The 71,898-nt window shown below is 40.6% G+C and overlaps 2 protein-coding genes across 6 annotated transcripts; both read left to right on the top strand.

Annotated features, from left to right (window-relative positions):
* Positions 1-15,557: 15,557 nt before the first annotated feature.
* C1QTNF3 (C1q and TNF related 3) lies at positions 15,558-39,494 on the top strand. Of its 3 annotated transcripts, none has more exons than XM_002815474.6 (6): positions 15,558-16,337; positions 23,409-23,520; positions 25,705-25,859; positions 30,269-30,398; positions 35,178-35,277; positions 38,448-39,494. In XM_002815474.6, the coding sequence occupies exons 1-6, from the start codon at positions 15,834-15,836 to the stop codon at positions 38,605-38,607; spliced, it is 1,161 nt and encodes a 386-aa protein (XP_002815520.3). In that variant the 5' UTR covers positions 15,558-15,833; the 3' UTR covers positions 38,608-39,494. The 3 variants fall into 3 exon arrangements, with proteins under 3 accessions (XP_002815520.3, XP_002815521.2, XP_063580150.1); XM_002815475.5 differs by having other exon boundaries at positions 15,589-16,118; XM_063724080.1 differs by having other exon boundaries at positions 15,914-16,298.
* Positions 39,495-50,715: 11,221 nt separating this feature from the next.
* Positions 50,716-70,368, top strand: AMACR (alpha-methylacyl-CoA racemase). 3 transcript variants are annotated; one of them, XM_054555011.2, is made up of 5 exons: positions 50,716-50,807; positions 53,194-53,337; positions 54,345-54,505; positions 60,250-60,436; positions 69,610-70,368. In XM_054555011.2, exons 1-5 carry the CDS (start codon positions 50,735-50,737, stop codon positions 70,017-70,019), a joined length of 975 nt encoding a protein of 324 aa, XP_054410986.1. In that variant the 5' UTR covers positions 50,716-50,734; the 3' UTR covers positions 70,020-70,368.
* The last annotated feature ends 1,530 nt before the right edge of the window (positions 70,369-71,898 follow it).

Raw genomic sequence — 71,898 nt, 5'->3', positions numbered from 1 at the left:
TGTAGAGACTCAGCAAGGTGACGGCCATTTGCAAGCCAAGGAGACACACACCCTGTACACCTTGATCCTGGGCTCCCAGCCTCCAAAACTGTGAGAAAATAAATGTCTGCTGTCTAAGATTCCCAGTCTGTCATACTTTGTTACAGCAGCCCTAGTAAATGAATACAATTGTTAAGAGGGGAGGAAACCTGTTTGGCATCTTCAGCTTTGCATCTGCTCTCCTGCACGCAGTTCAAACCTTCACCATAACTTTTTATGTGGCTGTAATTCTGTTTCTTGTCGTGACCTCTTCCTCTTGACCTTGAGTCCCTGGAGTGGGGGGACTATGTTTTGGTCAACTTCTATTTTCAACCTCAAAGAGAGCTGGAGAGGACTCCTGCATATGCTGTAAAGGGTGTCCTCTCAGATTTACTGATCGAAATAGACAGGGCAGTTGGCTGTGCATCATGGAGAATGACAAACAGCATGTCAGGGCACTTGTGATGCCAATAGTGGCCTTTGAAAGTCTACTTTGTGCAACCTAACACATTGACTAGGCCTGTGACCTGACCCACTCCTAGAGAAAGGGGAAAAACTCAGAGCTTGCCTGCCAGGTAACATTTCCACCTCCTCCTTGATCCAGTCTGCTCTGAGAGCCAGCCAAGTCTCTCTCACCAGCCTATCATTTGTCTGACTCAGGCTTTTGTCTGGGCTGAAGGCTATTACATTTTGAGGAGAATGACATTTCTCTGGGACCCCTTGGGGTCTGTATACTGAGTGGCTGCCCAGTGAGCCAGGAAAGCAAAGTGTGGTTAATACTTTGGCAGGAAATACGACAGAAAAGTGATGAAACAAGTCTCCATCTTGCTCCTTGCTCCTCTTCCCTTTCTCTGTCTCCCACACCTTTGCTCTGCTCTTCCACTCTTCACCCTAAATCAGCAACTTTCAAGTGATGGTGACAAAACCAGAATTCAGGAGCACGTGGCCTTCAGAGAACTTCAAAGAAAATGAGCAAAGGTAAAGGGGTGGGGTGGGGAATTGGATCTGAAAAAAAAGAAGCCTCAAATGGTATCCACAGAGAGGAAATAAATAGGATGGAAAAATAAATCCTATTGAAGCATCCCAGAAGACTCATTTGCTGCTGTTCTTCATGCTGTAACAACAGAGTGTCTGCAAGTGTGGTAGATATGTGTTTGTGCAGATGGAGCCCTCTTACAGAACAGGACGAACTTCTTCTTTTCTGTCAAGGATGGTCCAGGAGTGGAGTGAAGGAAGCCCAGGAGCCGAGGCAGGGAGGCAGGTCTTTTGCCCAGAAAAACAATCAAAGTCCCTTTTACTGGTTAATGGCATGGCACGAACACTGGCATGTTTACAATGGTAAGAAATATGTTTACCTGGCTCTGCTGGAGGAACTGAGGGCTCTAAAAACTTGCGGCATCTCCTGGCCTACTTCACAGACCAGGATGCCTCATTACCCCTTAATAAAGTTGTCCAACTTGGACCATAAGCTCCTGGCTTCCAGCCTTCCTCACTGCTGTAAAACCAGATTTCCTTGATTCAGAGAAACTTACCCTAGTCACCAAAAAGAGCCCTCTAATAAAGGGTTTTTGCTAAGAAATTAGAAAATACATTAAATATTCTAGAACTGTTGAAAAGTCCATATTTTTGGAGAACTGGTTATAGGAATGAGAATTGTAGAGAACAAACTGGAAAAATAATTTCTTTGGGAAGAAATGTCTTAGAGATTGCCAGACACTTGGTCCTCATGGCATGTGGGATGATGAATGTCCCAATGCATTGTCTGTCCTCAATCTATTTCTTGAATAACAAAACCAGTGACACTTAAAACTCTTTTTATTACTATTTCATAGTCACCCTTCTCCTCTGCTTGACTCGGTTTCACACATTCATCGTAAGTGACTCTGAGTCACACAGCCCACAATTTTCAACATTGTTCTAGATTATTCTTATAGTTCCTTTCAACTAAAAAGCCAGTGATTCTAGGGTTCCAAACATCCCCACACCATCTGTTCTACTTATCTCTTGATATTTGACATGAAGGCTGAGTCCTTTTCAAAGTGTGGTCTTTGGATCGCTGTTTGTCGCATGTCAATCAAGTGGTTAGCAGGTGGTTTAATCTCATTTCAGAGGAAAATACGTTGATGGATGTACAGCTGGAAATTTTTGAAATGAAAGATTAACTATTATCTCACAGATTCCTGAACATTATTAATAAGTGTTCTACTTTCAAAGGGAACCCAAAGTTTGCGTTGGTCAGGTGACCTCTGCTCACATTCCAGTAAGGATGTGGTTCTGCTAATGGCATTAGTAGGTTACTATTTGTGCTTATTAAAATTGCGGTTTTTTTCTCGTTATTTTTCCTGTCTGCACTGTATTTCCAATTCATGAAAATGTCTCAACTACCTGGACTGGTTCATTAGAATGTAAAAGTCATGGCCGGGTGTGAGGCACACCTATAATCCCAGCACTTTGGGAGGCCGAGGTGGGAGGATCACTTGAGCCCAGGAGTTTGAGACTAGCCTGGGCAACATAGTGAGACTTCACCTTTACCAGAAGAAAAAATTAGCCAGGCATGGTAGCACATGCCTGTAGTCTCAGCTGCTCTGGAAGCCGAGGTGGGAGGATCACTTGAGTCCGGGAGGTCAAGGCTGCAGGGAACCGTGATCATACAACTGCGTTCCAGCCTAGGAAACAGGCTGACACCCTGTCTCTTTCTCTCTCTCTCTCTCTCTATATATATATATATATGTCATGGTAAAAGTTAATAAGTACAATTCTTAGAGACAAAATGATGTCAAAAATAAAAGGTGAACTAAAATATGCACAAGCATGAGTAACAGAAAAGACAAAAGTGCTGTAGCATGATGAACATCCAGGATTGCACACATTGACTCTGTTCCCTCACTCCCCCTTCTTTCCCTTCCCTGCTATGTTTTCTATTGTGAGACCATAAAATAATGACTTGGAACTCATCAAAACCTTGCATAATTTTCAATCAAAGCAGAGGACCTTCCTGTGAAAGTAATGAGATTTTTCTGGAGCAAGTGTAGAATCATGCATTTCAGGATAAAACTGATGGATGCCATTTCTAAATTGGAGAAGGGAGGTTTCTGAAATTCTAGTGAAAATGACTAGGGTAGGTGATGCATCTTAAAGTAGGTTGATACAAGGAACTGCAGCCATTTAAAGAGGGTCCAGATTTTGACGGGGTGAGTGTCACAGGACAATTGACCCTATTTCCCCGAGGCTGAGCAGCTGTCCCCCAGCTGCTGTGTGTTTCATAGCTGAAGACAGATGTATGCAGATTTCCCACTGCATATTGGAAAATATTAGATTTTCATGGGCATAACTGCCAGGATGTTGAGTCTGTCCCTGGAGTTTTGATTTATTATTAAATTCCCCATGGACTTAGGAAACAGATGTGGGTCACCCAGCAGCTATCAGGGTATAAATCCATGTCAGTGATTAATCTGTAGCCTTAAACTTTGTGTTATGAATTGAAAACCCTTCTACAGCCAGGGAATGTAAATTTGATTAGGTTGACCATTTATATCTCCCTCCCATGCCTGAACCCATAGGCAGAACACAGTAATAATACTGTGGTCAATTTAGAATCAACCCCTTGTATGTCAGTCCTCAGATGTTAATTGGATGTTTCACACAGAGGTCAACTTTGGCTTTGAATGCCTCATCTGTGCTGATTGGCTGTTGTCATTGTGTTTGTTGTGGAGTATCTACATACTTTTCATACGGTGAGAATCTCTCCTTTTGTGTGACAGTAGTGGGAGTTAATGTCCTGCTGTCCAGTGTAGAACTTAAGTTTGGAGTTTTCCCCTTCTTTCTACCATGTGGTAGCGACGGCATGGGCATGTAGTTTAGAATCAGCCAATCAGATAATTGGATAACTCCTACCCAAGAATTTGGAATAAATGACAAAGAACAAAGGGTCAGTTAAGAATTAGTTATGGTGGTTTATGGGTGTCCAGGAGGATGCAAGGTCTGACTCCACCAACAGTGACATTATAGCCAAACTGTTCCTGCTGAAAAATAATTGATTATTTTCCTGTGTGGAATCCTGTATACAGTTTTTCCTGCATTTTTCCAAGCCTGGTCCTCCAGCTGCCAGTCAATTCTGTGAGCACCTTGTAACTTTTTGATGCAAAACTTTTCTGCCTAAGACATCATGTGATTATTTCTGTTGCTAATATTCAAATCCTTAATTGATACACATGTTTTTTGGTCTACATATGGCAGAGAGTAGTGATGATGATAATCAAAAAGGAAAAGGAGGGAGAAAAGGAGGAGATAGAGGAGATGATAAAAATATGGACAGATATAGAAGATACAGACAAAACCAAAAAGGAGAGAGATAGGAATTTAAAAAAAAATGCAGATTCCTACAGTTGGTTTAGAAGCACTACTTATTGCCCTTTTAAAAATTCTATTTTTCCATGTGCTGATAGTTTTTCTTGAGTTATGGAACCACAGTGACTTCCCTGACAATCTCTATCATAATTCAGTCAAGAAGATCCTGGAGTGATCAGGCTTAGAATAGACCAGCAGTCTGCAGATTATGGCCAGTGGGCTGCCATTTGTTTTTATAAATAAAGTTTTGTTGGAACACAGCCCTGCTCATTCATTTCTGAATTGTTCATGGCAGCTTTCAAGCTACAGTGGCAGACTGAGTAGATGAGACAGAGATTCTATGGTCCACAGAGCCTAAAATATTTATTACGCAGCCCTTTACAGAAAAGTCTACTGGCCCCTGGATAGTGCATCTGAATCTCTGGGAACTGAGGTACAGAACTGTGTTTTTCTCATCTTTCACACCTCTCCTAGATACCCTCCTTTTCCAGCTAAAGTTTCCCAATGTGGAGGATTAATACAAGAGGTCTGCTCTTTTTCAGAGGGCTAAGATCCATTTTCCCAGAGGATAGGAGCAAACAAGAAAAAAGAGATGAAAACAGCTCAACTCTCTTTAATCCTTTTGAACTCCCCGTCTGGGGGCCTGGTTCTGGGGGACTCTGAAAGCCATGCTTCTGGGCAGTGTGCAGAAGCAAAGGGCTCAAGGTCACACCACTAATTATAACAGCTGAGACCCAACGCCAGGTCTTTCCATACTCAGCCTGTTTCTCTACTTGTCACTCTGCCTCATCAGGGAAGTCTTAATAGGAGTAGTGGCATTTAAGTTTAGCTTAGAAACCAGAGTGATAATCTAGCCAGCAAAAACTATTAATTCATCTCCTTTCAGTACATAATTACTGAAGAGCAACATCTAATTGTACTAGATACACAATATGTCACCCATAATGAAGCATGAAGATTGCTGGACTAAGAGTCAGCAGACTTATGCTTTGGTTCTGAAGCTGCCACTAACTAGCTGCATTGCCTGGGGCATATTACTTCTCTTTTCTGGGCTATTATTCAGTCACATATAATAGGGTGGGGAAATGGGTTAAATGGGCTGCAGCTGGCTCTGCTTTTCTTAAAATCCTGTCGTACTGTTATTGCTCATCACACAGGTGTCCTTTCCAGAGATACACATGCCAGTTAGGTGCATGAAAACTGGATGATTATGTGCCAAAGTCTGTCTTAAATGGGGCCCTCCAAGGATGCAGTTATGGAGCATGAGCATTTGACTGGATTTGTAGGAAGGCATGCAGACAGACAGGCAAATGACTCTGAAAGATGAGAGCCCCATGTCACACCAGCAGACAGGAACCAACGGGACACGGTTCGGTGGACTTCTGATTTAGAATCCAAGAATGCTTTTTCTTTACTGCTAGTTTAAGGCTCAGAATAAAGAAATGTATTTGGGATGCCAACCCCAAATCTGCTCCCTTTGTGGTTCGGGTGGAGTGTCTGAAATCAGCATTACTCATGTGGAAACATTTTGCTCCTTAATAGTTTCAGAGTCCTGGAACAGCCTGTGGCAAACCATGAAAGCAGGCAAGACAGAGCAGCTCCATTATTTGCTGAATCCAGTGATTAATTTTCAAGGCAGACTCAAGGTTTTATAAGGATTATTCATAAATTTATACAGCTTTATTCCTTTAAGATGTTTATCTCTGTTTCTATATAGAAATCTGGCCTTATTTTTTCAAATTCATCTTTGGAAAAATCGAAGAAATTAAGGAAATATCTTCAAAATTGCAGAAGCCTCCCAAACTTAACACCAACACCCTGTAGTATCTGGAGCTGAATTCAATGGAGGCATAATTTGTCCCAGCCAATTATTAAAAAAAGAAATTGTTTTTAGTGATCTGTAACCTCTTAATAGGTTTAACGACTCAAATCCTATTTTAATTGCTTAATCACGAGCAGGAAATACAAAACAATTTATGCAGACTTGATGTTTTCTGTCTAGTAATTTTCTTTAGCTCTGCCCCTTTCTCCAATCCCTGAGCTGTAATAATGGCCAACATCTGACAGTGAGTGGGTGCCAGGCACTGTGCTAGGAAGAAAGTGTTTTGCTGCAGCAATGTCTCTTTTAATCTTCACAACAACCATGTAAGATAGATATCATGAGCCTCATCTTACTAATGAGGAAACTGAGACTTAGAAAGGACAAAGTAACAGCTAGAAAGTCAAGGAGATGGAATTCAAACTCAGGTGGGTCTGCAGCTAAAGTCGATATGCATCCATCTATTCATCCTTCTATCTGTCCATTCATTAGCAGATATTTATTGCCATCTATCATATGGCTGGCACTATGTTAGGCATTAAAAGTACAGTAGTAAGAAAATAAGGATCTCATTATGGTATAGATGATCTAGTGAGAAGAGAACAGCATTAACAAAAGAATACAATAGATAAATATAAATTTTAATTTGGAAAGTACTGCAAAGATGACATTTTAGTGCCCTGAGATCATAGGGGAAAGAACATATCTAGTTAAGGATGTCTATCGAGTGGGACAGTACATAGACTATCTGTAGTAATAAATTAATTCTGAAAGCACAGTGGCTTAACACAATAAAGTTTGTTAATAACTTGGAGTACATTTTTTTTTTGAGATGCATTCTTGCTCTGTCACACAGGCTGGAGTGCTGTGGCGCGAACTCGGCTCACTGCAACATTCACCTCCGGGGTTCAAGCGACTCTCCTGCCTCAGCCTCCCGAGTAGCTGGGATTACAGGTGCCTGCCACCATGAGTACATGTTTTATAAGGGTCAACAGAGAGTTCTTCTCCACCCAGTCACTCAAGGACCCAGGCTGACAGAGACTCTGCCATCATAGCACCACTACGTGGAACACATGGCCACCAAAGTAAGTGAAGGAGGAGAGGAAGAGTAGGATGATCTCACTGAATGTTTTCAAAGGCTAAGCTGAGGAATAGCTTGCCTCACCCACACCCATTGGCCAGAACCCAGTCAGCTGGCCCCAATTTAACTGGAAAAATGTCTAGGACGTGGCATTGTTTCTGTTGTGAGAAATCAGGAAAGGCCTCCCAGAAGAAGGACCGGACATGTAGAGGAAGTACCCTGCCTCCTCAGGAAGTATCTTGGGACAACCAAATAAATGGAGGATTTCCAGCTCTCTAAATCCTTCGGCTCCCTTACAATTGCCTTATTTGAGCTCAGGCAGTGTTTAACTAACCAGTACAGCACATACTTAATCCATTAATTTGGTTTATATTTTCCGTTTACTTATTCTACCAAGGACAGGCATTTATGGAGTATTTACTATGTATGAGTTGCAGAACAGGCTGTATACAAAGATAATCATGGTATTGTTATTTCCTTCAAGGATGTTTAATCTAGTTGAAAAAATAAGACAGATATGTAGAGTATTAATAATAACACAATAAAGACAATGTTGAACCACCTCAAAGGTGTAAACAATAGAAAATTTATTATTTCACATAGAAGACAGTTGAATGGTTTGAAGACTGGGTAATTAGGTAATTTGGTGGCTCACAAATGCCATCTAGGACCAGGTTATTTCCATCTTTCTGCTCTGCGGTCCTAGGGTTTGCTGTAGTGTCCCATTTTGTATGTAAACATGACTATATTCAGTGGAAGAAGAGAGAGAAAAAGTACATTTCCTTTCTGTATGTCCATTTTCGGGAATAAGGAGTCCTTCCCAAAATTCCCCAGCAGATTCTCTTCTTTATCATATAATGTCAAGTCCATGCCCAAAATAATCTCTGGCCAAAAGATGAATCTAGTCATATTTTATTTCCTGTGACTAGAACTCACTTTATCTGAAAGACAGAAGAACAAAATCAAGACTCTGTTACAAGGTGTTCCATGCTGGGCAGGTCTATGCAAACCTACCCCCAAAGTCCAAGGAAGCTGAGAGGTCGAAGACGGGAGCCGACATATGCAGTTTCTCTGAAAGAAACATTTAATAGGAACTTAGGAACAGAAGCCATGTCTGTGTCTCAAGTGGTGGTGAGAGGAGATGATGGATCCCTGTGCCATTACTCCCCAAAGCCGGAACTTATATGTCATAGGGAAGGGGTATGTGTGATTCAGATTGGGTGTGTAGGACAAGTGAGGTATGATAACATCAAGGTTGTTTTAACCGAAGGACAGGATTTACAGTAAGTATGTGCTCTTACCTAAGGAACAATAAATATACTGGAAATTTTAGAGGCCTTCCCATGACAGGTGTTAATCAGAAGTCAACACGGAAGATTAGCATTCAAGATGGAGTTGCTTTGGCCTCCACAAAAAGAAAAAAGAAAATAACAACAAACAGTGTCTGCCATAGAGGTGATGCCAAGCACTGAGTAGCTCGGACATGTACCATAACAGCAAGAGAACCCTTTGTGGTATTATCTGAATAAGCCTAGATAAACTTCATGAAGACAGAGTAAAGTAGGAGGAATTTTAAGGCAAGGAGACAATGACTAGGAGAGAGGAGCACATGAGAAGGATTGATGAGCAATGGAAGTAACTGTCTAACTGGGGTGGAGAGGTCTATGGAACCCTAAAGAAGGCTGAGCTTGGAGGAACTGGGGATATGGACAATGAGGTGTTCTCTGCAGCTTCATACAAAAAGGCTTATCCCATCTTCTCTGGAATATTTCAGAATGAGAAAGTTATCTTCCAGTGTCTCAAGTATCATTGGATTATTCTTCATGATTATCAAATGTTCTCAACTCTCCTGGGATGTTTATTTACTTTTTACAGTGTGAATTTTTTGTGTCAACTTGACTAGCTTGTGGTTCCCTGTTGTTTGATCTAACACCAGTCTAGATGTTGCTGTAAATGTATTCCTTTAGATGTGATTAATATTTAAATCAGTAGACTTTGAATGAATTATATTACCTGCTATAATGTAGACAGGCTTCATCCAATCAGCTGAAGGCCTTAAAAAAACAGACTGAAGGACCCTGAAGAGGAAACAATTCTGCCTCCAGACTGCCTTTAAACTCAAGACTGCAATATCGACTCTTGGAATTTCCAGCCTACTGGCCTGCCCTTTGAGTTTCAAACTTGCCAGCTCTCACAATCATATTAGGCAATTCCTGAAAATCAGTCTCCCATTTTGAGGAATTTGCTTGGATCTTTCAAGATCCTGCTGTAGCTAAGCAAGATCTTCAAGAAAACCCTGTCTTGCCCTCATTGTGTAAACGCAATTTGCCTTCTCAAATGACTAGGAGGCCAGTATAGCAAGGTCCCGTTGGGAAACTGGGTTCCGGAGTGTCAGAGCTGCCTCTGCTTCAGGCTTCTTCATGATCTGTATCAAGCTTGTTTGACTTCCATCTACAGAAGTCAACCTTGGCTTCTCAAAGAGCAAAATAGGGCTGAGCAGGCTAGCCCTGGGGAAGGTCACTGTGTCCTAAGGCTAGGAGAACCAAGGGAAGAGGTTGGTGTTATCTGGATTTAGAAGCTGGAAGAAGGGACCCTACAGGGCTGAGACTCAGGCTTCTGAGGAGGGGGCACTGCCCAACTAAAACTGATACCTTTGCCAGGGTACAATGAGGCTAATTCTGGGAATATAGAAAGAAGCTGACCTGGAACCAGCTACAGCCACCAGTGTCCAATACACAGTTAGCAGGTCATCTTAGTGAGAAAGACTCAAAAGATCGTCTGTGAATACCCTAAATCCAGTCCAGGTATACTGGATGCAAACACTAGGAGAAAAAAGAAAGCTTTGGTATAAGGAATTATATTGTCCTCTGTCTGAAGAAAGAAATGATTAGGAAAGATGGAAGTGATCTGAATAAAATTTACAAAAGGAGAATTCAGACAGACCAACCTGGGTGATGTGTTTCAAGCTCTGCCCCAGGAGCTTGAGTGTCTGTTCCTTGTGGCAGGAACATTCCTAGAGATTGGTGCATCAGGTTTTACGTTGTTGTCTCTCAGCTCCAGCTCACCCTTCAAAACTCTGCCCTGGGATGTTGGAACTCAGATTCTGCAAATAACTTTTCTCCTTTGTCAACCCATAGGGGGTGACAGAAGAGGGTCCTGGATGGCTGTAGAAGACACTTGCTCTTGTTTTTTGTTTTTTTTTTGCTTGCTGCTTTTGTGTCATCTGAGCAATGGCCCTTAACCCTGGTGGTAGCTATAGTTTGTTCCAGGTCAACTTTTTTCTGTATTCCCCAAATTCTTCTCATTGTACCCTGGCAAAGGTATCAGTTTTAGTTGGGCAGTGCCCCCTACACAGAAGCCTGCAGGGTCCCTTCTTCCGGCTTCTAAATTCAGATGACACCACCCTCTCCCCTTGGTTCCCTCAACCTTACAAGATGGTTACTTCCCTGTGTTGTGTAATTTCTTATAGCAAATTCTCTGTGTTAAAATATCTGTGTGGTTTCTGTTTTTCTGTTTGGACCCTGACGGACACAAATGCTCAATGACACCAGCCATTAACATTATCCAACAAATTCTCTCTCTCTCTCTCTCTCTCTCTCCCTCTGTCATGCACACACACACACACACACACACACACACTACCATGCTTAACACACACATCTCTGATTAGTATTTGGCTTCTCAAATAGATTTGTCTACCAAGAGAATTTGTTTTTCAGCCAACATCTATAATACATGTAGCCAGCTTGAGAGTTATATTTTTCATTATAAATGAATACATTAAGATGATAGTTTTTGTACATGAGTCTCTGAAAGCCTTATTCTTGTGATGGAGACAGATCCATTCCTGGGACACTGGCAGTGAGTTTCCTGCACTTGAATAATGACCCTAAACATGTAATTCCACCAAAATTGTAACATCCTGACCAGCTGACCAACTTCCTCTCATATTCCTTCGTTCCTCATTTTGCCCTGTACTGGTGGCAAGGTGAACCCATTTTTCTTCAAATGGCAATATCTAATGTCTATAGGCAATGTCTCCTTTCTGAACACACTCTGATTCTTTTTAAAACTTCTTCTTCAACTAGAATTTCTCTGGAGAGCATCTGAAAAAGCCCTTAACATGAAGTCATAAACAACCAGTACAGCTAAACTACCTCATCTCAAGGTGTATATTAATTGTATTTGTATATTAATAAATCTCTAATTGATTTAAATCAAAGAGACTAAGCCTTGATTTTAGAATCTCAGAATTCACTGTGCTTAGTACAGGGAGTATTTTTCATTGGGAAGAAGCAAGAGAGAGGTGGGTCATATTTCCACTGCTCTCGAAAATCATGCAAACAGTTGCCTCCTTTAGCTGCTCTTTAAGTTGGCACTGATACAAAGACACGTTCAGTCCAACACAGTTCTTGACTGTCCCTTGGCCAGACCATAACTGATCTCCTTTTGGCTTAGGCCACAGCGAAGCACCATGGGGGAGGCCACAGGGTACCTACACATCTTATAACGGCCTTCTTTGTAAAGCTAAACAAATATTTGCCTCTGCCTTTCAAAGCTGAGTCACAGATCTGGCTTTTACATGTATATTCATATGCATCTGCACCTCTGCTGCTCACATTAGTGGCTGTGCCAACATCCTAACTGGGCCCTTGGGGCCAAGGCAGGCAGGATGCAGTGACAGTCCCAGTGTATCCAGGAGCCTGATGTCCTCAGGTGTCCTTTGTGAACTTTCACAGCCAGAGACAACTGTGCAGAACTGGGACTTCATCACCTCCATGGAGGTTGCCTGGGGCAGATTCTAGATATTTTTAATATTCAACCCATAGGTGAAAAATTATGCCCAATGGTTATTCATATCTTTGAAAACTAGACATAAGGAACATTCTGGAGCATATATGAAATGATAACCAAGTAAGATTTAATAATAAACCAATGTTTAAAATGCATTTAATGAGAAATTACTGGAGGGAAGTAAAAGATACCTATATTGAAAGATGAGGGACTCTTCTCTCTGGCCCAGTTTTCTACTTACTACCCATGAACTTAAGCAATTTACTAAATCTTTTCAGACTGCCATCTCTGCATGTACAAGATAGTACATGTATAGACTCCAGACCTCTACTGGGTCTGGAGTGCTTTTGTTGTTGTTGTTTTAAAAAGTTTTCATACATGTTCTCTGTGCTTGTTTGCTAAGACTGACATAGCAAAATGCTACAAATGAGATGACTTAAACAGGGAAATTTATTGTGTCACAGTTTTGGAGTCTCAACGTCTGAGATCAAGGTGTTAGCAAGGTTGGTTCCTCCTAAGGGTTGTGAGAGAATGATCTGTTCCATGCCTCTCACCTACCTTCTGGTGATCTGCTGGCAATCTTTGGTATTCCTTGGCTTATAAATGCATTACCCTCATCCCCGCTTTCATTTTCACATAGTGTTCTCCTGTGTGCGTGTCTGCCTCTGTGTCTAAGTTCTCCCTTTTTATAAAGACACAGTCATATTGGGTCAGGGCCCACCCTAATGACCTCATCTTAAGTTGATCACCTTTAAAGACCTATTCAAAAGTAAACTGAGGCACAATACAGTTTTAAAGAGTTTGAGCAAACAGCAATTCATGACTCAGGCATGAGTCTAAACCAGAAGAGGTTCAGGAGCTCTACCAAGGGAACACAAGGGGTGGGGAGGCTTTTACAGGACAAACACAGATATACAGCAAATAAAATAGTTGATTGGTTACAGTTGTACAATTACCTTATTTGGTCTCTCCCATTGGAAAGCTTCTGAGTCATTTAACTTACATTGTGTTTTTCTTTAATACAGGCATTTACAAAAAGTTGCTGAAGTTAAGTTTTGCCTATGTTTGCAAACCAAGCAAGGTTAAGGTCACTTATGAAACCTAATTGGCTTTGTCTGCTAAGGGATTCTTCAGGCTTCATCTCTATTTTCATTTACTTTAACAATCCCTATTTTTAAATAGGTCAAACTTACAGGTACTAGGGATTAGGACTTAAATTTCTTTTGGGGGTACATAATCCAACCCATAATACTTTCTGACCCCAATTCTTGAGGGCAGGCTCCCTGGCAGCTCTCAGACTGACCTTCTCTCTGCCATTGACCCGTTATTGATTTCTTGGGAGAGATCAATAATGGGCCAATGGCAGAGAGAAGGAGAGATCCTTCTTTGCAGAGTCCTTCTCTGTAGATCCTTCTCTATAGGAAGTCAGGAGAACTCACTCTGAAAAGACAGATGGAGTCCAATTCTTTCCAGCTGCATAACACAAGACAAGTCACTTTACCTCTGCAAGCTTCTATCACCTCATCTATAAGATGGGATCATAGGTTTGCTGACAGAAGTCAATGAGATAAAGCAAAGTAGTACTTGGCTAGCACATGGTAAGTGCTTAACAAATTATGGATATTATTATTTATTCCTTTTGAGTCAAGGAGAGGATGGGTCAGTGATTCCTGGATGCACCTTAGAATCATCTGAGGGAAGCTTTTAAAAACTGCCCAGGCCCCAATACAGATTCCGACTCAATTGGTCTGGGATAGAGTCCAGGCACTAATATTTTTAGAAGCTCCTTTGTTTAATATGCAGCCAGGGTTGAGAACCACTAGAATAGATGACAGGATTGAAAACACGAATGGAAAGTCAATGCGGTGGAAAATCAGAGGCTGATTTGTAGTTACTTAGCAAGATGGCCCACATCGTGGGGGATGCATGATGGCGAAAGCCAGAGGCAGCTCTTGGAAAACCTGTGAATTGGGCGACCTAGATTTCAGAGCCACTGCTTGCTTTGTGGTCTCCCTGTGACATTTTCTCCGGGCCTCCCTGATGAGGGAACACCCCCTACTGAAACACTGCTCTGGGCTTTCCTTCCCACAGCAAAAGCCCATCCGCTTGCTCATCCTCCAAACACAGGCTCCATCCTCTCCCCAGCTCCAGCTCCAGGTCTGGGAAGAAAATCCTCAGTTACTAAGAATAACAGTTTGACACACTTCCCTTCCCAGGGACATCTACCTTTTAACCGTGGACATGACAGAACTCAAGGAATCCTCCAGTGAGGAAGGTTTTGATGCTCAAGGGTAGACTTGTAGCATGGAGATGGCTGAGTTTTTATGCCCTACTAGGTGGGAACTGACTGCTTGGACTGAACATGACTCCCAAGGCCCCTGAACTGTGGCCTGGAGAGCTTTTAGATCACAGAGTAACTCTCTCCCTCCATTCCCAGCACCAAACCCTTTCCATGTATAAGTGTGGACTCTGGAAGCGGCTGTTCTGGTAGCTGCAGGAGGGGCCAGGCTAGCTTTTGACAGTTCTGGCCACTTCTAGAGATGGCTCTTGGTTCTCAGGCCCTTGGCTGAGCGATGGGGGCAGCTGTCAACAGCTCTCTCTCCTCTCCCCTTTCCCCAGCTGCTCTGACTCTTCATCAGCAAGCTGAGCTTCTCCAAGCCTCAGTTTCCCACAGTGCCACCTCACCCCCTTCTCATCAGACGCTTGCCGCCTATGCTTTTTACGGTCCTGGGTCTCTCCAGTTTTCATGAGAGAAGGCCAGTAACATTTTCTTAAGCGAGTGAATGAGTAATATAAATAAAATTGTATGTAAATAGAAGCAATTTTTGATGACAAAACTGTTTAAATTCTCTTAATTTATTATCCTGAAGCAATTAGGGATGTCCATTTTCTTTTTGGCTGAATTAATAAAAGTATAGCAACTAAAGCAAAGAACATGAGAATCCTCTTAATCTGGATATGCTATGTTTGAAATAATGTGTTTGGTGCTTTCCACTTCTTCAGTTTTATTATTTACTTATTTTTTAAGTAGAGACAGGGTCTTGCTAAGTTGCCCAGGCTGGCCTCGAATTTCTATGCTCAAGGGATCTTCCTGTCTTGGGCTCTCAAGGTGCTGGGATTATAGGCATAAGCCACTGTGCCCGGCCCCATTTCTATTTTAATCAAGCATATGTCAAAAGAAAGAGGAGCTGGAGACAGCCTTCTCTTAACACAAAGCACGGTGTTTTATCTTCATCTGACAATAAGTGACTTGGTTAACTTTGATTTAATTTTGGCTTTTGGGAAGTCATGGGGAAAAGAAGTAAAGCTGAGGATGGCGAAATACCTTTGCTAAACCCAGAGACACTGCACCTGAATCCTGCTCAGTGTTTTGTAGGCAACCAACTGCCTTCTGCCACTGGTATCTGGAAGGGGAAATGAGTTACCTTAAGTGGGCCAAAGTGGGGAAATACTAACAGTACAACTAGAAAGCAAGAGCTGTCGTGAAAGCCCTGAATGGGTTCCCACTGCCATTTCAGACAAAACTGATGCAGTTAAGCCTGAATTTCCTGGCAAGCACAAGGGTAGATTTTTCCAAAAGGCTTTTTAGACTGCAAATACACAGCCTTTCCATGTCTCATCACAAAAGCAAACTGCTGGACACATGCTCTCTGTTCCCAGCTGGTTGTGTATGTTTTCTTCACACTTCAACAGAAGCGTGCCAAGGTGTGACATTTATGAATTTCGCCAACTGGGAACTGTGCACACAAATCGTTCTTCTTGTGGTGTGGGAAAATGATGAATGGGGGCTGTTCTGCCTGGGGAGGAGGGCTGCTGTCACTCTGGCATTCCTACAGCCTTATTTATTACACACCGAAGTATAAAACCACTCCGCCGCTGCAGCTCTCAGCTCCAGTCCTGGCATCTGCCCGAGGAGACCACGCTCCTGGAGCCCTGCTGTCTTCTCAGGGAGACTCTGAGGCTTTGTTGAGAATCATGCTTTGGAGGCAGCTCATCTATTGGCAACTGCTGGCTTTGTTTTTCCTCCCTTTTTGCCTGTGTCAAGATGAATACATGGAGGTGAGCGGAAGAACTAATAAAGTGGTGGCAAGAATAGTGCAAAGCCACCAGCAGACTGGCCGTAGCGGCTCCAGGAGGGAGAAAGTGAGAGAGCGGAGCCATCCTAAAACTGGGACTGTGGATAATAACACTTCTACAGACCTAAAATCCCTGAGACCAGATGAGCTACCGCACCCCGAGGTAGATGACCTAGCCCAGATCACCACATTCTGGGGCCAGGTACTCAGAATTCTCTTCTAAGGATTTTTGTGAAAGCTTAATGAGTTTTGTTGTTGCTGTTGTTGTTGTTGTTGTTGTTCTTTTTTTGGCTACGATTCTTAGAATCAATGAATGCTTTCGAGAAGTTCGCTAAGCTGCTTGTGAATCTCTTTCTGGATTGCTCTCGGGTACAAGAGGGACTGTCGGTCTCTGTTAGAGAATCAGCAGAGGCAGCAATGATGTGATGGGATAGTGGCCATAGTATCACCCCATCAGAAAGGGGAACCTGGCCAGCCAGCTTCCTGCTATGCTGGGACTTGATTTCCTTCTTGCTCTGTTGGTCCGGAAAGGAGTGCTGACCCATGCAGGCAGATGGGTCACTGCAGACAATCATTTGTTGTTCTTAAGAGAATTGGACTTTCTTAATCCCTTCCAGCAGGGAGAAGCTGCCTTTTGAGTTTGTCAAAAGCAATCAAAGTTTTTTTACTTTGATTTGTGAGTATACTGTGACATTTCAGGCAATCTTGTTTATTTGATTTATAGCATTCTAGATTGTTAAGCCTCTCTGTTCAGCCTGTTTTAAAAACAATTAAAGAGTTAAATAAAAAATAAACTGTTTGAAATGCATATCTTATAGCACGATTTGATGCCTGATAATCACAGAGGACTTGATCCATTTCTCAGGTTATAAATTCAGCTCTAAGGAAATATCTTTAACTCTTGGTAGTATGAGAGTGAGTTAAGATTTCAGTATAGTGAATTGCAAATTGGTGAAACTCAATGTAATTTAAAATATTAAGTATAGGAAGAGACATGTTTTGAATTACCCTCTAGACATCTAGTATGCTGAAAACTGTTAGAGGGGGCAAGAACAGTTACTTTGAGTTATATGATATTTGAACATACAGGTTTTTACTACAAGATTTGATTACTTTAATGCATTAAATAGGACCTGAAGAATTTCATGTAATTGAAATCTAAATCCTTCTCACCATGGATTCAGAAGTTTGGGTTGGTTGTTTGGTTATATGATCAGGCCAAGATCACACACAGAATCAATTGCAGATTTGAAACTAACCCAGAACTTCTAACTTGACCACACAAGGCAGTTGTCCAGACCATTCTGTGGGGGATGTATCCAGAGAAAATTGCTTCTTTAAGGAACCACGGAAGAAATGATAATCTCTAAATATGATCCTATCTTTTGAAAGCCACTTTTAGAGATTGTCTATTCATCTGACAATCTTTTGGCTAAAGGGTAATGATTAACACTAATTTGTGTGTGGGTTTTCGTTTGTTTTTGTTTTGTGGTGAAGATGTTTTCACTTGTGTCCAAGACTTGATCTGGACTTTCCATTTCACACATGGTATCTTTCCTGGCCAACAGATGGTATCTTTCCTGGCCATGACAGTGTGATTCCCCCAGAGGAAGCAGAAGGAAGTTAAAGGTTGTCTTTGGTCATTATGTCCTGACAACCAACACCCGGCAGGCCACTGAAATCCAAATCACATTTCTCCATCACTCTACCTTCTAGGTTCCTGAAGTATTTTCAAACAAACCACTAACAGGAGATATTGAGAATATTTAGAGTTACTGACAATCTGGAAGTTTTCAATACAACTCCTCTACCAATGGCTATGGAGACCACAGTTTGAATTTAGGATTGTGCTATGTTCTTCCTTCTTTCCCTACTTCCCCTCTTCCTCTTCTTTGATCATAATTCAATTTTCCTCTTATTCATTCAGTTCCCATGTATTTCTTGTGCTTCTACTTTGTACCAAACTTTAAAAGGGGGGCCAGGGATATATAAAGATAAATATGCCTGAGCTCCCATGTCCAAACCATCCTGAAGGGCTGTAGTAGAGATAAATTTTTGTTAATTAAATTAAGTTTAATTAAATGCATTTGTTAAATAAAGTCAGTACATGAAAGGCAGTTGGGCAAAAGTGTCAAAGTACTGATAGTTTTTGAGTTGGATCTTAAAAGATGAGATTAAAAGAATGACTATCCACAGCAAATTAAAAAAAAAAGTGCTGCAACAGAGACTGGAAAGCCTGTGAGAAGTTGGCTGTGGCTGAAGCTCCTGGGTTAGGGATGCAGGGGCGGGGGTTGGGGGGACGACGGGACATTACACGATTTTAGTGCAAAGAAGGATTCTGCTAGCTGGTTTAGAAGCTTAGATTTTGCTTTGCTAGCTAGGTTTTGTTTATTCATAGCAGGACAGTGAGGTAATCAGATATATGGTCTGGAAAAGATGCTCCAGCTGTGGGTTCATGGTGGAGTACAATGGCCAGAGATTTGGGGTGGGCAGACCCGGGCTCTTTTTTCCTGTTATTTTCTTCTCTGTAGCCTCTTTGTCATTCACCTTTGTCAATCTCCCCTCCTTCTCCCAGGTACTCATTTCTCCCTCCTCCCACTTCCCTTCTTCTTCTTTCTTTTCCCTTTTTTTGGGGCAGGAGGTTTAAAAAAAGGAGCTATGACTCTCCTTCTTAGAAGTCACTTACTAGTAGTAGAGCTCAATTCTGCCTCACTACCCCTAGGCCACCATCTACAAAATTGATGGAGCGTTTCTTAGAGACAAACTCTTTCTCGTGTGCTGCAAATTTACATGCCTTTTGCATACAAATTTGTCCTGCTTTTGGGAAAGAGGATGATAAACAAGGAGATCATAAATAGCAACTACCTACATGTAATTTTCCCTTACCTAGGAGAAAACTTCTGAATTAACACATCCCTTCCAACTTGTTCTAAGAGTTCCAGCAAAAGACTCAACAATACAAAAGCATTGCTCCATTCAACTGAACTTTGAAAGACAAGGCCAGAGGAAGGAACGTGTAATGCAATGTTGCTGAAGGGTTCTCACGAGGCGCTTGACTAGTAACAACCAGAAGTCTCTCACTGTTCTGGTGGCAGCTCTGTGCCCTCAAAGTGCCCTCAAGTAGCTTGGTCTTGCACTTCCAATCCTATTTGGCTCTAGCATTGAGCAACTTCATCTCCTGGAGCTGAATTCTTGTGCCTAGATACTAGACTTTAAAAACAAAATGTTTCTAAATTAATATTTGAGGCTTCGGAAAATACTTTAGTATCTTTGCATTGTAGAGCTGGAAAAAAATGCAAGACGATTGTAGGGAAAAAGTGGGAAATCTTCTCTTGTTTCATCCTCTGAAGATTCTCTGAAAATTAACTGTCCAAAGGCAGATCAGCAGGAGAAAAACATACCGCATGGGGATGATTTCCCAATAGCCCAATGCAGTATGCATGCTTACACACCCTTCCACGTAGGGTAGCAGGGAGTTGGGGAATGTAGAAGTAAATTACAAAGTTCCTCTGAGCCCTGGGGGAGGTGTTGTTACCAAAAGTGAATCCATAGGGGTCTGCAGCAACCTCAATTCTTGGCTCCTCAATTCCATTGAGGGTCATAAGGCGGAAGGAGAGACCAACGCAAGTTTTAGAGCAGGAATGAAAGTTTATTAAAAAGTTTTAGAGCAGGAATAAAAGGAAGGCAGGTATACTTGGAAAGAGCCAAATGGGCAACTTGAAAGACAAGTGCACGGTTTGACCTTTTGACTTGGGGTTTTTTCACGTTGGCATACTTCTGGGGTCTTGCGTTACTTCTCCCTTGATTCTTCCCTTGGGGTGGGTTGTCCACATGTGCAGTGGCCTGCCAGGACTTACTTGGGAGGTGAGCCTGCATAGTATGTTTACTGGAGTTGTAACCATGCTCACTTGAGGTATTCTTCCCTTACCAGCCAAATGCTCCTAGGAGGTCATTTGCCAATTAAACTCTGCCATTTTGCCTCTTAATGCACATGCTTGAGCCCACTTGCCCAACTCCTGAGATCTTATTGGGAAGCTGCCGATAACCAGTTTCAGGTTTTTTCTATCTTTAGGAAGACTGCCTTTCCCCGGCACTGGCTGCAACCAATTATTATTTTAGAGAAACAGTTAAAAGCCACTTGATCATCACCTGATGATCACCTGATATTCTGGGTCAGGTAGAGCCTTCCCCTACCCTGCTCATGTCTGAGTAGCTACCTACTGTGACAGTGTCAAGAAGGGAAGGGAGAGAAATTTACTGTGAACAGAGGTTGTCTTAAACCTTCCCAGATTATGGCTCCTAGCTGCCCTCAGGAAATAGAAAAAAAGCCTGTCTGAGCCTTGTGATGACTCCCAGTCTCTTCACTTCTCCAGTGGCTGATCTTTCCTGGTTATTTGATGAGATTCCTAAGGAGGGGGTCTTAAGACAATTGGATTTCTTTTGGAAAGACGTTTTCTTAGTCAAATAAAGAAATTCCAGACAGAGTCCCTCCCGGCACTTCTGGAAAGAAGATCAGAGAGACTGGGAGGCAGGGAAAGGTCAGAGAGAGACCTTGGATCTGAGACCTCTCTCTTTTTTTTTTTAATAAGAGATTTGCCACAAGCCAGTTTTCCCTGTGATAGCTCTTCCAATACGTCTTTCTTAAAACACCAAAGTTCAGAAGGATCATGAGGCCCCTCTCTCATGATCTGCGTTTGTACTGAAAATCAAGATCAAGCAAGCTTTTGTCCTGCTCCGCAGAGCCTTCTATCCTCCCTGTGCTCACCTTATCTTCGTGGCTTATTTCTGAAGCCTTCCATTTCCAAAGCACTCAACACGCTGAAGCACATATTTTGAAGAGTCATTTTCTGTGCACCAACACCACCTCATCCAATCCTCTGATTTAATAGCCAAAAACGAAACAAACAAAAAAAGATGTCCAGAGAACAGCGACTTCTCTAAGGTCACGCAGCACCGTGATGGAAATTCTGGTTTCAGTCCAGTGGGTGTTTCAACATTCCTAAGCATCTCAGTATTTCCATTCCATTCCTACATCGATGGTTCCACTTGAGGATTTTCCCTCCTTCTCCTCCCTTCTCCATCCTTAAAATTCATCATTGGCAGAGCCCTGGATTTTCTGAGGTTTAAAAGGCTGAATTTCACATTGGCAAAACCATAACAGGAAATATGGAATCCTTCCTTCTCAGATTACAGTTTTGGATTAGAAGGTGGGGCATGCCGTGGTGTCTTTGACTTTCCAAGTGTCCTGAAATCCCTCAGATAAAATCCCTGAGATGAAATCCCTCATCTCAAACCAATGGCTTTAATTGACTTTTCTTCCCCTACCAATTTGACAGAAGGTTTTCATAGACTCTAGTTCTTGTCCAGGTTTGAGCCTGGTAGACTGAAGACAAGACTAGGAGTTAGCTCTAAGTTATAGCTCCTGATCAGGCAAGACTTGGGTTCTGAGAGGTTGCAGGAGAATGCTTGTGCTACAGATACTGTTCAGTGTTTTCCCTGAATAGCTTTGTGGAAAATTTTAGGACAAAGCGGTGAGAGAGTGAGAACAAAATTCAAGCCCATTTTTTATTAAAGAAAAGAAAGTAAGATCTAAATGTTTAACTGTGTGAAGTTTTGATCCAGTTCTCTGCTTAAATTTTTAGTGACAAATACAACTTGAATTTTAAATTCTTTTTTCCTCCCTCTGTGTCTCCTTTCTCTTTCTCTTCTTCCCTGGCCTCCTTTTTCTCTCCTTTGCTTCATTTTTTTCATGAATCTCTTAGCAACAACATGCTGTTTTCAAAAGACCGTTGAATTATAATTGATGTCTAGGAACATTTCCACAAGTATTTTGTATGACATAATTATAAGGCAAGTTGCCAATTTAGATGGGAGTTCAAATTTCATAAGCAACTTTAATTCTCCTGTCAATCAACTTCCACTAGGTCTTTAGCTCTTTGACAGTAAACATATATTTTAGAAATTTAGGATTTCACTCAGTGTCATACTTGAGCATGTTTAGTACCCATTAAGTGCTTATTAAATATTGGTTTAAAAAGTGAGATAATCATTTCACAATTTTTTTTTTTTTGAGACTGTGTCTTGCTCTTGTCGCCCAGGCTGGAGTACACAATGGTGCTATCTCAGCTCACTGCAACCTCCGCCTCCTGGGTTCAAGTGATTCCCCTGCCTCAGCCTCCCAAGTAGCTGGGATTACAGGCATGCACCACCATGCCTGGCTAATTTTTGTATTTTTAGTAGAGACAGGGTTTCACCATGCTGGCCAGGCTGGTCTCCAACTCCTGACCTCAGGTGATCCACCTGCCTCAGCCTCCAAAAGTGCTGGGATTACAGGCGTCAGCCACCATGCTCGGCCCAATCATTTCACATTTTAAAGTGGAATGTGTGAAATAGAAATCATGTTAAATAGTTGATTTACTTATAAAGTTAAAGTTGTTTCAAGATGCAGATAATTAATAAAAATGTATTGGACTTATAGTTATTAGCAATGTATTATATTCTTGAAAATTGTTAAGAGTAGATTTTAAGTGCTCTCTCTACAAAAACAGTATATGAGACAATGCATATGTTAATTAGCTCAATGCATATGTTAATTAGCTCACTGTGTACTTATTTTATAACAACATGTTATACGTGATAAATATATATATAATTTCTAGTTGTCAGTTAAATAAGTAAATAAATGATTGGACTAAAAAATACTTTATTTCCTTCGTTTTCTAAGACAATTTAAGTGTGCTATGGCTGTTTGAAAAACTAATGTTACTATTCAGAATTTCTAAGAAATCTTAATCTAGCTCTTAACTCAGTATCATGGATATAGTAAGCATTTAAAAACAGTGCTTAAAGTGGATAATTCTTGTAATTGAGGACCATCTACTCAATTTAGCTACATCTGGGGCTATGGCAGTTGGAGAAGAGAAAAGCCTTCCAAGTCCACTTCTGAAGGAGTTTCTTTTCCTTTGCTGTTACAGTAGCAGCAGGAAGGCACTTTCCAGAAATAGGACCCAACTTCCCACCCCCACCCACACGCCTTTTCAAAGAGCATCTCCCTCTGTTGACTTTCTTGTTGCCTTTTCCTTTGGTCATCAACTGACCTTAGCTACTCCCTGACCCTTTGCCATTGATATCTCCACCCTATCCCATCTTTTCTGATCTTGCTGTGATTCGATTGGAATTAAGCTTACCTAAGGGCCAAGGCCAGTGGAAATTTAAAAATCCTAATTGCTCACAAGTACCTTCTTTTCTGAAGCTTCTCTTTCTGTCTTTTTAGTCTCCACAAACCGGAGGACTACCCCCAGACTGCAGTAAGTGTTGTCATGGAGACTACAGCTTTCGAGGCTACCAAGGCCCCCCTGGGCCACCGGGCCCTCCTGGCATTCCAGGTAAGGATGAGCAAGACATACTGTCAATCTAATTGCAGCCTGAGCTAAAGTAGGAGGAAAGGGCAAACCTAAATAATCTGGGATCACTTCTGTGTGATCCAAAGGATCCGCTAGACTCTTGGCACCCTGGAATACCAGATTCATAGGCTGGGAGGCTCCTCAACAGCATTGAGTCCAAAAGGACCAGGTCATAGTCTTCGTTCCAGTATATCTGCCACAGCGTGCTTTATGAAGGGCAGAGTAGAGCCAAAAGCTTACTGCTCTGGGCTACAACCATCTCAATGCCAGTCACTGAGCTGTGCATCCTTCTGTGTGACTCTAGGTCCAGCTAAGTGCTTCTTCCTCCAGTCTCAGGATCCCTCCATGTTCAGCCATCTCTCAATTGACTCTCATGCCACTCTTGGCCTCATGGAAACATTTTTAGGCTCCAGTACCATGTAGTGGTATGGGGAATGCTCTGGAGCTACATCAGACCCCACTAGACCAGCAGTTCAGTCATCTGTACTGTGCCAATGCTGCCAGGCACAGGGGAGTGCTGCGGGCCTGCTGGTAGCCTGGGTCAGTCCAGGAAAGGGTAGCCCAGGTCCCCTCAATATGGGGCTCCCAAGCCTATCTTGGGTTTTATTGTCTTCATCCTCAGGTTAATCCCTAGGGTAGGACCTCATCTCAGGGTCTGGCCAAAGTCCACTGGCTCTTCTGTGACTTACTCTCATTGATGTTAATATTTATCAGATGTGGTTCAATTTTTTTTCTACTTTTGAGTAGCTTCTTGCACAAAACCAAATTTACAGCAAGAAAATCTTATGTTAAACTTTAAACTACACTTACTGGCTTGGAATCTATGTCATTGGCCATCAAGGACAGCAGCCAGCAGGAGCAATGATGTAGGGTAGGGCCTATTTCTACCCTTGTAAAATCTTCTCAGGTCTTAACTCTTCTGAGGTTACACAAAAGGTTGGCCTTGGTTAAATGTTTTCTAACCAGGAAATGGCTTTGTCACTGAACACATTAATTTGTAAACACAGTCAAAGTTCATCCATTTGGAAGGGTTGTAAGCCTGGTATGATAACCAACCAAGGGTAGCATGCAAAATAAACAGCAAAAAGCCTGAAATTTAGCAAATATTAAAAATAAAGAAGAGGTGTAGAAATTGTCTCTTGGTGGCAAAGGGAAAAGTTAAAATTGTTTTCCAACTCTTGCTTTCAAAATCATTGCTGTAATTTGTTCAATGAATGAGTTTACCTTTTCCCCAGTTATAAAAGTGATGTGTATTTTGTAGAAAACTTCAAAGAGACAGAAAAATATAAAGAATGACATGAAAATTACTCATGTTCCACATTTAGAAAAGAACCTCTGTGAATATTTTTCTGTAACTTATTGTCTTTTTTTCCCTATGGATATAATACATAAATACATATTTTTCCAAACAAAGATAGTATCATGTTATTTCTATTTACTCATAACTTTCTTTTGCCTGAAACAAGGTCTGGCTTTTTTGTCCAGGCTGGAGTGAAGTGGCATGATCCAGGCTCCCTGTAGCCTTGGCCTCTCAGGCTCAAGAGGTCATCCTGCCTCAGTCTCCCAAATAGCTGGGACTATAGGTGTGCACCACCACTCCTGGCTAATTTTTTAATTTCTATTTTTGTAAAGATGGGATTTCGCCATATTGCTCAAGCTTGTCTCAAACTCTAGGGCTCAAGTGATCCTCTCACTGTGGCTTCGCAAAGTTTTGAGATTACAGTTGTGAGTCACTGTACCTGGCCACTTATAACTTTAAAATCTAAAAATATCATAAATATCACTATATCATTAAATGTTTTTCTTCAGCCTTCTTTTTTATGACTATATAACATAGTTTCTAGAATATGTCATGCCCTCCTAGTATGGGTGATTATATAGGTGGTTTCCAATCTTTGCTATTTTAAATGATAATGTGATAATTAGAATTCTACACAATTTTTCCTCCAAGACTTGCTTCAAAGGATAAACAGGCTTTGGAGCTTTAGGGTATCTAAGCCTTCTTTCAGAGCCTGGTGCCCTATTTAGACAATGATACCCCTTGGTTATACTTGGGATTGTTTTGAATGGTCCCCTTTCATAATTGAGTTTGGACAGTATGTCTAGAAATGGATGGTAAGTATGAGCGACTGGGTTTTCTCATGTGATGATGTCTGGTTGTTTAAGGAAACCATGGAAACAATGGCAACAATGGAGCCACTGGTCATGAAGGAGCCAAAGGTGAGAAGGGCGACAAAGGTGACCTGGGGCCTCGAGGGGAGCGGGGGCAGCATGGCCCCAAAGGAGAGAAGGGCTACCCAGGGATTCCACCAGAACTTCAGGTAAACCATCCTTGGTACATCTCCTGGTGGCTTTCCAACCTGCCTGACCACAAGGGGCCAGGAATCAGGATGTTCGAGCGCTTCCTCTAGTCGTCCCCAATCCTGAGTAAATCTGAGTCTCAGTTTGTTCATCTACGTCACAGGATGTTTGCATAAGGCCTACACTGTCCAAAAGGAGGACTTAGATATTATTCTTAGGGAGGAGAGACATTTATGAAGGGTGAAATCTAAGTCCCTCATAGGACCAAATCCAAGGCAACCCTAAATATAAACTCATCTCCTATTTTCCCAAATGAGATGTTTTAAGAATGTAATAAGATGTAATAAGGGTTTGGGCCAACTTGAATGTATAAACATTTAAATATATAAATGGAATGATGAAATGTCTAGTTATAATATTGTATTTATTAACATTGTTATATTTACATATACTAATCCATACATAAATACTGATATATATTGTTTTCTCTCAACTCAGATTTTGTGGTATAATTTTTGTTTATTTTTTGAAACAGAGTCTTGCTCTGTTGTCCAGGCTGGAGTGCAGTGGCACGATCTTGGCTCACTGCAACCTCTTCCTCATGGGTTTGAGCAATTCTCCTGCCTCAGCCTCCCTAGTAGCTGGAATTACAGGCATGCATCACCACACCTGGCTAATTTTTGTATTTCTAATACAGACGGGTTTTTGCCATGGTGGCCAGGCTGGTCTCAAATTCCTGTCCTGAAGTGATCTGCCTGCCTTGGCCTCCCAAAAAAGTGCTGGGATTACAGGCTTGAGCCACCACACTTGACCTTGTGGTATAATTTTTACTTGAGCTTTTCTTGTCAGAATCTTCTTTATCAATGGAGAATTTCAGTTTTGAGTCATCCACTCAGTGTTCCAGACCAGATTACATTCATTTCAGCATAAAGTTTAAAAAATCAATTTATGAGGTTAAAACTGTACATTTTATTCCAAGCTCAAGTACCCATTTACCTATTCTTTATCTCTCTTTTAAATGATCATTAAAGTTCTTATTGCCAACAAGATCTTAAACTTGTAAATGTGAGGTTAGGTCACAAGAAAAATTACTAACTTTGGGTTATTTCTGGAAGGTGGAGGAGGGCTAATATTTTGAAATGGATCCCCTCCAGGGGACTTCTATCAGCATTGAAAACTAGCATTTTTTAAAAATTTTCTTTCTGACTAGTGTCTTCCCAAAAAAAGTAACTTGTGGATAAAAATAAAGTAACTGAGATAAAATCCTGCAACATGAGAGATTTTTGAAGAATTAGACTATAAAGCGATTCTTGCCTGAAAGATCAATTGGGGGGAAACTGTCTTTCATTTGTGCATGTATGGTGGTGGTTTGACCCTGTATAAGTTCCATCATTTTTCTGGGCCTTGGTTTTTCAAGTTTAAAATAACTTGAATGGTTAGTGTGTTACTGTCATTTGTGGGTTTTGCAACTTTTAAATGAAAGCCGTTTTGTTTTGTTTTGTGTGTGTGTGCACAGGCTGGAGTGCAGTGGTGTGATCTTGGCTCACTGCAGCCTCCACCAAGGTTTAAGCGATTGTCTTGCCTCAGCCTCTGGAGTAGCTGGGATTACAGGTGCGTGACACCATGCCCGGCTAATTTTTTTGTATTTTTAGTAGAGACAGCATTTCGCTATGTTGGCCAGGCTGATCTCAAACTCCTGGCCTCCAGTGATCGGCCTGCCTCGGCCTCCCAAAGTGCTGGGATTACAGGTGTGAGCCACTGTGCCTAGCCAAATGCTGTTTAATAATTTCAGCAACCTGGGATCCATGTGCCAGTATAAATTTACAAACAAAAAGGCTAGAGATACCATTCAGCCAGGTTAAGGTATTTAATAAGACAGAAGATAAACATCTCAAAGCTAGACAGTCTAACCCATAACCTATGAATGGTAAACCACGGAGAAGGGGCCCTAGAGTAGCCAGTTTGATAGAGAACATTCTGGGCAATTATTAAATTTGCCCCATCAGCTATTTTACCCTAAAATCACAATACAATCATTTGGGTCTTATGCAGATTGTGAAGGAGGGAACTTCACATTCTTTGAAGGACCCAGCAAATTAAAGAATTTATTAATCTAACTTACACTCAGTTTCAATGACTCATTTGGACGAAGGATTAACTTTGACTTTCACGGCTCATTCTTCAATGGTAGTTTTAAGCAAAAGCTTTTCTTTTCTTTTTAACTTTTATTATAAGTTCAGGGGTACATGTGCAGGTTTTTTACATAGTTAAACTTGTGTCATGGGGATTTGTTGTACAGATTGTTTTATCACCAGATATTAAGCCTAGTACCCATTGGTTATTTTTCCTGATTCTCTTCCTCCTCCCACCTTCCATCCTCCCGTAGGCCACAGTGTGTGTTGTTCCCCTCTATATGTCCACGTGTTCTTATCATTTAGCTCCCACATATACATGAGAACATGCGGTGTTTGGTTTTCTGTTCCTCCATTAGTTTGCTAAGGATAATGGCCTCCCGTTCCATCCATGTTCCTGCAAGGGATATGATCTCATTCTTTCTTATGGCTGCACAGTATTCCATGGTGTATATGTAGCACATTTTCTTTATCCAGTCTATCATCAATGGGAATTTAGATTGATTCCATGTCTTTGCTATTGTGAATAGTGACAAAAGCTTTTCTTGACAGGTGGAATTGTCTCAAGGCTTTTAAAATTATTGTTAACATTTTGTATTTTGAACTTCAACCCTGACTTTGGATATTAATAGTACAGAGGTGGTAACAATAGTAGTAGTGGTGGCAAGAGGAGGAAGAGTACTACCCCATTCTCCACTTAGGGGATATAGAAATTTGAGGCCCAATTACTAATTACTCAATTGCCAAGTGACAGAATTAAGAGAGGTGGACCTTAATCTCATATCTTTGGACCCAAACAGACAGCCTTATTCCCAAACTCATAGAGCCTCTTGGTTGCCACCATGAGCGGGTTTCTCAAGTTAATTCTCTTTGCTGATCTTTTACTGATTAAGCAGAGGCTTTCAAAGTCCCTTAAAAGATTACACATGAAGTACTTGTAACCATTCCCAGAAATGGATGTTGACCATTAAATGATTTCTCGGATTCCCCCATCTCTAAATTTTACAGTTCCAATATGACTTTTTTTTGTCCAAAATCATGCTGAGAAATTTTTGCTGTTCTAATATTCAAAAAGATTGCTAATTTTAGTAAACCATTTTTCTGTATTTTAGATAACTGCAAACACTCCTTTTTACCTTTTCAAAGTTATTCGCATAATATCTTTTCACTGTTAAAAAAAATTAGAAAAGTTCTGGGCCAAAAATAATAAAACATGCCAAGAGATGATTACTGTTAACATACAGTTATGTAACTTTTCAGATTTATGCATACTTATATACATGTTACTTTTAAATATGATGGGAACATATATACATATTATTACTTTATTTCAAGAATGACAATCTATCCTAAATGTCTGTTCATGTAAATAAATACAATTCTATAGCTTTAAAATTAGTATATTTTTTCTGAATATAAAATTAATACATGCTAACTTGAAAATTATAAGTGTAATGAAGAAAGGAAAACTTTCCCATGAAACTTCTACCAAGAAAGACCTGCTATTAATAATTTCAAGAATATTCTTGCAGATATTTTTCTGAATTGCACACAGAATAACTCCATCCACACAGACACAGTTAATGTAGGCTGGTATCAGACAATAATGATCTTGTGTTGTCTACTTTTTGAGTAAACAGTGTATTGAAGACATTTTCTCCTTTTATATAGATGCACATTTAGATTAGCATCAAGAATTCTCAAAGTGTATTCAAAGAATTAATTTCATTAGAAATTAATAGGCTGGGCACCGTGGCTCACGCCTATAATCCCAGCACTTTGGGAGGCCGAGGAAGGTGGATCTCTTGAGCCTAGGAGTTTGAGAAAAGCCTAGGCAACATCGTGAGACCTTGTCTCTATAAAGAAAAAAAAAAAAAGAAATTAATAGGTATCTTCTGGGGAAAAAACAATGCAGGGTTACCAAAATTAAAACGTTTGGCTATAGGGTTTCTCAGGTCCTTGAATTTGCTAATGTGCATTTCACGGCTATAAGTGGAAAATTTCATCTAAATTTTTCTGGTATTATTTGATAACAGAATTTTAATATTTCAAAAATCATTTGAAAGACAAATAATCTTTGAAACCTATGTTCAGAACTGTTGATAGACATTGTCAATCTAATGACTGCATAGCATTCAAATGTTGGAATTATCATAATTTATTTGTTTCTTTCTCCATAGATTGATGTTTATTCCCAATTTTGCTGTTATGTATAATGTTTAACAAACTAATCTGCATAAAAACTTGACTTCTTTAAGATAAATTGCCTATTTATTGACCAATAATTCTTTCCTTAGATTGCATTCATGGCTTCTCTGGCAACCCACTTCAGCAATCAGAACAGTGGGATTATCTTCAGCAGTGTTGAGACCAACATTGGAAACTTCTTTGATGTCATGACTGGTAGATTTGGGGCCCCAGTATCAGGTGAGATGGAAACATAGGATGAAGATTGAGTTAATCAATGTAACAATAAAGACAATTAAGGAAGGAAAGAAAGAAGAGAGGGAGGGATGGAGAAAGGGAGGGAGGGAAAGAAGGAGGAAGGGAGTAGGAAATAAAGAAAGACATTAAGGTAGTTATTTTTTTCTGATTCAAGTTAAACCAAACAGCTCATATAGATTTCTGTTGGATTTCAAAGTAAACGAATTAGAATCTGAAAAGACAAAAATAGTTTTTAAAATATGGCCATAGTCATTAATATTATCAACTCTGATTTAGACTGAGCTAAATAATTCTTAAGAGGACATAGTTACCTCTGACTTTAAAAGTCCTTAAAACATAATTCTCAGTTTAAATGTGTCATAACTGTTTCCTCCCCTTGCCACCACCTCAAGGAGTGCCTGATCCTATTTTTTTAATTAAAAGAAATTGAGCAGGTAATACATTTACTTATTTAAAAAGTTAAGGCCTGGCGCGGTGGCTCAAGCCTGTAATCTCAGCACTTTGGGAGGCCGAAGCGGGCGGATCACGAGGTCAGGAGATAGAGACTATCCTGGCTGACATGGTGAAACCCCGTCTCTACTAAAAACACAAAAAATTAGCCAGGCGTGGTGGTGGGCGCCTGTAGTCCCAGCTACTTAGGAGGCTGAGGCAGGAGAATGGCGTGAACCCGGGAGGTGGAGCTTGCAGTGAGCCGAGATCGCGCCACTGCACTCCAGCCTGGGCGACAGAGCTAGACTCCCTCTCAAAAAAAACAAAAACAAAAAAAAAAGAGTTTGAAAAGAGTTTGTTTATGCAAATGAATACAAATATATCTTCTCATATTTCTATATAAAAGCTAGGACACTCTACATTCTGATTGTGTCTTGCTTTAAAAAAAAAACTAACAATATATTTTAGAAATCTTTTCACATCATTACTTCGTCTTCTTTCTTATAGCTGAACGTACCAAAGTATATTTAATGAATTCCCTTATTGCTGGACATTTGGGTTGTTTCCAGTTTGCTTTATTTTTTTTGGTGGTGGTGGATTTTTTTTTGTTTGTTTCTAGACAGGGTCTCTATCGTCCAGCCTGGAGTGCAGTGGCACCATCTCGGCCCACTGCAACCTCTGCCACCTCTGCCTGCCAAGCTCAAGTGATCCTCCCCACTCAGCCTCCTGAGTAGCTGAGACTACAGACCCAGGCCACTACACCTGGCTAATTTTTGTAGTTTTAGTAGAGACGAGTTTTACCATGTTGGGCAGGCTGGTCTGAAATTCCTGGCCTGAAGTGATCTGCCTGCCTCAGCCTCCCAAAGTGCTGGAATTACAGGTGTGAGCCACCATGCCAGCAAGAATATACCACTTTGTACTTTATCACTTACAGGTATATCTGTAGGCTAAAGTTTTAGGAATATTATCAGTATAAACATATCCATAATTTTTATCAATTTTGCCAAATTGCTCCCTGTAAGGGTTGTACCAATATGCTTAAATTGTCAAGATATGAAAGCACTTATTTCCTGATAGCCTTATCAACAAAATGTGCTTTCAAGTTTCTGGACAGTTGATAAATAGAAAATCCCATTTTACAAACTTTTTACTTTGAATTAATTTTAGACTTATAGGAGAGTTATGAAAATATTATACAAAGTTCTCATATTTTGTTTAACCATCTTCCCCTACTATTAACATTTTAAATAACCAAAGTGCAATTACAAAAATAAAGAATGAACCTAGGTACAATACTATGACTAAATTATGGACTTTATTCAGATCTCACCAGGTTTTTCTGATGCTCCCAGCTTTTAATTCCATTTATTGTCTGGCCATTTTTACCATGGGTTCACTCCTTTTGTTCTATAATGTTCTTTTATACAGGTATTTGCTTTATTAGTATAAATTCATGGCTACATTTTTCATCTACTACATGACAACATTTTTTCTTGGAGAGTATTGTTAATCCATTAGGGTCGTTTTTGCTTTTCTTTTCTACTTTAAAAAATTAACTGATGGTTGAATGAGTTGAATTTTCCTAGACCAGCCATATGCTCTAGTTTCTTGGTGAAGAAAGGACCAGGGCAATTTCTAGACTGGATAACTCAAAGCCTCCCTCCGCTGCTGCCAGTGGACTAATGGATTCTTTTAAGTAAGGCCCTGATGTGTGTTTTTCTTGGTCACACTTCCACTACCTCTCCAGACTGCACTGGGTCCATGAAGTCTTCTGAAGCCAGCCTTATACATCCTGGTTCCCTTGCCTTCAGGAGCCTTTTTTTTTCTTTCTTTTCTTTTTTTCTTTTTTTTTTTTGCTGGCAGATTTTGAGATTGGCCACTGCAGGTTCTCTTTCCACATCCTACACTGTATCTAGCAACCATCACCCCAAACACAGCCTTGGCTTCCGCTCAGCCCTGTTCACAGGGGCTTGTTTTCAGCATTGCTCTTCCACGTGGCCCTCACTATCAGGGAGTGCATTTCTCCTGACACTGTGTGACACCTGCTGCCACCTGGCCTCCTCAGAGCCTGGCTCAACCTCGTGTTATCTCCACATGACTCTGTCCACCCTCAAGGGCATTTGGCAGCACTTACAGGTATTTTTGAAGTTCATTGATTTTCTTCCAGTCTCCGAGCGTTGCAGAACATGGATACTTATTTGGTTTTTGTTTTTCAATTCTATTCATTTCTCTATATGGTAACCAGAATTAAAAGGAAGAAACTTCTGATGGAGGCAGTGGCCCTGTCAGATTTTCACAAATGCTTTTAAGTGCACCTTGATTTATTTTTTCTACTCAGTTTAAGTCAGAAATGAACTGAGATATGAAATGATAGAAGCAATCTTTCATCACACTTTAATGTCATGAAAGTCATCTTTAAATGTTCTTATGTGATTTTCTGCTCTGAAGGGTTATGTCATAATTTTCTTATAACTATTCTGTTAAATGCTATCTATGCCACAGATTATATTAGTGCCTAGAAATACCTAGTCCACGTTTCCATGGAATTAAGTGGCTTTATAATTGAAGCCTAAGTAAGGATTTAATTTTTTAGAGCTCTCTGGGGCCAGACGTTCAATTTCTAGTGATACCAGCTGTCATTTGACTCTCACAGTTTTCTGTTTCAGTCTCCATTTTTGCAATAGAGTGCAAAAAGACCATTTTGTCCTTTTCAGCTTTGGGAGTGAAGAGACAGAGAAGGCTGGTTTTTGAAATTACAGCAACACAAAGACCTCCAAACCATAGTGCAAATGTGTCTCCTCTGGTTTCAGTACCTTGCCTTGCAGGAAAGCCACATGTGGGTATAATACATACTCACTTCGGTATTTCCAACTCCAGACATTTCATTTATTTACTATCTGGTGTTTTAGTCTCCTCTTTCTAACACGTTTTTGCAACCTATTTTTAATAGTAGTCATCATTTTGTAAGAAAAACTAATATATTTTCCTGTCATTTTGATTTCAGCTTTATCTTCTTGAGGAATTGAAAATTATGTATGTGTATGTGTCTAATATGAAATTTTGTAAAATGTGAAAAACTAAACACATATAAACTATTTTCCTTGAGGCTTTTAATTTTTATCTGCTTTTACTTTTCCTCTGTGGGCCAATCTCTAGGCATATGAATAGGCATGATAAACTTTAAACTTTTAGGCCATTTCCTTTGTTCCCAGAACATTGAATATGCGTTCCTGGCACTAGACAAAGCATCATCATACTTCTTTGTTTAATTTGACTTAGAATCAGGTGAATTGACACGGCACCCTTACAACTTTCATCTTACTTGATTGCACTTTTGAGACAGAAAGAGAACTATCTTTTATTAAAGCTATTTCTGGGTTATTGTCTTGAAAGGCCATTTGTTTAAAATGTAACATGGAAATCAGTAAGAGCTTGATGACTTATGTTCATTCACCTTTCCAAAATGCACACCAAAATCCCAGATCATTTAGAGTTTGAAAAATTTTCCTTTTGTCTTGTCTGTGTGCTATTGGATTCTTCTTAATTATTCAGTGAAAGTATCTTGTGTGCTGGCATTTAGAGTATATTAGGTCATATTATATTGCTTTCAATTAAGAGCCCTAGGCTCTTATTAAAAAACTCAAATCTTTTAAAATATATGTTGGTCTTTTTCAAATGAAGAGGATACAGACTTTTAGTGACAAGGTCCCGTTGCTGAGTCTAAGTTGGGTCTTTCTGTTTATTGTATATAATTTCACCAACATACAAGGAATAGCATGAGAAATTACCAGAATCATTTCTTTAGAACTCATAAACATTTATTCTGTGCTCCAGGATTTCCTTATCTTTGGCTAATTCCTTTGGTGAGTTTAATCATCTGTTGTATTGTTATAGTTGCTCATTTTCTTAAGTCACGGAGCATCGTTGTTCAACCACAAACCTCTCTGTACCTTGGTAACATGAGTTCTGTGGTACATGAGGATGATAGCTAACCTGTGCCCAGGAACAACACCTACTTTGCCCAAAGCACTTTGTCAGGGCACAAGGCAGTGAGATACATCTAAAATGAGGTAGGCTTCTTCTCTTAAAGACTTTTAAGTCTTATTCGGGATACACAGTGTACACATTGAGAAAGTCTCAAAGCACTTGAAAGCACTTGGAAGGGGAGTAGATAAAGGGACATTCCTGCAAATTAAGGCCAAGGAGAGACACCATACTACAAAGAATATCAATAAAAGACATGTGAAGGCATTTGGCAAATCTCCAGGTATCTCCAGGTCCTCAATGTATAACATGTTAATATCAACATGGATAAATACCTGCTTTTTTCAGGCGTGTATTTCTTCACCTTCAGCATGATGAAGCATGAGGATGTTGAGGAAGTGTATGTGTACCTTATGCACAATGGCAATACAGTCTTCAGCATGTACAGGTGGGTGGTCTTTTCTATCATGGGTCTCATCCATGCTGCCATTGTTTGTTCAAGGAATTCCTAATGACAGGGAAGCGTATAGGAGTCAGTAGAGCCTGACATGGCCCCTGTCCTTAATAAGAGCCCTCATGCACCAATATGGCCACATTATCATCATTATTGTTTGGGAAAAAATAAATCTGATGAACTTGAGCATCAGCAGGTTGATAAGAGGCCTTGCATTAATTACTAGCAGAACTCCCCATAACCAATCATTTGGATTATTTTTATAACTCATTATTTTTCTCCTCTCTCTCTGCCCCTTTTTCTGCTTTCCCATTCTCCCATGCCCTCTGATGTTAGCTTGGAGTGTGGCAAAGAGGCAGAGAGCCAACACCTTTCTTACAATTAAATGGGCCATGAGTTATCTATGAAAAACTTTGTGGCTGTTATCATTTCCCTGTTATTTTTGATGATGTGTGATAATTGCTGTGTTTACTTCCGGAGCCTTACCTGAGGGGGAAGATGTATTTGAAATGCCAAAAGACAGAAAGATGAGTTAGGGTAGGTGAAATTGTTGCAACTAAGAGATCCAGTTACTCTAACATGCTAGAAGTTGATTTTTCTTGACCAGTCCAGGGCAAAAGTTCCAGATTGGGAAAGAATGAGGGGTTGTAGGAGGGGTGCAGGTTGGGAGTGGGTTTATTCTTCCTGTTTTTTGAGGAAGCCAGGCTGATGAAAGCAGCTCTGCTCTCTATAAAACTGACTTTGAGCCAGGCGCGGTGGCTGACGCCTGTAATCCCAGCACTTTGGGAGGCTGAGGCGGGCGGATCACGACGTCAGGAGATCGAGACCAACCTGGCTAACACGGTGAAACCCCATCTCTACTAAAAAAATAAATAAATAAATACAAAAAATTAGCTGGGCGTGGTGGCAGGCACCTGTAGTCCCAGCTACTCGGGAGGCTGAGGCAGGAGAAGGCATGAACCCAGGAGGCAGAGCTTGCAGTGAGCTGAGATTGCGCCACTACACTCCAGCCTTGGCGATGGAGCGAGACTCCGTCTCAAAAACAAAACAAAACAAAAAACAAACAAACAAACAAACAAAAAAACTGACTTTGAAATTCTCTCTGGTCATTGTCATTGCCAGAGTCAGAAGGAGAAAAGCTTGCTGTTGCAAGTTTGTGGAAATATTTATGGATCAGGAATTCTGTTCGGAGAACTTAGTCACATTGTTTTCCACCCAACAAATGCAAGGGTGACATGGAATTGCAGTGCCAATGGAACAGAAGAAAGGGGATTCTGGTGAACAGCTAACCTTCTCTGCCCTCTGGCTTCCAAATATCTGCTGAACTCTTCTTCCTACACTTACAATACATGTCTCCCCATCTCTCTGTCCCTATGGGAGACAGCCCGTGAAGCACAAATAACACATCCAGCTCAAAGCCCTGAGTCAGTCAATGAGTAGTCCTTTTCATCAGATTGGTTTGTTGGCTGTTTTTCTCTTTGGCTCCTGGTTCTGTCCTCTGGGAGGGTCTTCTTTATCTGCTTTTCTCTGTGGCTCATCTGAAAGGTGAGCAGGCCCTCCTCGAGGCTCTCTCACAGCCCACTTCCTGCTGGTGCAAATTTGAAAGCTGAGTCAAACAGCCCAAGCCTCTTGAGTCCAGTTTTGGGTCTCTGGCAAACCCATTTCCTCAGAAACTTACTTAGCAGGCTTTTACTCTATTTTTTACTCAATTTTACTCTATTTACTTAGCTGGCTTTTACTTCATTTGTTAAATAGATTAAGTCAAGTCAGTTACATGTGTTACTAAACCGCACTCCATATACTTTTCTTGACAGTTTTCAGCCTGCTATTCCTTGTCTTCATGCCTTTCTCTCAATTTAATGGAGTTACCCTGAGGCCTTCTAAAGCAATAGATTTGGGCAGAAAGGCAATATTTTTAATCCATCAGATTGTGCCACAGCTGTGTCTACTTGATTGAATAAGTAGTCTTTTTTTTTTATTTTACTTTAAGTTCCAGGATACATGCGCAGAATGTGCAGGTTTGTTACACAGGTATACATCTGCCATGGTGGTTTGCTGCACCTATCAACTCATCATCTAGGTTTTAAACCCTGCATACGTTAGTTATTTGTCCTAAAGCTGTCCCTCCGCTTTCCCCTCACCATGCCACAGGCCCTGGTGTGTGATGTTCCCCTCCCTGTGTCCACGTGTTCTCATTGCTCAACTCCCACTTATGAGTGAGAATATGCGGTGTTTGGTTTTCTGTTCTGTGTTTGTTAGTTTGCTGAGAATGATGACTTCCAGCTTCATGCATGTCCCTGCAAAGGACATGAACTCATTCTTTTTTATGGCTGCTGAATGAGTAGTCTTAAGGAAAAAACATCAGCTTTATCACTGCTCTTCCAGATATAAAGACACCTGGCTTTTTTAACCTTGTTAGGCCCCAACCATGTAGACACTATTTACTTCCTCTTCTTCAAACAAGTCAGTTTTTGCCTAACTCATCTTTTGTAGCAGCATCTTTCTAAAAGCAGCAAAGAGTACTCTGGCTTTTTCCAATCACTTCCCTTTCTTACCCTACAGGCATTAGATCTATTTTCCAAGTTATCACGTTTTCCAAAGGTTTTTGCACAGTGTAACATGGATCTTCTGCTTTCCCAGACCATGATATTTGTTTCCGCATTGCTCCTTGCCTGACCATGAGCCAGTGCAAGCCTATTTTTATTTGGGTTGTGGAGCAGCCTCCTTTTGTACCAAATTCTAGCTTAGTTAGGGGAAGCTAAATTTCTGTAAAAAAACCCAGTGGAATAGCTCAAACATAATATAACTTTCTTTCCTTCTCATCAAACAGCCCAAGGTTGTTCCAGGTTGGAGTAGGGCAGAGAGAGAGCTCTTTTCCACACAGTCTCCAAGAACCCAGTCTTCAACATATGGCTTCTAAGATCATTCTGGTCATTGTCATGAACATTCCAGACAGTCATAAGAAGGAGCAGGGAGGGGTTCTGTGAGAGTGTTACTAGCCAGCCTTAGAAGTGGCATATAGGTCATTTCTGCTCACAGGCTGTTTAGAGAACTTAGCCACAGGATTATACCTGTGGGAAGGAGAGAAGGGGAGCACAGACTTTGGTGAAGAGCTGGTTGTTCATGGCAAAGACTAAGTAGTTTGTTCCTCTTTTTCTTTCCAGCTATGAAATGAAGGGCAAATCAGATACATCCAGCAATCATGCTGTGCTGAAGCTAGCCAAAGGGGATGAGGTTTGGCTGCGAATGGGCAATGGCGCTCTCCATGGGGACCACCAGCGCTTCTCCACCTTTGCAGGATTCCTGCTCTTTGAAACTAAGTAAATATATGACTAGAATAGCTCCACTTTGGGGAAGACTTGTAGCTGAGCTGATTTGTTATGATCTGAGGAACATTCAAGTTGAGGGTTTTACATTGCTGTATTCAAAAAATTATTGGTTACAATATTGTTCATGCTACAGGTACGCCAATAATGTTGGACAACTCAGGGGCTCAGAAGAATCAACCACAAAATAGTCTTCTCAGATGACCTTGACTAATATACTCAGCATCTTTATCACTCTTTCCTTGACACCTAAAAGATAATTCTCCTCTGACGCAGGTTGGAAATATTTTTTTCTATCACAGAAGTCATTTGCAAAGAATTTTGACTGCTCTGCTTTTAATTTAATACCAGTTTTCAGGAACCCCTGAAGTTTTAAGTTCATTATTCTTTATAACATTTGAGAGAATTGGATGCAGTGATGTGACAGGGCTGGGGCAAGAACAGGGGCACTAGCTGCCTTATTAGCTAATTTAGTGCCCTCCGTGTTCAGCTTAGCCTTTGACCCTTTCCTTTTGATCCACAAAACATGTTAAAACTCTGAATTCACCTACAATGCTATTTTAAAGTCAATAGATTTTAGCTATAAAGTGCTTGACCAGTAATGTGGTTGTAATTTTGTGTATGTTCCCCCACATCGCCCCCAACTTCGGATGTGGGGTCAGGAGGTTGAGGTTCACTATTAACAAATGTCATAAATATTTCATAGAGGTACAATGCCAATAGATATTCAAATGTTGCATGTTGACCAGAGGGATTTTATATCTGAAGAACATACACTACTAATAAATACCTTAGAGAAAAATTTTGACCTAGCTTTAGATAAAACTGTGGCAAGAAAAATGTAATGAGCAATATATGGAAATAAACACACCTTTGTTAAAGATACTTTCTAAACTTGTTTTTAATAAAGTTTAAGAGTCATAGAATTGTAAATCACTATGGTTAACAGAAAGTGAAAATATTTTCATGCAGATGATGTGAACAGTCGTGTGAATAGGTGACTTGGGCACACAGCAGGGTCATGTGACTCCAGAAAACTTCACTTTTCATTTATTCCATTGTTATAATTTCAACCCTTTAAGACATTGATGTTTAGAGGGCTCACAAATAAAATCTGAATACCTCTAAGGAAAGAGGTTTTTTTAATCACATACCTGAAGTCTTTGTAATGTTCATGCTTAAATTCTAAGTTTTCACCTTAGTGACACACAAGGTTTGGTTGTAGGCAACAAGTCCCAGGTGTGTGGGAAATTCATTCACAACAGAGATGGGAAAAGGTGCAGATAATTTCCAATGCCTTCACAATTTACCCATGACCAGAATTATACTTGGAAGACTAATTTCACAAGTGTCCCAAAACTGAGATGCTAAAAAGGAAACAGTTGGTAGGTGTCATAGGAAATTTACATGTACCATCTAATAAACAAACTTGCAAATTCTAAATCTTTTTTTTTTTTTTTTTTTTTGAGACAGTTTCACTCTGCTGCCCAGGCTGGAGTGCAGTGGCATGATCTCAGCTCACCACAGCCTCCGCCTCCTGGGTTAAAGTGACTCTACTACCTCAGCCTCCTGAGTAGCTGGGACTACAGGCACCCACCACCAGGACCAGCTAATTTTTAATGTTTTTAATAGAGACGGGGTTTCACCATGTTGACCAGGCCGGTCTGGAACTCCTGACCTCAGGTGATCTGCCTGCCTCGGTCTTCCAAAGTGCTGGGATTACAGGCGTGAGCTACCGCACCCGGCTGCAAATTCTAAATCTTAAAACAACTCTGCAAACGAAGCACTTGAGTTTCTGCTTGCTTCAGGGATGTAATACGGTGTAGAACTCTTTCACATAATGATCAGCTTTGGTAATTTTCCAGTGTAGAAAACATTATATTTGACCCTTGGACAACAAAGAGATTATATTGAAGGAATTTTATTGAGTGTATCACGAATAAAAGCTGAAGTCAAAATTAAAATGTAAAAAAATAATTCAGAGGATGGAATATGCAAATGTAAACTCCAAACGATGTGGCTGGAATTCATAAACATTTAATTTATGCAAGATACTGTGCTATTCCAGACACTCCTATGGCATTTAAAGTACAATTCTTACCTTCCCTAATTTTTCAACCTAGTAGAGAACAATAGGCTAAAGAGAATAAGTACATGGATAACAAAACATAAAGTAGAATGTTTTTACAGCCATAGAAAGCAAAGGGCTAGGAATTCACAGGAGAGAGAAACAGTATCTAGCTGACAGCATAAGAAAAGCTTGTGGAAAAGATAATATTTGATGGCCAGAGACACTTTCTTGCTTTGGTATGTTTGAAGTCTTATATTTAAATATATATATATATATATAATATTTTGATTAAAAAAACTCACTATAGAAAATTTATAAAATTCCCCAAAATATTTTGCATAAAATTAAATATCCCATCAAATATTAAATAATATTAATATTTTAAAGTGTTTATTTCAGTCTTTTCCTGCATGTATTTATGGCTTTTATTTTTAAATATACTAATAAAACAATTTGAAATTAGCTTTTTATATATTTTTGTATCTTACTCTAATGGGTTGGACTAACATATTAAGAATACTCTCAAATGCTACTAAGGACAATTTGAAAACATAATTTTAATGGCTGCATAATTTATTTAACTTTCCTGTTTTGGAAAATATTATATATTTTTTCGATTACAAATAATATGTCATGAACATTCTCTTTTTAAAAAAAAACTATGTGTGCATATAATTATTTCCTTTGATTAAATTTCTAGAAGTGAGATTATTTGGTCAAAAAGCCTAGACATTTTTAAAAGCTGTTAATAATGTCACTTTAAAAAAAATAGCTTAAACTTATGTAAGGAGGGACTTTATTCAAAAGGATTATTGCCATAAGGGGAAGGTGACTACAACAACAGGGAAAAGGCTCTGAGATCTATGAGATCTGTAGCTCAGAGGACAGACACAAATAGGCTTTCTTTTATGGAGAGAAGTAAACAAGAACTGGGTGCAGGGGATGGGATGAGTGACAGGTATGATGGGACATTGACTAGGGAACACTTTTTCCTGAGTTCAGCCAGTTCCCTGGAGGAGGGGCCTCTAACTTTAACATGGTTCCATGTTCCAATGCCCAAAGTGGGCCAAAGTTTAGGTGCCTGGGCAAAGGGGAAAAGCCTTACTAAACTTTGGTCAAGTCAAGTTAGTTTGCCTTTTGCCCAGATTGAACAGTTCAACAAACACTTCAGCTAACATTTATAAGACAAAAAAAAGTGGGAATTTAGAGGGTCTGTGCCTGGTCATGTCCTAATGTAAACAAGAAAGTTTTAAGTCGTAAGAGAAAGCATGATTCCTTGCAGCAAGTCATTTCCCAGAACAAAAGGGAAGGAGGATTTTTAAAGTGCCTTTCCAGGAACACAGGGCTCAGGTAAGGTTCAACATTGCCAATAAATATTGTCAAATTGTCCTCCAAGAAATCTGCACTCCTACTAGCAATATTTGAGATGCTAGAAATGCTGCAGATAGGTAGGATTGTGATTCATGAGGATGGGAGACAAAGTGTTCTATGCAATGAAAAATAGTTTGGAAAAAAAAGAGGCAGGGTAACTGCAAGCTCTTTGTATGCAACAGCATAGTGTGCGGTCAGCCTGGAATGAATTGCTGATGCAGCGTTAAGGCAGGTATGGCTAGAAAGGGAGACAGAAGAAATGCCATAGGCTTTCAATGCCAAGGTGAGACCTGTACTTAAATTAGCAGCTAAAGAATCACTGTTAAATTGTGATCAATATTTTGATGTAACCAGGGCTAAGTTTTAGGAAAATCAATCTGCTGAAAATGGGAGGTTTTGAGGTGCTCACATTTTTTTCCTTTTAAAGACAAGCATTGATTATGTCAACCTTACAAAAAAAGACACTAGAAAAAAAATTAAATATGTTGGGTTTACTTGGTAATAGAAATAAGTATTATAATCTGAATGCATGGAATGGCAAACCATGAGTACATTTGGTGAGGCAAGGGGAAGGGGAACTTTTGTTAGCAAAAAAAGGTTTACATAAGCTGCTTAGAAACAGAGTTCGTTGGTTCTAGAGGTTGAAAGCCAGAGTTGTTAGCAGTTTATGGATGGAGACGCTGTTAGTGGGCAAGTGTTCTTGAGAACATCATATCTGAATTATTGCAGTCCTGGAGAATGTCTAGTCATAAACCAAAGGGTTTTTAGAAAGTTCTTGGAAACAGTTCTTCTTATCTCAGACATATAAGCACGAGCATCCTCTTTTTCGGGCTTTACCAGCTCTATTTTGCCTGGGTCTGACGAAAGTGATTTCATCCTGGTATCTGCAACTTTCACAGCTTGCTAATGCTGACCATACATCCCACCCTCTCCCCACCACCCCCACACCATTTCTTCTCCAAATGTTTATTGGACAGTGCAAGGTAAGGAGGCACAACCCCTGTTTGGATGGTAAGTGTTAATCCAGTGGAATGGACATAGCAACACCATGCTTTGCAGAATGTCTTAAAAATACTCTCTACCCTTATTTCCCTTGCAGAAACCCCACAAAACACATCCACTGTCACTCATTTTGACTCTTTAGTGTCACAGCAATATTGTGGAATAAGAAAGAAGTCTCTCCCCTCTTAGCATAAATGAGTTACTTTGGGCCAGTTACTCAATGTCTGTGCCTGAGTTTCCTCACTTGTAAAATTGGGTTGTCTGCAAGCATGTACCTCAAAGAATTGTTAAAAGAGAAATTAGTTACTGCATGTTTTAATTATTTACTGATACATAACGACCACAAACTAACAGCTTAAAATAGCACACATTCATTATTTTATGGTTCGTATGGGTCAAGAGTCCAGGCATGGCTCAGGCAGATTCTTAGCTTCAGAAGCTCTCACAGGTCTACCATCATAGACGAGGGCTGGGTCATCTGAAAGCTCAACTAGAGAAGGCTCTGCTTCCATGCTCCCTAGGGTTACTGGCAAAACTCCATTTGTTGAGGGTGTTGGGTTGAGGGCCTCAGTTCTTTGCTAGCTATTGTCTGGAAGCCACCCTCAGCTCATTATGATATGGGCTTGTCCAATGAACTGCTAACTTCATCAAAGCATGGAAACTGAGAATATGATGCAGAAAGTCGGCTAGCAAGATAAAAGCCACAACAGCTTAGGACTTAATCATGGAAGTGACATCCCATCACCTTGTGGTATTCTATTGGTTGGAAGCAAGTCACCAGGCCAGCCCAAACTCAAAGGGAGGGGGTTTCACAAGGGCATGAATTCCAGGAGGAGGGGATCAATTGGGCCATCTTAAAGTTAACCTTAGATTGCCCTCCAGCCCCTAATGACTCAAATACTTCCCACATGCAAAATACTGTCATTTTCTTGCAAGGTCCTCAGAGATCTCACATCATCATCATAGCATCATCTCAAAGTCTAGAATTTCATCTTCTGCATCACGTCCAGATATGGGTGAAGCTTTTTGGAAATAATTCTTCAGTCCAGCTCCTTGAGTACAGTTCCTTTTGATCTGCAAAGCTGTGAAACCAAAAAGAAAAGTTATTGGCCCCCCACATCTAATAAAATAGTAGGACAGGAAAATACATACAACAGGTATAAAAGTTTCTATTCAAAAAAGAAGGGAATGAGAGTGACAAAGGCCAAAGATTCATAGCAATTCTTAAATCCAGTTTGTCAGAAATTATAAGTTCCTTGATTAGCTTTCAAGGCCTATAACACTTCAGCATGTATCTCAGAGAGATTAGTTTAAAAAAATATAACCATAAAAAGAAAACATGGGCTGGGCGAGGTGACTCATGCCTGTCATCCCAGCACTTTGGGAGGCTAAGGCAGGTGGATCACTTGAGCCTAGGAATTTGAGACTGGCTCTATTTAAAAAGAAAAAGAAAAAAACAAGATGATAACCACAAAAAGAAAAATGATAATCTCAAAAGGAAAAAAATTCTTAATATTATCAAGTATCCAGTCAGTGTTTAACAATATCTCAATTGTCTTACAAATACCTTCCTACTGTATGTTTGGTTAAATCAGGATTTCAAACAATATTTGTATATTACATTCAATTGATGTATCCATGTCTTTTTAAATGTGCAATAATTTCTTGCTTATTTATCATTCACTTTCTAACATTGTGGATTTTGCCAGTTATATCCTTTGGTTCATCCTCTATCCTCTATATTTCCTGTAAGTAGATAAATAAGATGCTTGATTAAATTTAGGCTTCAGATTTTTGCAGAAAAACTTCTTAGGTGGTTCTGTCCATTGCATCATACAGGGAGGTACACAGTGCCCTATTATATCGATATTAAAGTTATCAGTGGATTCAGGATGTCAAAGCCAGATTTATATATTATAAGTTCCTTGCTATGGACTGAATGTTTGTATCCCCCCCAAATTCACATATTGAAACCCTAATCCCCAGTGTGATGGTATTTGGTGATGGAGCCTTTGGGAGGTGATATGGTTTGGCTGTGTCCCCACCCAAATCTCATCTTGAATCATAGTTCCCATAATCTGCATGTTTCGTGGGAGGGACCCAGTGGGAAGTAATTGGATCACAGGGGCAGTTTTCCCCATGCTGTTCTCATGATAGTGAGAGAGTTCTGACAAGATCGGATGGTTTTATAAGCACCTGGCATATCCCCTGCTAGCTTTTCTCCTTCCTGCTGCCTTGTGAAGAAAGTGCCTTGATTCCCTTTCACCTTGGGCCATGATAGTTTCTTGAGGCCTCCCCAGCCATGCTGAACTGTGAGTCAAACCTCTTTCCTTTATAAATCACCCAGTCTCAGGTATTTCTTCATAGCAGTGTGAGAACGGACTAATACAGGATATGATTAGGTCAGGAGGGTGGGGTCTTCATGATGGGATTAGTGTACTCATGGGACATGAGAGAGAGCTTGCCTCTCTCTTTCTCTCCCTCCCACTGTCTACCTTGTGAGAACATAATGAGAAGCCACAAAGAGTGACCTCACCAAGAACTGACTCTGCCAGCACCTCGATTTTGGACTTTCCAGCCTCCAGAACTGTGAGAAATCAATGTCTGTTTAAGTCACCCAGTCTATGGTGATTTGTTATAGCAGCTGAAGAGACTAAGACATTTCCCCCTTTAGCTTTTTGCCTAATGTTTTCAGCAGCCACTTAGGATTATAGCTGAAATCTGCTATTTCATTTGGGGTTGCAAAATAGTGAAAGTTTTAAAGACAGATATTCTTTCATTAGCTATTTGGTTATCCTGAAATACCATTCATATGGAGGGCAAGATAAATATTCAACTTTTACAATAAAAAGTTGGTGCCCTAACAACCTCCAGCAGGGATTAGTGAAGGCTTTAAAAACCATTATTGTGAACTCATGAATGTTCATAGTATTTGATGTGTTCTAATCCACCACAGTCATTATTCCAGTTTAACGGCTCCATCTTAATTGTCAGTGGGAGGCCCTTCAAGTTAGTCCCTCTGCCCATTTGGGTCAGATTTAGGCTGGTGCCAATCCTGCACAGCTGGCAGGAGTTCAGCAGGGCAGGGGTGAGTAGAGTCTCTGTGCAGACTCTCCATCCTAACCAGACATTCATGCTGCAACCTTGAATGTGACTCTAGCAGCCCAGACTATTCTGTGCCCTGCCAATTGCCTGAATTCTGGCTTTCCCAGCAATTATATGAGCTACTTGGTATCCTTCCAGTGAACTATACTTTATCAAATAATAACCAAAATAACATTTTGACAAAACAAAATATAGTATATAAATAGTACAGCTATGTCTGCAGATGGATATAATGGACTGTAGGACATACATCAAAATCATGGGAGAGTTTGTCTCTTTTTTTTTTAAACTGAGTCTCACTCTGTCACCCAGGCTGGAGTGCAGTGGCACGATCTCAGCTCCCTGCAACCTCCACCTCCTCGTTTCAAGCAATTCTCCTGCCTCAGCCTCTGGAGTAGATTACAGGGGCCACCATGCCCAGCTAATTTTTGTATTTTTAGTAGAGATAGGGTTTCACCATGTTGGCCAGGCTGGTCTCAAACTCCTGACCTTAAGTGATCCACCCACCTCAGCCATCCAAAGTGCTGAGATTACAGGCATGAGCCACCACACCTGGCTGTGTTTATCTTTTGAATGCTGCGGTGGCAGAGGCAAAGAAATCTCACTACAGGTGAAAGTTAAAGAAGACTTTAGCTATCGAAGGAGTTTAAAAGCAGCTTGCGTTATGATGCATTTACCCCCTTACTACAGGGATGCCCTGGAAGAGAAAGAAAAAGGCAAGTGAATCTCCATATTAACTGGATTTTGTGTAAATAGATGCATGATATTGTCTAGGAGGAGGAGAATTGAAAGACTGAATGCACTTAACAAGATATCCCTGGCCAAAGGATTATTTATGGTAAATAAACCCGGAATCTAAGAAGCATGGTTCCATAGCTAAAGCAATTCTCTGAGATGTAAAATGAAGTCTGTTAGATGACCTGAGACCCTCGTTAGAGACTTCATCTGTAATTTGGGGCAGAGGGTGTATTCGTTTACTAAGGCTGCCACAATGAAATACCACAGACTGGTTGGCTTAAACAATAGAAGTTTAATTTATCACAGTTTTGGAGGATAAAAGATCAAGATGTTGGCAGGTTTGGTTTCTTCTGAAGCCTCTCTCCTTGGCTTGAAGACAGCAAGTGTCCTCAGTTGATCTCACTGTGTCGTCACATGGTTCCCCTAGGTCTGTGTTTTTTTGGTCCTAATCTCCTCTTCTACAGATACTAGGATTGAATATTAGTCATATTGGATAAGGGCCCACCCATATGACTTCATTTTGGCCCTGTCTCCAAATACAGTCACATTCTGAGGTATTGACGGCTAGGGATTCAACATATAAATTTTTATTGATTTATTATTAATACATAATATTCATACATATTTATGGAGTACATGTGATATTTGGACACATGCATACAATGTGTAATGATCAAATCAGGGTTTTTAGGATATTCATCACCCAGAACATTTATCATTGTTTTGTGTTGGAAACATTTCAAATCTTCTCTTCTAGCTTTTTATTTGTTTGTTTTTGTTTTTTTGTTTTGTTTTGCTTTTTGGAATAGGATCTCACTCTGTCTCCCAAGCTGGAATGCAGTGGTGTGATTATAGCTCACTGAAGCCTCAAACTCGTGGGCCCAAGTGATCCTCAGACCTCAGCCTCATGAGCTAGTAGGTTTATAGGTGTATACCACATCCAGATAACTTTTCAAGATTTTTTTTTTTTTTCCAAGACACAGTCTTGCTCTGTCGCCCAGGCTGGAGTGCAGTGGCGCGATCTCAGCTCACTGCAACCTCCGCCTCCCTGGTTCAAGTGATTCTCCTGTCTCAGCCTCCTTGGTAGCTGGGATTACAGACACGCACCACCATGCCCAGCTAATTTTCATATTTTCAGTAAAGACAGGGTTTCACCAATTTTTCAAGTTTTTTGTAGAGATGGGGTCTCACTATGTTGTCCAGGCTGGTTTCGAACTTCTGGCCTTAAGTGATCCTGCTGCATCAACCCCCCAAAATGCTGGGATCACAGGCGTGAGCCACTGCATCTGGCCACTATTTTGAAATTTACCATATACCGTTGTTAACTATAGTCACCCAACTGTGCTATCAAATACTATTATGTAGCTATTATTTATTCCTTCTATCTAACTACATGTTCATACCCATTATCCAATCTCTCTTCATCTCTGCCCCCCTATCATTCTACTCTTTATGAGATTAAATTTTTAGCTCCCACATCTGAGTGAGAACGTGTGATACTTTTCTTTCTGTGTCTAGTTTATTTCACTTGACATAATGACCTCGAGTTCCATCCATTTTGCTGCAGATGACAGGATTTCATCCTTTTTTTGTGACCAAACAGTATTTTATTGTGTATATGTACACATTTTCTTTGTCCATTCATCCAGTAATGGACACTCAAGTTGATTCCATATTTTGGCTATTGTGAATAGTGCTACAATAAACATGTGGGTACAGGTGTTCCTTTGACATACTGATTTCTCTTAAGATGTTTATCAAGACAATATGTGCACAGCTGAACATAGATCCTTATCAGGAGTTTTTGATTTTGCCTTTTGCCTTGTGATCTTTGCTTTGCCCTTTGCCTTGTGATCTTTATTGGCCTCAGAAGCATGTGATCTTTGTTCTTGTTTTTTGCCCTTTGAAGCATGTGATCTTTGTGACTTACTTCCTGTTCTTAAACCTCCTCCCCTTTTGAAATCCTTAATAAAAACTTGCTGGTTTTGCGGCTCAGGTGGGCATCACGGACCCACTGATACGTGATGTCACCCCTGGTGGCCCAGCTGTAAAATTCTTCTCTTTGTACTCTTTCCCTTCATTTCTCAGACTGGCCGACACTTAGGGAAAATAGAAAGAACGTACGTTGAAATATTGGGGGCGGGTTCCCCTGATACTTTTGGACATATATCCAGTAGTGGGACTGCTGGATCATATAGAAGTTCTATTTTTAGTTTTCTCACAAACCTCCATACTGTTTTCCATAATGGCTAAACTAATTTACATTCCCACCAACAGTATATATAAGTTCCTCTTCTCTGCGTCTTTGCCAGCATTTGTTATTTTTTGTCTTTTTGATAATAGCCAGTCTAACTGAAGTAAGATGATACCTCATTGTGGTTTTGATTTGCATTTCCCTGATGATTAGTGATGTTGAGCACTTTTTCATATACCTGTTGGCCATTTGTATGCCTTTTGAGAAATGTCTGTTCAGATCCTGTGCCCACTTTTTAACGAGATCATTTCATTTTTTCTTTTGAGTTGTTTGAGTTTCTTGTATATTCTGCATATTAGTCACTTGTTGGATGAATAATTTGCAAAATATTTTCTTCTATTCAATAAGTTGTTTCTTTATTCTGTTGTTTCCTCTGTTGTGCAGAAGCTTTTTAGTTTAATATAGTCCCATTTGCCTATTTTTTGTTTTTGTTGCCTGTGCTTTTGAAGTCTTAGTCATAAAATCTGTGCCTAGGTCAATGTCCTGAAGTGTTTTATCTGTTTTCTTATAGTAGTTTTATAGTTTTGGGTTGTACGTCTAAGTTTTTTAATCCACTCTGACTTGATTTTTGTGTATGGTGAGGGATAGTGGTCTAGTTTCATTCTTCTGCATATGGATTTCCAGTTTTTCCAGAACTACTTGTTGAATAGAATGTTCTTAATGTATGTTCTTGGTGTTTTTATTGATAATCAGCTGGCTGTAAATATACGGATTTATTTTGGGGTTCTTTATTCTATTCCATTGGTCTTCATGTCTATTTTATGCCAATAGAATGCTGTTTTGGTTACTATACCTTGGTAGTATAATTTGAATTCTGGTAGTGTGTTGCTTCCCGCTTTGTTCTTTTTGTTCAGTGTTGCTTTGGCTATTCAGGATTTTTTGTGGTTTTATACAATTTCTTTTTTCTATTTCTATGAAGAGAAAGCCACAGAGTCCTAAAATAATTCTAAAACTCATCATTACTTTCTTGCCTAAAAGATCTTGATTACAATCGTGCCTACTTTTGCTTTAATCACTTGCTTGAGAAATACATAAATCCCCACTTAAGATTAGTGCAGGCATATCTCTGGCACTCATTTCTGGTTCTATGCAAATTCCTAGAGATGTCAAAAATTACATTAGGCCACCTGACAGGCTATACATAGAAAAGAAAAAATGATTTGTAAAAGCAGTGGGGCTATTTGCGATTGCTTTTTTTTTTCTTAAATACCACTTACTAGGTTGAAAACCTGAAATTGCAGCTTTCTGTAGAAATGGCAGAAGACAAACTAACATTTTTAAAGCGCTCTCATTTAGCTCTGATGAGTACTACACCCCTGATGTTCTTCTGATACTAAAATAATTTTCCTACTGTAGTCTAAACTTTTTTAAAAAGACATGTAATCCACAGGGTTTCTAACTCAAAACGAGTGCATCTAGGAGGGATCGCAAGCCGTTTCTGGATTAAATTGCCAGCTAGCTAGCTAGCTAAGCAGGGGCGGTGAAGAAGACAATCTGTAGCCTAGGGAAGAAAACGCTTTCGCATTGTTCTTACGTGTTTACGTTATTTTATTTCCCTAGAGCAAGGCAGGAGTAGGGGCTCGAATGGTACAACGGCTGGGGATCGCCATGGTCACAATAAAAGCGTCCAGAGAGGACGGTAGCAGGAGCTCCAAAGGTCAGTCCCTGCAATTTAGGACTCAGCAATTTAGGTTGCAGGAAAAGGAAAGCAACCTGGTGCATTTGGCACTGGCGGTCCCGGGAGGCCGGGGGTGGGGAAGCGCGCCAGTGCGCAGACTCCGCGGGCTCGCGCAGGCCCACAAAAGAGGGACGCGGGTGATGCATTTGGGGCGCGGCGCCGGACCTTGGGAGGGCTTCTTGCAGGCCGCTGGGCTGGGGCGAAGGGCTGCTCAGTTTCCTTCAGGGGGCACTGGGAAGCGCCATGGCACTGCAGGGCATCTCGGTCGTGGAGCTCTCCGGCCTGGCCCCGGGCCCGTTCTGTGCTATGGTCCTAGCGGACTTCGGGGCGCGGGTGGTACGCGTGGACCGGCCTGGCTCCCGCTATGACGTGAGCCGCTTGGGCCGGGGCAAGCGCTCGCTAGTGCTGGACCTGAAGCAGCCGCGGGGAGCCGCCGTGCTGCGGCGTCTGTGTGAGCGGTCGGATGTGCTGCTGGAGCCCTTCCGCCGCGGTGAGCCCGGGCCCCGCGGGCTGCTCTCGGGAAGTTCCCACGGAGGGGAGGGGCCTGGCCGTTCGATCGAGGCTGCACCCGCCACACCTTTGCCCTGTTGCCGCAAGAACCCTTGTCGGCCCCAGCCTTCTAGATTTTTGTCTCCTAGGGTATTGTTAGTGATCATTCATCCCAAACTGGATTGTCCAAAACTTGGGTTCTGAGATACTGCTGTTGCCCGGTTTCTCCTTTTGCCTCTCTGACTCCTTCCCAAATTCCTCTTTTTTTTTTTTTTCTAAGAAACGTTCCGTATTTGCCTTTCTTAATTAATTGAGGGTCTTGAACCCTGTGAGAATCTAATGAAAGCCATAGGATTCCCTTCCTGGAAAACTGCATATAGGCGGTCATTCGGCTACCGTTTTGGAGTGCTGTACCCTCAAGCCATCCACGGGCCCAGGCTAACGCTCCCTGCCTGAAATGCTGGCGTTCTAAGTCTCAGCATCTGCTCCCTGAAGCTCCGTTACCCATTCCCATCATTTTCACCTTTTTGTAGACTTCCCCCTCTCAGAGCCGCGGACGCTGGCATACACAGGTCCTGGGCATCGCCGTCAAGGCTGCCCGCCAGGCAGCTTCCACAAATCCCAAACTGAGCCTTTCCTTCTTCCTTCTAAAACAGCATCTCCACCTTCTGTATTATTTATTTCAGTGAATGCCTGAATCTCAAACTTGTACTTCATCATGGACTCCAGTCTTCCTTTGACATCCAATTTCAATGATCATCAATACAATCATTTTGCTCCTTAGCCCACTCGGACTATTTCTCTCCATACCTGCTGCAACTGCCTTGACACTGGTGTGACAGCCTTTTAAAAACTGGTGTTTGGGGCTGGTATCACTTCAGTGGATTCTCAGACAGCTGCCGGAATAACTTTGTTCAAGTAGAAATCCAAAGCATTGCCTGGTCTATAGTGGGAAATCGGTAAATGGTAAATGAATGAATGCCTATGGCACAGCCGGCTTATTTAAATGCGTTAACTCATTTAATCCTCACAGCTGTATTTGAGGCTTGTAACAATAATGATTTAATAATTAAGATTATGTAATAATTTAAGAATGCTCCATTTAAGATGAGGGAGGCTTGTCCAAGGTCATATAATTAGGAGGAAGGTCGGCTGGGAATATGGATATAGCCTCCGGGTGAGGAGTTGTGACTGGTGTTTAGGTAGATGACTAGATGTTTTCTGTGATTTATTTTAGCCTTAGGAAGGTAAAGACAGTGAGTTTATTATGTAATTTTGATTACTTTTAATCCCAGGAAATTTCAGGTGCTGGTTACCTGGGGTTTGTGCTATAAATATTATACTTGTTGATAGCTTAAAAACTCTCAGGTACTATTGTCACTAACCACTCTTTCTACAGATGGGTGCTAAACTTTTTCGTGAAGGTACTGATGCTAGGCACTTTAGCGCCTGTGGAAACATCAGGTGTGAATGCTGCAGGAGGAGCTCATGAGCTGATAGGGAAGATAAGAGTATGCATGTACCAGCAAGTGCAGCTAAGGTGGGATGTGGTAAACACCGATGCGTTATAGAAAGAGAGAAAAGGGATTTACTAAAGGGATGAGACCCTGCTCTGGGGATTGAATAAATAGGCTTAGATAAACCTAGAGGGAAACAGGGATGTACTGGGAGAAATTATATCCTGGGAAGAAGCCACACATTCCAGAAATGGTGGCTGCGCTCTTTGGGTCCTTAACTGCAGTAAACATGCCATTAGCCCACAGCAAATGTTATTAATATTACTTGCAATGGTGCTATTTTATGTTTGTCTCAGAGAAGGGATTATCTCCCTCCTCAATTCATACTCTCTTAAGAAGATCGTTACTTTTCTCTTAAGGTGTCATGGAGAAACTCCAGCTCGGCCCAGAGATTCTGCAGCGGGAAAATCCAAGGCTTATTTATGCCAGGCTGAGTGGATTTGGGCAGTCAGGAAGCTTCTCTCGGTTAGCTGGCCACGATATCAACTATTTGGCTTTGTCAGGTATGTTGGAAAAAAAAATTTAGTCTACACTTTTAATTTATTCCATCAAGATCTACAGGTATGTTGATTAACAATTTGTAAAGGTGAAGATTTAAATATTTATCAGAATCAATCAAGAGAGCATGGGTGTTTAAAATGGATCGGTTTGAGTCTTGAAACAATCATTCTCAACCTTCCCCTTAACACGTTTGAAGGATAATACATGCCCACTACTATCATTTATTTACTACATTTGTTGAGTCAATTATCAGACAAACCCCTGCTAGGAATTAAGAGGCTTACTGGGTACTAGGGATGGTTGCTCTGTAGTTTGAAAATGTTGACATAGTTCGATTCTGACAGCTACTTCTCCCCCCCACCCTGAAATCTCCACCCACCATATTGAGAATCATTGCCTGAGTCATTGTTTCAGACTTCTATGAGCACTAAAAAAAGCCCATGGTTTTCAGGTCCTAATATCACTTTATTAGAGTTTTTGCCTGTGACAACATGTGAGATAGGCCTGATTCCAGAATTCTAAGAACTATGTGTTGTTGACTATAGGACGTTTCAGATTTTCTGTGAGTACACATTTAAAAGTTGAGGAAAGAAGTTGGTATAGAATTGGCTTTTCACATCTACTTAAAAATTAAATTCCTTTTTTTTCTTGTGTACAAGTATTTTCTTGCATTTCTTTCTACTAAGAATGAAAGTGCATTTACTGTTTTAAAACCACAAAATAAATAATCATTGTCTTTTCCAAAAGTAAGTGAGTAAAAACTTAGCAATATTTGAAAATGTTGGCTGGAATAGGTTTTAGAGAGGAAAACAACAAAACAAGGATCCTGTCTTGAGGGAAAGCCTGTTTATGAGTTTACTGACTAAGCTCAGATTTGGAAAAGTGATGTATACTGGCTTTCACTTAGTATCTACTGGAGAGATTGATTATTCCTCTAAGATGCTCACATATTTATTTTAAGAAGAGATTAAATTTAAAAGAGACATTAAATTTGTTTTTAATGATGTAGGTGTTCTCTCAAAAATTGGCAGAAGTGGTGAGAATCCGTATGCCCCACTGAATCTCCTGGCTGACTTTGCTGGTGGTGGCCTTATGTGCGCATTGGGCATTATAATGGCTCTTTTTGACCGCACACGCACTGGCAAGGGTCAGGTCATTGATGCAAATATGGTAAGTATTAATTGGGGTAGATGCCTGCCACTGGTCCCTAAGTTTAAGATATGGCTGCTTAAAATCCTTTTTTGGAAGAAGACAAGAGATAAATGACATTTGAAGTTTCAAGCCAAGTTACCAAGGATATCCTTTTCTTTTTAATATAGACTTATGTCTTTTATATATCTGTTAGAATGCCATATTTGATCATCTGTCCTTGGAGTCAGTTCTCTAAACTTTCTGTGACTCATGTGATTCCTACGTTGTTTTAGGTTGGTGCAAAAGTAATTGCAGGTTTTGCCAAATATTTGCCAACCTAAATATTTCAACAATTTTCCCCAAGTATCTCTTGTGCTTAGTATATCATTTTCAAGCAGTCGTCATTCAAAAAAAGTTCAAGAAGTCTCCCTCAGCAGGTAGAGAAAATTCTTAGGAATGCTAAGGTCAAATGGACCTCCCTGTCTAAACCTTCCTGCTGCATTTTATAGGGGATGCTCTGTTATCATAATGCTTCTGTTTGTTCACTGTCATCCACTGAGTGCTTGCCTCATGTTCTGCTGAGCACATTTGCTGTGTGATTTCTTCTTATTCTCAAAACTGCATTTGGAATACGTTGTTGTTTTAAAGAGGAGGGAACGGACGCATAGCCATTTGCTCAAGATCTCACAGCTAGTGGGTAAGAGAGCCCACTCCAGCACCACCACTGCGTGTTTGCATTTTCACAGACATTTGGAGGTGGGATGGAGAATGGATTTGAGGAGACAAGACTGGAGGTAGAGAGACCAATGGCTGGGTTATTGCTGAAGAGATCAGGGCAAGTACTAAAGCAGTTAATGGTAGAGTTGGTTTGCATTGAAGGGACATTGGAGATATAAAATTGCTAGGAATTGATAATGGACTGACAGGGAGCGAAGAGGGAGAAGTTGAGGCTGGCTTCCCGGTTCTGGCTTGGATAACCTGCTAGTGTCCTGAGGGAAGACTGCTGAACACAGTGGTCAGAGTATAGAGTGGTAGCTGACTACCTGTGTCCCAGCTCTGCCATTTACTAGCTCTGTGATCTTGGGCAAGTTACTTAACCTCTCTGTGCTGTAGTTTCCTTTGTAAAATGGAGATAATAATGACATCCACCTCATAGCATTGTTAGATGCTATGAGAATTCAATGAGTTCATCCATTGTTCAGTGTGGGAACAGTGCCTGGCGTACAGTGGGCCCTCTGTAAAAGTTTGTCATTGTGATTATTTTTACTAGAAGAAAAGGAACTCAGTTTTGGTCTTTTCAGTTTTGAAAAGACCTTTCAGATATCCAGGTGGGATACTTGAGGTTAGGGACTGGAAACAGATTTCGGAGTTATTTGGGAGCCATATGAGACTATGTGATCCACTAGGAAAGGGGATAGAACGCCAGCATTTAAGGAATGTGTGGGCAGAAAAGAGAAGCAAGGGCTGAGGACAGCTAAGGAGAGAAGCAGAATCGAGTGTTGTCATGGAAACCAAAGAAAGGAATGGTCAGAGGGTCAAATGTTGGTAGATACCTCAAGAGTTTAGAAACTGAGAGTGTCAACTGGATTGGGTCCTGGATGATCTTCACAAAATCCATTTTCTACCAGAAGCCCCCTCATCTCCAAAGCTTCAGCCTGCGCTTCCTTCTCCTCTTCATGGTGAATCATGACCAGCCCTATACTGAGTGTGTGCCTGTGGGACACTGTCATCAGGGCACATCTCACATTTTCAGTGTGCCCTCTCTGAAGTGTGTACCAGCGGCAGGGGAGTGTGGTTTATCTTTTGTGGGCCAGCTGTTGGCGTAGTCATGGCATAGTCGCTGCATGAGATAGCAGCACCGGATTTACACCAGTACCCGCCAAACTCAAGACCAGTACCTTCCACAGGGCTTCTGTTATCCACACAACTCCCTGAGGGAGACGTGCTACTGTCATTGGCATTGAAGACTTGAAGGCTTGGAGAGGTTAACTGCCTTCCTCTAAAGGAGATGATGGGAAAGGGTCCGAAGCACTGCCCCAGGCAGTTGGACCCTAAAGCCACTGCTTTCAACAACTTCCCCTGCTGCCCCATGGGCATGGTCCCTGGGGTCCAAAAGGAATGAACTAAGCGCAAACATGGAGCCTTGGGAGTGTTAAGGAGAATCTGAGCCTAGATACTTCTCTAGTAATAATTTGAATAATTTACCGAAGAGATGCAATTGATTATCATCAAATATAAATAAAAGGTGATTGCTGCTTTCAGCAGAATGTAGCTAATCAGAATTATATAATGATTAGAAGATAGTAAGGTTGGCTGGGCATGGTGGCTCACGCCTGTAATCCCAGCACTTTGGGAGCCTGAGGTGGGTGGATCACTTGAGGCCAGGAGTTCGAGACCAGCCTGGCCAACATGTGAAACCCCATCTCTACTAAAATACAAAAAAGTGCTGGGCTTGGTGGTACGCGTCTGTAGTCCCAGCTACCTGGGAGGCTGAGGCATGAGAATTGCTTGAACCCAGGGGGCAGAGGTTGCAGTGAGCTGAGATCACACTACTGCACTCCAGCCTGGGTGACAGAGTGAGACCCTGTCTCAAAATAAATAAATAAAATAAAGAAGATAGTAAGGTTTTAGGGTATGTGAAAATGTTGTAATCTTTCTTCTGGGTTCATATTTCCATTAGGGGATAGTAAGTGTTTGCTAATTACACAAGGCTAAAAGAATCAGTAAATCATAGTCATTACTTCATCACTAGGACCGCTTGTGACACAGGCAATTGCAGAAGCTGATTAGGGGGAGGCAGATACCTTCTAATGGGCCGAAAGTTTTCACATTGTTTAGCAGCAGAATTCCAGACCTGGGCCTGCCTGTGAAGAGCTGGAGGCTGCCTTATTGTAGTGCTGTTTCCTTGGAAACTGTAGTTAAGATAACTCTGGAATATGGAGTGCGTTTTGCTGTATTTACACTCAGTCTGAGCCCACATGATGAGCACAGCGTTGTTAAATTAACTGTAGCATAAAGCTGCCCCCTTAAGTATTTTAAGTTCCACCTAAAGGCTTCTCTTACATATTGAGCTGTGACCTAACTGGATGTGTAAACAGACTGTAACCTACTTTTGTAACAAGCAGCAAGTCTCAGCCAATCACAGCAGCCATACTTCAACTAATCACAGGCGGCCAGCTGTTCAAATCGTGTTCTAACAAGGCAAAGGCCCACTTGTAACCAATCCGGCTGTTTCTGTACCTCACTTCTGTTTTCTGTACATCATTTTCCATTTTCTGTCCATAAGTCCTCTCTGGCCACAGGACTACACTAGTCACTCTGAACCTAGTCTGGTTCCACAGACTGCCCAATTCATGAGTCATTCGTTGCTCAGTTAAACTCTTAAATTAATTTGTCTAAAGTTTTTCTTTTAACAATATCAAAGGTTAGTGGCAAATTGAGGCTGTGGTTTCCCTGTGTCAGGGGGCTCTCGACTGGCATGCATGGTGTATGAGTGATGGGGCAAGAGAAGCCGTGTGCCAGAGCAGCCACTGCCAGGCCTTATGATGAGACGAGGAGGGTTCCTGCTGTATTTCTTGTCCTCTACCCTCCTCTGATGCTAAGGATTAGACCACAGCTTGTTTTTGTCCTTAGTGGGCCCAACTGGACCTGTAACTCTGTTAACATGTCTATTTTTCAGCAGTCTCATCAGGACGTTCAATATATATAAAACAGATTAAAGGGGTATTGTATTACCATAAAACATTTTATGTTTATATATTCAATATTTATATATTATTTTGTCAGACCAATGAAGCTGTTCTGCTAAACACAAACACTGGAAGTTAGAGTTTATGGGTGATTGTCTCATCGCTTTCAGTATTCAGTTTATTACTATATTTCATTTTGACTGGATGTTAGGAAAATCCTGAGTTACAGAGATAAGTTAAAAATATCTAGAGTTTTTACACAAAAATTAGCTGGGTGTGGTAGGCACCTGTAATCCCGCTACTCAGGATTCTGAGGCAGGAGAATCGCTTGAACCTTGGAGGCGGAGGTTACAGTGAGCTGAGATTGTGCCACTGCACTCCAACCTGGGCAACAGAGTGACACTCGATTTCAAAAAAAAAAAAAAAAAACGCTATATTTTTAAAAACTTGCTTAAAATTTCAGATTGCATTTTATTTATGATGAAGCAGAACAAAAATATTTTGTTTCAAGGTCGACTCACTACAGTGTGTAAAAACTTCTCATATTCTTTGGCCTGAACATGAAAGTCAGATAAACAGTATTCAGAACTCTCTGCTAAAACTCTGTCTTGCACTGTATGACAAGCTTGCTTCCAGTTCATCTATTATTGCCCTATTGATTCGGCATTAGGCTCTAAGAGAAGCAAAGCGTGAGCGGAAAGCAGGCACTTGCTTATTGAAGGTGCTAACTTGTTGGTTTTGTGTGAGTAAGCACAAATTAAGAGGGGAGGAGAACCATGCAGAACAAAAGTTTTCCTTAATAGTGTTTCAAATACAAGGTAAGATTTATGCAAAATCGGAAGGAAAAGCTTTATTTTAAAGTCTAGCAACAAATGTTAATGAGTTGAGGCTCTGATGAGTCAGAATTTGGTATAGGATACCTTTAAATGTGTGCTTAAATAACATAAACATAAAACATATTTAAAATGCACATATACACGCATATGTGTATATATGTGTGTGTGTGTATGTGTATAAACGTGGAACTCTAATATCTCCATAATCCAGCCTCAAAAAAAGGCACTGCCATAGGCCACTTATGAACTCACCTATTTGGTGATAATAAATGTCACAGCCATAAATTCAGATGTGCATGAAATTTCAAGTTAAGAGGGAAAATTGGATATATCCAAAGATACATTTTGTGGTTGTTCCACAGTCAGTAACTGAGAAATTGCTAGCAGTGAAAATGAGGCCTCCTCTATTGGTAACTTCTGAGACGAGGATGCCTTGAGGGCCTTCCTCCTGGGGTGCTGGAGACATTAGGCTCACAAAAGGCATAAAGATCAGAACATCATCTTCAAATAGACCAGTGCCTCCAGCCTTTGAGTTTGAGCCTTGTAATAATTGTACTTTATTGTGTAATTACTTCAGGACTCAGTGGGAAGGTGGCATGATGACTTTAGGACTCAGTGGGAAGGTGGCATTCCCAAACCACTTTGCCTGGACTCAGAAAATGCACATACCTGTCATCCATATTGTTAGTTTATTTTATAACTTCCTAGTGATTATGAAATACAACATATATTAAATACTCAAATACAGTTTTCTTGGGATTGGAATCAAGCTAGAATAAGCCAAATTTTACTGTTATGTGATTTACCTTTAAAATGTGGTATGGTTTATACATATGTGTGTGTTTATAGGTATGGAGATCAGAAGATGGATTTTTAAAAACTTTTAATTTTTAACTTTTTATCTTAGCAGTTTTTAACATTATAAAAAGTAGAGAGAATAGTATAGTGACCTTCCATGTACCCTCACCTAGCTAAAAATCACTAGCATTTTGCCAATCTTATTTGAAATGGAAAGCAAAGGTTATTTCTTCTAAGTCTTAAAAGTATTTTCAGAACTGAACAGTGCAGCCAATTGTTATTTTAACCCAAACTGCTCTGACTCACTTTCTGGAAATACCAGAGAAGTTGTGTAATTAGGCAGAATCTTCGTATACTCTAAGAATTTTTATGCAATCTTTTTTTAACTTGAATAGGAGGAATTATTCATGCTTTGACACTTGAGTTATCTGGATTTGTCTTGTATTCTGTTTTCTCAAAGGTGGAAGGAGCAGCATATTTAAGTTCTTTTCTGTGGAAAACTCAGAAATCGAGTCTGTGGGAAGCACCTCGAGGACAGAACATGTTGGATGGTGGAGCACCTTTCTATACGACTTACAGGACGGCAGATGGGGAATTCATGGCTGTTGGGGCAATAGAACCCCAGTTCTACGAGCTGCTGATTAAAGGTAAGTAAACTTCACACGTCTCCTCCAGTTCCCCTTTTGCTGTGGATGTTCTTTGGTTCTATTTTAAAGACTTTTGGAATCTATGATGTCTTTTATTATATAGCCACTTTCTAATTAACCTAATTATAGCCATCAGTATAATGTGGGGCATTTTCCATGGCTTTTAAATTGACCAGCAGTCTTACTAGTCTATAAAATAGCTGAGGGTTTTAAAAATACTAATCCCTTTTGTAGGATGTTCGGTGCTTTTATTACAGTTCACTCCTTGTGTTGGATAATCTCGCCCCTGTGTGCCCAGATCTTACTCTTCCCTAGAAATGATCTCACATGGGTTGCTTTCCATTCAGTATTCTACCAGCTCCTATTCTTTGGTAGATGTCCCTTATGGCACTTCAATGTCAGAAGTCACCAGAGCATGGAAAGATTTTGGTAAATGAGATTCTGTTAGAATATGTTACTATAGCACTATGCCTTTGCAGATTACCTGTCTTGCAGATTCTTGCCTTCTTGGCAAGTTGCCATAAATTAGCAAGAAAATTTGGGATCTCTTCTTCCCTAATTGAATAATTGGATGGGAGTCATTTTGTTCCTGAGAAATGTTTGAATTTAAAGTTCACTCTATAAATAATGTAGAATCTAAGAAGTTTTAGAATATACTCTGAAGTGATGTGAAAGCTGATCACAGTGCATTTACATTTCTACTACAATTTAGAGTTTCATTGTTATGTTTGGTAGCTTTTCAGATGCATATACTAAAAGTTGTTTGCATATAGCTGGAATGAGTTTTTTTAAATTTTTCAAATTTTTGATATGTTCTCATCTGATGGAGTAATTGTTTTTGCAAACATCCGAAAGCATTTTATGATTAAACATATTAACTTCACCTATTCAAATATAGTCGGAAAAACTATTGAAGAACACAATGGTTTATCTAGATCATAAAGGGTACCTCTCTGTCCAGAAATTAAAAAGCTTGCCTTTTGTCACTGCTCCAAATAAATTGGAAGCTCTGACTGCTCATGATGCTCTGGTGGAGCTCTGTGGAGCCATGAACACTGCCACCTGCAGTCTGATGAAGATAGCAAATGATATTCATTTTCTGAGTTCTGGTCCTTGGCCAGGTCTGGGAGAACTGATCTTGCTGAAAATACAACAGGAAACAGTATCGTGCCAGGCAAGGCAAACTCTACTCAGTGTGAAGCAATGGCCATCGTTGCAGCCCAAGTCATGGGGTTTTGTGTGGCTGTAACCGTTGGAGGTAGCAATGGCCATTTTAAGTTGGATGTTTTCAAGCCAATGATGATTAAAAATTTATGTTACACTCAGGCTGCTGGGGGATGCTTCAGTTTCCTTCACAGAAAACTACATAGTGGGAATCCAGACCAATAAAGAAAGGATCAAGAAGCTAATGAATTAGTCGCTAATGCTGGTGAAGCTCTCAACCCTCATATAGGGTATGACAAAACAGCAGAGATTGCTAAGACAACACCCCAAAATGGATCAACCTTAAAGGAAACTGCCATTGAACTTGGCTCTCTCACAGCAGAGCAGTTTGATGAATGGGTAAAACCTAAGGACATGCTGGGTACAAAGTGACTTAAATAAGTTTTAATGAAAATAAATGTATAAAATTAAAAAAAAATACTGGACATTTTAAATAATTTAATGTGACAACTCCCAGGACTCCTCAGGACCCCTCAGTCCTAGACTTGTTATTGTTGCTATTTGTTTAATGATTTTCTTAAATTAAATCTGTATTCTTTGGCATGTGCAGCCACCGAAGTCAGCTGAGTTAGCTTCAGCTAATGATTGGACAGAAATGTCCTTAAATGCCTTTTTTTTTGTTTGCTTGTTTGTTTTAATCTAGGGGACAGGATCTTGCTCTGTTGCCAAGGCTGGAGTGCAGTGGTGTGATCATAGCCCACTGCAGCCTTGAACTCTGGGATACAAGTGATTCTCCGGCTTCGGTCTCCCAAGTAGCTGGGACTACAGGCACGCACTACCACACCTGGCTAATTTTTTATTTTTGGTGGAAATAGAATCTTGCTATTTTGCTGAGGCTGATCTTGAACTCCTGACCTCAAGCTATCCTCCTGCCTCAGCTTCCCAAAGTACTGGGATTTCAGGCATGAGTCACTGTGCCTGGCCCTTAAATGCCTTAAACCAATAAATCTCCCATCTTTTTCTGAGGCACTGTATGCCTTAACTTCTTGCTTGTGAAGAGCCTCAAGGTCAGCCAGAGGTGAGAGAGGAGGGCCTTTACAGATCTCTCCCAGGCATTCATACTGCCCTGCATGTGTGCTTGTGCGTGGCCTTCTCAGGAGTTGCAAAAAAGTTCTCAGGAATATGTTGGAGTTTTTCAAAGCCCCCTATGGATATCCCATTCCCCAGTTTATTCTTTTGAGTTTTTTGGTCAGCATCTCATTAGCTGCAATAAATAACACCACCTAAGACAGCTGCGATAAAATATTGCCTTTTTTTTTTTTTTTAAATCAACATTTTAGGGCTAGAGCAAAGTGAGCTCTGAGTCAGAAAGACAAGCCCTGAGAATGGAGCCTTTCAGGGAGCTGCCAGACAGGCTAAATAATGACAGTTCTCTGGGGATGGGGTTTTGGGGGAAGCTCCAAACTTCTTTTCCTCCTCTCAGGGCTATTCTCCTGCTGGTTTTCAGAGCTGACCAGAGTTGAGAGGAAGTTGTTTTTCAAGGCTACCACAGGGAGAGGGATGAAATTAGCACAAGTTCTAACACCACAAAGCTCACTGCTCTTACTGAGATTCAGCTGTTTTTCTTGAATAAATGCTCCTTGGATTGCTGCAAGCTTTTAATTTCCAGAATTATGAAAAAGTTAATTCCAACAGTTGTTAGTGTTCTCATTGCTTTAATGCCGGTTTTTGAAGGCTCTCATTCTGCCACTCTGGAGTTAACTCCCTTCCTTGGTGTATCCTGTTATTTTAAAACATATGCAGTAGTCCTCTCTTATCTGTGGGGGATGCATTGCAAGACTCCCAGTGGATGCCTTAAGCTGCACATAGTACTGAACCTGATTGCTATCAATTGGAAGATGTTTCTGTTTATGTCTTCCACCCACAAAGTTAATGCGTTTTCCATCTTAATTAAGCACTTATGCACTGTGGCTGTAACTTTTCAGTCTGAGTTGTGACAGCAAAACTAGCATGAATTTCTTTTTCCTTCTCCCCTTCTTCACAATCTCATGAATATAAGATTCATTCTTAACCGTTGATTTTAGCAACCTCGGCTTATGAGTTTTATTCTTCCCTGAAGCTGAGAGCTTTCACCTTTTCACTTAAGGGAAGCACGTTAGGCTTCTCTTTGGCATATCCGCATTGCCAGCATCACCTTTGCCTACAACCTTTGGGGCCCTTAGGAAGTAAAATAAGGGTTACTTGAACACAAGCACTGCAATACTGCAGCAGTCAACCTGATAGCCTAGTTGGCTACTAAGTGACTAATGGGCTGATAGCCCCACAGTGTGGATGGGATGGACATGGTTCATGTCCAAGGCAGGATGGAGCAGGATGATGTGAGGTTTCATCATGCATCATGCTACTCAGAACAGCATGCAATTTAAATTTATGAATTGTTTATTTCTGGAATTTTTTATTCAATGTTTTCGGACCATGGTTGACTGTGAGTAACTGAAACCACAGAAAGCCAAACCTCGGATGAAGAAGCACTGCTGTATGTGTGGAGTGCTCATTTTTCACATCCACACTTCACCTCAATGAATGAGCCTTTCTGGAAACACCGAAAATGAAACAAGACAACATTTTTCTAGCAGGGTCATTGCTCCAACCCTTTAACTCCTGATCACCTTCTCCTGTGTATTCTTCTGCTGAGTTTAAACTTTGTAACTCCCCTGATTTTTTTATAGCCCCCTCTTTTTGCATCCATTGCCTTTTATGATATCCTTAACCCTCATCTCCCTTCAAAGTTTACCTAGGATCCTTAGCTGACAGATGACTTGTGCTATAGGAGATAGCATGTTAAATCACCTTTCACTTAATCTACCTAGTCCATGCCAAAATGCCTCAGCATTCTCTTTCTTTTATAATATTTATTTACAAAAATAGTACTTTTACTAATCAGTGTACATTTCTTCTCTCTCAAGTCCTACTGGACAAACCCCCACATCTGTAGTAATTTTTTGAGGGCCAGGTGCGATGGCTGTGCCTGTAATCCCAGCACTTTGGGAGGCCAAGGCAGGTGGATCACTTGAGGTCAAGAGTTCAAGACCAGCCTGGGCAACATGGTGAAACCCCGTCTCTACTAAAGATACAAAAATTAGTCAGGTATGGTGGCGCGTGTCTGTAATCCCAGCTGCTCGGGAGGCTGAGGCACGAGAATCACTTGAACCTGGGAGGCAGAGGTGGCAATGCACTGAGATCGCATCACTGCCCTCCAGCCTGGGTGACAGAGCGAGACTCTGTCTCAAAACAACAACAACAATAATAGTAATAATTTTTGAGGTAGTACTAATTACATACCTAATTTACTCCCCTTTGTGTTTTAGATCTTTGAGACCATACTTTAATCTGTATCTTCAGTTTCTGAATATAAGTATGCAAAATCTTTTTAAGGTGCATACTCTGCTGCGTCCCTGCTATTTTCTAGGATAAAAAAATCTGAAAACATTGAGAATTTTATGACATTTTGAGATAGCAAGTCTCTTATAGTACAATCAGGTAAGCAATAGATAATTTTCAAAAGCTGTTTTATCAGTAGATAATTTTCAAAAGCTGGGTGATCTCTGTCACCCAGGCTGGAGTGCAGTGGCGTGATCTCGGCTCACTGCAACCTCTGCCTCTTGGGTTCAAGTGATTCTCCTGCCTCAGCTTCCTGAGTAGCTGGGATTACAGGTGCCCACCACCATGCCCAGCTAATTTTTGTATTTTTAGTAGAGACGGAGTTTCACCATGTTGACCAGGCTGGTCTCGAACTCCTGACCTCAAGTGATCTGCCCCCCGCCTTAGCTTCCCATAGTGCTGGGATTAGCCACCACTCCTGGCCTTCAAACTATTATTTCTAAAAAATACAAAATAACAAGTGTTGGCAAGGGTGTAAGGAAACGAAACACTTGTGTATTACCAATGAGAATGTGAAGTGGTGTAGCCACTGTCAAAAACAGCGTGGCATTTCCTCAGAAAATTAGACATAGAATTGTATGATCTAGCAATTCCACTTCTAAGTATGTAACCAAAAGAATTGGAGGCAGTGACTCAAACAGATATTTGTATATCTGTGTTCATAGTGACATTATTATTCACAATAGCCAAGAGGTAGAAGCAACTCAAGTGTCCATCAACAGATGAATGGATAAACACAAAATGTGGTATAGACATAAAATGGAATGTGATTCAGCCTGAAAAAAACAAGAAAATTCCAACATGTTACAACAGAGATGAATCTTGAAGACATTATGCTGAGTGAAAGAAGTCAGTCACCAAAGGGCTAATACTGTATGATTCCACTACATGAAATATCTAAAGTGGTCAAGTTCATAGAGACAGAAAGTAGAATGGTGGTTGCCAGGGACTGTGGGGAGGTAGAAGCGGGAGTTAGTGTTTAATAGGTTCAGAGTTTCTGTTTGAAAAGATGAAAAGTTCAGGAGTTGTGTGGTACAGATGGATGGTGGTGATAGTTGTAAAGCAGTATGAGTGTACTTAATGCCCTAGTACTGTGCACCAAAAAATGGCTGACGTGGTAAACTTTATGTATATTTTACCACAATTTTCAAAAATGAAATAAAAATTTAAAATGATATGTTTGCTAGGGAAAAAAACGCAATACAGATTTTAAAAAGTAAGAAGGGAAAATTTTCTTTTGTTCTTCCACTTTGGGAAAATTTGCGATGTGGCCTTCAAGAATTTTTATTGTACACATACAAATCCACAGTTATTCTATTCTATTTTATTTTTTGAGACAAGGTCTTACACTGTTGCCTAGGCTCGAGTGCAGTGGCACAAACATGGCTTACTGCAGTCTTGACCTCCTGGGCTTAAGCAAGCCTCCTGCTTCAGCCTCCTGTGTAGCTGGGACCACAGGCCTGTGCCACCTGTGCTAACTTTTTGATTTTTTTGTAGAGACAGGCTCTTACTGTGTTGCCCAGGTTGGTCTTGAACTCCTGGGCTCAAGTGATCCTCCTGCCTCAGCCTTCCAAAGTGCTGGGATTACAGGCGTGAGCCACTACACCTAGCAATTATTTTCTGTTTTACAATTTATAATTTATATATATAATTATATAAATTTATAATTTATAGCTTTTTATACAATATCGCAAAGACATTCTTTCATGTCAGTACAAAAGATCTTCGCCCTCACCCATTTTATATAGCAGCCATATCATAGTTTTGATCTGCCTGTACTAAAATTTATATAACCAATTCCCTATGCAAGTTCATTTACATTTTTTCCAACTTTTTATTATGAAAATAATTTTTATGGCCGGGTGCGGTGGCTCACACCTGTAATCCCAGCACTTTGGGAGGCTGAGGCAGGCAGATGATGAGGTCAGGAGTTTGAGACCAGCCCGGCCAACATAGTGAAACCCTATCTCTACTAAAAAATACAAAAAATTAGCCGGGCATGGTGGCAGGCACCTGTAATCCCAACTACTCAGGAGGCTGAGGCAGGAGAATCTCTTGAACCTGGGAGGCAGAGGTTGCAGTGAGCTGAGATCGTGCCATTGCACTCCAGCCCAGGCAATAGTGTGAGACTCTGTCTTAAATAAATAAATAAATAAATAAATAAATAAATAAATACAGGGAGGCTGAGATGGAAGAATGGCATGAACCTGGGAGGCAGAGCTTGGAGTGAGCTGAGATCATGCCACTGCACTCCAGCCTGGGTGACAGAGGGAGACTCTGTCTCAAAAATAACAATAATAATAATAATAATCATCATCATGTTTACAATTGCCATCCTGGACATATATCATTGAATACTTACAACATGAATTTTGACTGCTTACTATATACTTAATATTATAAAGCAGTAAAGTTTATGGCATGTACTTAAAAGAATAAGCATTTTGTGTAACTGTGTGTGTGTGTGTGTGTGTGTGTGTGTGTGTGTGTGTGTGTATGGTAGTTATTTTTTGGAATCAAAACATGCTTTCCCAAGTTTTAAATGGTGTCTCAGTCCCCAGGCTAGTTCCTGAAAATCTGTTTGACTTAAAATACCAGAAATTTCATAGTGATTGTACCGTAACAACTAGCCACAATCTATAACTGTATTTATACAATTACGGATTCTGAGACTTGGGACTGGATTCCAAGTTCCATATTGGAGTGTCAGGAGCACAGCAAACAGCTCACCTTAAACCACTGGTGTTTAATCCTGTGGCCTTGGTCAGGCTCATGGGCAGGATGGGACATTGTGGGCTGCGAAGGGATGGTAGATAATGGGGGAATTGGGATGTTAGAGTTAGGGTAGGATCTGGGGGCTTTTGATTTCTGGTATTTTTCTAGCATACAAACTATGACCTGTGTAATCTCAACTATAAAGTTAGAGAGAGAACATATTGGCTCCAGCTTTACTTAGTGTTATGATTCTCATCACATTCTGATAAAAAGAAACTGTTTTAAAAAGCATGTGAAGATCACTACTTTTTGCTCAATGCTCATTTTTTGTGCCTTTCACTCACAGAGTTCAGGGCAATCAAGAAAGAACATCAAGTGAAAGACATCCTGTAGATTATAGTGATAACCTGAAACTATGGCCTCATATCTGTCCTGGTATTTGAATGAGACTGGTGGTTACAGAAGAAAATGTACTTATACATCCCACAGGAGGCTGTTTACAAAAATCTGGAACTGTGTTAGTTCTTCTTATTTCCTCATAGTCCTCAAAACCTTAAGAAGAGGCTTCAGTATTTATGTCTTCTTACCTCTATAGGGACTTTACCATCTTCAGAGCAATTTACAATTAGCCTTGATTGTCCACATGCTAGAGAAGGAAGGTATTCTATAAGTGAGGATTATTCAATTAACTTGGCTAAACTTACACACAGTGTGATGCATAAAGAAAAGGCCTTTCATTATCATTCGACACTTAGCCATGCACTTTTAAAAATGCGCTTATGTGGGGAAGAAAAAGGACATTTACACCAACTATTGTAAAGTGGCCCTGCTCTTTGGGTATAATTTAATCAGAACTGGAGTTTGGGCATGTCTGCAGGGGTAGGCCCACATAGTCAGTAAAGGAAACACAGATGGGGTCAAGAGCTAGAGAGGCCACCTTTCCTGTTAAATCCCCAGGTAGCTGCTGTCATGTCCTCTGCACTGTGGTCTTGATGGGCCCTTCAAGTCCCTTTCATGCCAGAGAGGAAAGTCTGCATGCCCCACTGTTGACTGGCTGGCTAATAAGTTTCTGTTTTGTTTGTTATAGGAACAATTTGCGTGAGTCTTTGGTTACCTTACAAGTCCTTTATCCTAGTGCAAAGCCCTTTTGGGCTCTTTTATTTTTAAAATGTATGTATGTTTGTATGGATGGATGGATGGGTGGATGGATAATGGATGATGGGGGTCTTGCTGTGTTGCTCAGGCTGGGCCTTGAACTCCTGGGCTCAAGCAATCCTCCAGCCTCAGCCTCCCGAGTAGCTTGCACTATACTCATGCCATCACTCCTGGCCATTCCAGCTCTTTTATTTTAACAAAATAAACATAAATGAATGTATTTAAAAAACTGCAATCCTGAATTAAATAATTTGTCTTCAGGCTTCTTCCTTGGAAACTGAGATGGCCATGTGTAAAATTGTTTATATTTTATTTTTTTATAAGGTTTGAATACATTATAGAAAATAGGGAGTTATTTTAGCTCAGTATGACTGGTAATAACACCCTGGGGAAATTTTTTTTCAAAATCTACTCAGAGGTAGGAAATCAATTTCTGGAAACCAGACCATTGAAAACAGACTACTTTTGATGAAATATGAATCATAAAATCTTAGTAGTGACAAGTCTGACTACCTCTGCCCTCTTTAGCCTTTGGCTCCAACCTTAAACTGATTTTACATTTTTTTCTCTTGACTCATTTGAGAAGCCCTTATAGAACATCTTATTTTGCATAGTACAGTGGGCTCAGCATTCATTTTTATTGATTATAATTGCTCTGTTCAAAGCATAATAATTTAAGAAATTGTATTTTTCCTCAGGACTTGGACTAAAGTCTGATGAACTTCCCAATCAGATGAGCATGGATGATTGGCCAGAAATGAAGAAGAAGTTTGCAGATGTATTTGCAAAGAAGACGAAGGCAGAGTGGTGTCAAATCTTTGACGGCGCAGATGCCTGTGTGACTCCGGTTCTCACTCTTGAGGAGGTTGTTCATCATGATCACCACAAGGAACGGGGCTCGTTTATCACCAGTGAGGAGCAGGACGTGAGTCCCCGCCCTGCACCTCTGCTGTTAAACACCCCAGCCATCCCTTCTTTCAAAAGGGATCCTTTTGTAGGAGAACACACTGAGGAGATACTTGAAGAATTTGGATTCAGCCGCGAAGAGATTTATCAGCTTAACTCAGATAAGATCATTGAAAGTAATAAGGTAAAAGCTAGTCTCTAACTTCCAGGCCCACAGCTCAAGTGAATTTGAATACTGCATTTACAGTGTAGAGTAACACATAACATTGTATGCATGGAAACGTGGAGGAACAGTATTGCAGTGTCCTACCACTCTAATCAAGAAAAGAATTATGGACTCTGATTCTACAGTGATGATTGAATTCTAAAAATGGTTATCATTAGGGCTTTTGATTTATAAATACTTTGGGTATTTATACTAAATTTTGGTAGTTATTCTGCCTTCCAGTTTGCTTGATATAATATATTTGTTGATATTAAGATTCTTGACTTATATTTTGAATGGGTTAATATAATGTAATTTATGAAATAAAGCTTTCTTTTTCCCTAAAGTGCACTTGTGCTTTTAAGTTTGTGCAATGCTTCCAAGAAAACCCTTTAAATACCATTTAAATAGCATTTTGTGACTCCTTGAAATATTTTTGGCTCTATTGTTTAACAGAATGAATGTCCTGAAATAGAGAAGGCTGACCATTTTAATTTGACAGGAAATCATTCAGTCAGTGTCTTCGAATGGGAATGTTGGCAGATGATCTCCAGGTTTCCGGCAGATAACTCCCACCCTTCCATCTAGCCCTCTCTGCTGGGAGCCGGGCTTCTCTGTGCAGCTGCCTGTTAGCCTCACTGACATGCCTCTTTTTCTCAGATTGTGCCATCATCTGAGTCCTGCCAGGCAAGTCTCTGTCTTACCAGTCTCTTGCTTCCATTCCCACCATGCCTCTCTCCACCCTCATAGGCCCTCAGCTTATCCTCACTTCATTGAGGCCACTGCCAACTGCCCCCCTGCAGAGAGTCCTTTCCTAGCCTCTGTCTAAAATAGCAGCGACCTCATCACTTGCTGTCCCCTCACCCTATCTTGTTTTTCTTTGTACCCTATATCACTACTGACATTATTTGCTTATTAACCCCAGTCTCCCCTCCCACCCCCGCCAGCCCACCAACACACACTAGAATGGGAGTTTTATGAGGGATTTTGTGTGTTCATTCATTGTAAAATCCCTAGTTCCTAGACCTAGTGCCAAGTGCATAGTAGAAACTTAGTAAATGTTTATTAAATGAATACATCTCAAGAGTGAAGTGCTGTCAATTCTACTTTAACGGCACTTGAATCCATTCCCTCTGCCTATCCCCCATTGCGCTTTTCATTCAGGCCCCTCTTATCTCTTCCCAAGACTCTGGTTCAGTTGCCCTATCAGCCTTGACCTCTAGTATCATTGCCTTATTATTATTATCATGTTACTCCACTGGGTATGTTTTTGACACCACACTGAATTTTCAGTCCTGCAAAAATCTTGTGGTGGTCTTTTTTCCTACAGAGTAGAATATAAACTCATTTACATAGCATATCAAACCTTTACTTACAATAAAACTTCTATCTAGCTGTCCAGTCCCATCCCTGTCCTCCTGTTCCCTGGCACTTACGTTAGACTACCTGAAATTTCTAACTGTGCAATGGTCTCTCTTGTTGCCATTCCTTTCTATATACTGTATCATTATTTTCCAGGACTATCAAGACCCCTTTTGCTCCAGCCTGTTGATCTAGCAAACTCAGACTGGGCTGGAACACAGCCTTCTTTGTGAAACTTCCTGTGCTTTTCAACCCTAGGGTAGTTTTGTACAGTGATTATGAGTTGTGGAGTCAGAAGGGCCTTGGGTTCAAATCTCACTCTATCATTGTGGTGTCTAAGACAATGCCTGTGAAGTGCCTTAACATCCTAGGTGCTCAGTATTAGCTCCTATTCTTAAGGCCCTTTGTAGGTTTCCATCTCACTTTGTACACATCTGCAAGGATAGTAATTGCCTTTACTATACTTTACAAAATTGTTCACTAGGCCATTATGTTCCCAGAGTAATGGCTCTAG

The sequence above is a fragment of the Pongo abelii genome, chromosome 4 (genome assembly GCF_028885655.2).
Source record: "Pongo abelii isolate AG06213 chromosome 4, NHGRI_mPonAbe1-v2.0_pri, whole genome shotgun sequence".
Lineage (NCBI taxonomy): Eukaryota > Metazoa > Chordata > Mammalia > Primates > Hominidae > Pongo > Pongo abelii.
This window is presented reverse-complemented; position numbering and strand designations above follow the sequence as displayed.

Excerpts from the sequence above, each read along its gene's own strand:
- C1QTNF3 (XM_002815474.6), top strand. The coding sequence starts at position 15,834 with ATGATGAATGGGGGCTGTTCTGCCTGGGGAGGAGGGCTGCTGTCACTC. Across the intron at positions 23,521-25,704 it reads GGGCCCTCCTGGCATTCCAG|GAAACCATGGAAACAATGGC; the intron begins GTAAGGATGAGC and ends TGGTTGTTTAAG. Across the intron at positions 35,278-38,447 it reads ACAGTCTTCAGCATGTACAG|CTATGAAATGAAGGGCAAAT; the intron begins GTGGGTGGTCTT and ends TTTTCTTTCCAG.
- AMACR (XM_054555011.2), top strand. The coding sequence starts at position 50,735 with ATGGTACAACGGCTGGGGATCGCCATGGTCACAATAAAAGCGTCCAGA. Across the intron at positions 53,338-54,344 it reads CAACTATTTGGCTTTGTCAG|GTGTTCTCTCAAAAATTGGC; the intron begins GTATGTTGGAAA and ends TTAATGATGTAG. Across the intron at positions 54,506-60,249 it reads AGGTCATTGATGCAAATATG|GTGGAAGGAGCAGCATATTT; the intron begins GTAAGTATTAAT and ends GTTTTCTCAAAG.